Consider the following 71,790-nt stretch of genomic DNA (forward strand, 5'->3'; position numbering starts at 1 on the left):
ATTTTATTTTTATTTTTAATGAAATTGTATTTTTCCTTATTCTATTCACTCTCCTTACTTTATCAGTTCATCTTTATACAATTTTTTTTTCATTATATGAGTAATCATTCTCTCTATATATATATCAAGGTTTTTAATTCTTCATTTCATAGTTTTCTCTTTAAAACAAATTGTCTAATTATTTCTCTTCCCCTATCCATTAAACTTCTTGCTATTAAGCAACTAGTTCACCTTTGAACAATTTTAACTATTCATCATTCAATTTTGATTGCTAAATCTGTAGCATATTTGATGACGGTTAAAAAACTATCTTTAAAGCCACAGTTTTAAAAAGTTAATATTTTTCACGATAATTTTTGAACCATTTCAGAATATTAATTTTTGCGTTAGTTTTCTTTAAAATTATCTTAGAAATATTTTTTTCCATTTTAAAAATTATCTTAAAAATCTATTTTTTAAGATTATCTTTTGAAGAATCATATTAGAAAATTGACTTTTATGAAATAACCATCTTAGAAAAAGACTTTCTAAAATAATTTTATGAAAAATTATCTTAAAAATTCCACTTTTTAAGACAATTTTTTTAAAAAAATACATTAATGACCTAATCATAAATTGTCAAATAATTAAAGGGCTTGAAAATTAATTTAACCTTCAATTTATTTGGTGTCTCTTAATCCCAAAATAGAATACTCTTTATATTCATTATTATAAGGTCCAAATTAAAATTTTGATTTGATATTTTTTATAAACTTTAATCTAAAATGTCCTTTATTTTTATTATCTTTTAGAAAAAAATACCTATTAGTAAAACTAGTTCTAGAATAATTTGGCTTTGAGAGAAACATAACACATTATTGTTAGCTATATATAGTTTTTGTTTACAAGGATATATAGTTTTAAAAATATATATATATACTACATCGATTTTAAAATAAGTTAAATTTAAAAAAATTATCTCAAAATAAGTATTATATTTGACTTTTCAATATAATAATATTAATTTTTATTTTTCACCCATACCCCTAATAAATATTACTTTAATTTTTTAATTAAATATTACTCTCTTTGTTTTTATATATAAAATCAAATTATCTAATTTATCAATATTAAGAAAAGTGGTTAATTAATTGATAGCAGTAAATTTGTCTTAAATTTATAGTTTTTTTTAAAATTATCTTTTTTATTAATATTTTTATCTTTTCTAACTATTTGTCAATAGATTTTTTTAATAAGTGAAATTTCTAATATAAAAATAATCAATACAAATAACATTATATATTTAATCTTATAGGAAAAAAGTAAATATTATTTCAAATTTGACTCTTATAAATAGAAACGGAAGAAATAATATTATTCTCTTCAATTGATTTAATAAGATTAATTTTATAACTATTAGTCTTTTTTTTATCTATTTATTAGTTTTTTTATATGTAAAGCACCATGTTTATGGCATTTCTTTGGGAAGATTTCTTGTGAAAGAAAGCAGCATTTCTGTCACCCGCCTTTAGCCATAAGGCCCTAGCCCATTGCTACCAAATTTCTTCCTCCAACACAAGCAAATCATCCAGCTCCTTCTCCACTGTTGCCACCATATTTAAGACCTCTTCTGATTGAACTTTTTGCAGCAAATGATTGAGCTTCTTTCTGAGGTCTTTTATCATTTTCGAGATTTGCCCAAAGTTCTGATCCCCCCCAATCTCCCAATAGTTCATACTTATTCTGCTCAAATTCGCCAAAGGATTCCCACCTTTAATCCAAGACTGTTGGAAGATATTCTCACATCCTTCACCGTCATTGAGCCACACCTTTTTGAATCTATATATCCTCTCCTTCTCTCCACCCTTCCCATTTGTCTACAAAAATCCATAAGAATTGGGTTATGGTCTGACATGTGCCTAGCCAGTGTCGAGACCTAGACCTCTTTCCAATAGCTTCTCCTCATACCATTCGCCAAAGGATTTCGATCATGTCAGGGGGCCAAAATCAAGCATTAAAATTCTAACAAAATATTTATATAGGAGTATTTTTTAAAAGAATTAAGAATATTTAATAATTTAGATAGAAAATATTAAACATATATTTGAAGACCCAAAATTAAAAATGATAATTTCCTATTTCACATACCACCAAGAGCCTCAATGAATTTATAATAAAAATTTGTATTTATGTTAGCCATATATTTTTTACAAAAATTTATATTAATTATATTAAAAAATATACCAAATTTGAATAAATTGTACCTGTTACTCACTAAGTTATATTTTAGGACAATAGTAGCCAACAACCATTGAATAATAGTTAACTTTCAAATAATTGGAAAATAGAAGAAGAAAAATATGAATCCTGATCAAGATTATACAACTTTGAAAGCAAATCATGACAAATCTCTAGTTCAACTCGACAATCTAATTGGTTTTCTTAATATTTATATTTATATTGAACACAAGTTTGAATCCTGAGATCGAAAGCATAGTGAAATCTTACAACAAAAAGATTTAAGAACAAAGAAGAGACAAGAGAAACAAAGATAATATAAAAATGATTATAGAAAGATGAAATGTTTGTTGATATGTTTGAAAATTTAATTAAATTTTTAATCTTGTATATAATGTTTGTAAGTTTAACCCATTTGGAAGGTTAATAAAATCATTTGATTACAAATTACAGTTATTTATAATTTTTAAAATAATAATAACAATAATAACATTGTAGAATAAAAATAAATAATATTCTACTATTTTATCTGGAAAAAGAAAAGAATATAATCAACTTTATAATAAATATTATAAAAGAACATAATATTCTATTAAAGCATAAAAATGATAAATAGCATACAAATGAAATTATTTACCTATTTAATTAAATTTCCTAATTTAAATAACTATTTAATATTAATTTCTTTAGCATTACCTAATAATAAAAAAGCAGATTGAAAAAATTCAGGGGGCATGGTCCCCCGTAGACATGTTATAGGTCCGCACCAGCAAAGCCTAACCTTTTCTTTACTGTTTGGGGATCCATTTTTTTTGTTTGACCAAGTGAAATGATACCCCTCAAAACCCAAATCCTGCAACCCACACTGATGAATGAGCTGCTAGAACAGGTTCATGCTTTGAAAGTTTACAGTCCCCCCCTTTTATCTTCTGAGTTTAGCACCTCATTAATATCACCAAGTCATAGCCCTTGTGGTTTCTGACTTTCAATTAAAGGCCATGTTTTGTGCTTGTGTTAGGCCTCTAGGAAACTGGTCAGAATATTAACATGCATCCTAATGACTTTTCTCAACACCATCAACCCCCCTTGCTCTGCTAGCTCCTCCCAACCCTTGTAAAGTCAATAGCAAAACCTTGCAATAGTCCATGCACCAATACCCTTCACACAACCCATCTCAGCAGATCCTTCTTTTTTGTTTCCATCAAAATCACCAAATCAGGGCCTTCTCTAGTGATGAGCTCTTGCACACCTCCACCTCTTCATTCCACAACTGTAATCTTCCCAAACAGTTTCCTATGCTTTCTGCCATCTTTTTTCTTCCTTAACCCACCTGGAGATCGTAAAATCTGACTCAAAAGGGGTTTTTGTCAAAGATCACCTCCCTTGGGTTTTCTTCTCTTGCCAATTCATTCAGAACCACCAAGGACTCCCTTTAATAACAAACTCCATATCCCCCTATGAAAGAACCTGAACGAGTATAGGTTCCGCCCTACCTCCTTGATCTCTTCTCCCCTCTTAACCTTCCACACTTAGACTATCATGGTCATCAACGCCTTGCTATTGAAAGATCCTTATAACAGGACCTTCCCCACCAACCACGCTTCGTTTGTCTTCTCTTCTTGGTCTCCATGTGCTTCTTCTGGAATCACTATGTCAATCGTGATTCCGCTGTAAACTGAGTGTTCCCCCAAAGTTTGGATGTGCTCAACGTACCCAGATGGCATGGGGCAAAAACTCAAGGGTTGCGTCCTAAGGAGGCAAGAACCCTGTCTTGAGGTGCTAAAACCCTAATTGACGCACTTAGGTTAAAACCCTAACATAGGGCAACAAATACATCTTTGATCAAAATTTCAAGTTGATTTTTAAGGTTCATCCATTTTATTGAAGAAAATTAGTTGAATTAAATCATTTGAATAAAAAAGAAGAAACGCACAAAGATTAATTATAATTTATATTTGTGATTAAAAGTTTTTAGTCTTTATTTATTTAATGGAGACTTTAGGCACTAAAACTGAATTTTGAAATGTTCAAAAACCTTAAAGGGTTAAATTTTTGTTCAAGACTAAAAACATGAACAAAAACAGTTGAGGGACCTTAATCATGATCTTTGGTTTAGAAACTATTTTTAAAAAATATTTAAAGGACAAAAACATAATTAATCTTATATTTATGAATCTATGGATGCAAAATCAAATGTTAAATAGTTCTGTGTATTTAATATTCAAATACCATGCTCAATCAGTCATGGCACCAACTATTTTATGTTAGAAATGAGATAAGAGTAAAAGACTATTATGTAATAAAATCTTACCTTTAAGTCATGAAACAAAAGCGTGCGCAAGGACATAGCAACTTCACAAAATTGTGAATCCACAATGCAACCACTTCCACCATGATTCAGGAATCATGATGACCGGGAAGAAATATGAGATGTTAGATTTAGAGAAAAGGAACAAAAAATGTGTGAGTGAGACGATGTCAATCTCTCTTTATTCCTTTCTTGCTTTGTTTGAAATAGGGGAGATTGTCAATCAAATGAAAATATAAAGAATTCTTGTGTGGGGACAAATACCTCTACACAACGTGGATATGCTAGTATTGTCAATTTAGTTGTTTCCAAATGCTGTGGTTTGCGCAATTCCCTTTTGGCCCTGAGGGTAGTACTGATTTCTCCTTTGTCTGCTTGCACTTCATTGTTTGCTCTGCTGCTGCTGCTTCATAACAGTTTAACCGAACAATATTTATTAGACACAAAGTTTATGCATTATACCAGAGGGAAGTACTCTCTACCATTAGCATATTATACATAAAAGTATTCTTTAGAGTTTTTTTAGTTCGCATATGAAGTTTTTAAAACACAACTTTGTATATGGGCCGGGTGAACATATTTATTATCAGAAAAAAAATATAATAATATTTGTTTTGTGTGGTGTGTTGCAAAAATCATACAATTATTTCTTAAGTTTTTTATGTCTGGCGGTGGACTTTTTTTTTTTGCATATATTCTTAATTTGCCTATAATAATTTATTAGTTTCATTATTGGTTTAATTTGCAACCATACTCACTAGAATATGAAGCGTACATAAGAAAAATTAAGGAAAATAACTTGGTGAGAGATTTACAAAATAAAACTACTCATTAATCAACATTTGCTTATTAGTTTCTTATAAAAATCTTTTTTCTTGGAGATTCTTCCAACAAATTATTATTTGTTCAAATTAACACTCTTGGAAGCAAGAATCCATGACATAGATTGCAAGACCACAAACATCTAACATGTAAAGTCAATTACCAACAATATAAAATCATAATTAAGTCAACTATAAAGAATAATAATTAAATCTTGAAAATAGGTTAATGTTGTAGGAGAATAAATACCGTTATCGAGTCATTGAAATTGGTCAGATCACAACGAGAAATACAATTATGAACGACATTGATGGGCTTTTTCTTACATTTACCATGAAAACATGCAACAACACATCTTATATACACAGTGCCAGTTATAAATAACGACAAACATTCTAGTTCACATTTGTGACAACAGTCAATTTTAATGGGTGAACGAGTTGATCCATTTTGCACATACAAAGATTATAACCAGCTTGTGTGAAATTCAATATAATTATCATCATAATCATTATGACAGTAATTTTCATCTTATTCTTTATCATTACTCTTCTCTATGTCTTTGCAATTACGACATTTCATAAAAAATGTTGTGCTACTTTTTTTTTATTTAACATGAAACTGTCACTTTACATTGATTAAAATATTACTCATCACAATAAGTTAAATTATTATCTTACCAACTCATAACTAACTTGTCTTTTTCTCGTTTAATATATTAGAAAAACTATATACCGGGCGTATAATAAACTATCAATAATAGACAACAACAATTAACTAAAAAAGTATTTTACTGTAAAATTCATGACTAGAATAAATAACTAAAAATAATATTATATATTATATTTAACACAAATTTTTTAAAACAGTATATATCTAAATTTTAAAAAAATGTTCATAAAAAAAGTTTACCCGTACTAGATGGCACATATCACTATTCTCTTTACTTTTAAAACAATATATATTTTATTTAATGTAATAATTAACTTATTATTTAATAATTTAATATGTAATGTAGTTACTAAATGAAACGTTGTTGTATGTGTGGATATCTGTTAAAGTAGCTGAAACATTGAAAGTTTAAGGGATAAAATAATTAATTTATCCTCTATTTTATTTTTATTAAGTTTTACATTCAATTTTTTAAAAAAACACCATATTAGGATACCAAATTTTTTATGGAGACAAAAAAATATTACAATACAAGTAAAAAAGAAGTATGGTGTGGGGACAACTATCACACATATCAAATATATGATTTAGTGCATAGCACCGCCCCCTAACGTGGAAGGTGTTGTCATTGTGTCTTCTAATGTGACACCTCTTGATATTAGTACTTTAATATTATTTTTAGTGACATTTGACAGCAACTAAAAATGTATGGTTTCAAACTTATAAGCATAATGTCAAAAAAAAATATTCAACGGACAAAAAATAAAATAAAAAAAATACTAAATCACACGGATGGAAAACGTAATCAAGGCTTATATTATTATGAGTAACATTAGAAATTGCTTCTTGAAAATACAAGTGTTGATGAATTCAACTTTAAAGTAATATAAATTACTTCTTAATAATTTAAGAAAGGATAGTCAATTTAGCTTATAATATTATTAAATAATGGTTATTTTAATTTTTAAAATTATGAAATTGCAAAACTCAAATAATAAATAACTATCCAATACAAAAAAGATTATTACTCTACCAATACTTCTTTATATATAATTTTCCTTCTTATCTAGTCTTTTTCTAAGTTATCGTCACAACCATCTAAACAAGTGAAGCCTAAAATAATTAGAAAAGTTTAACTGAACAATATTTATTAGACATAGAGTTTATGCATTATACCAGGGGAAGTACTATTTACCATTGGAATATTATACGTAGAAGTATTAAATTGTTGATAATATATTACTTGTGTTCTGTAATTCTCTAATGAAGTTTTAATTTGAGACACTTTGTATATGGGAGAAAATATTTTTACTAGAAAAATACAATAATATTTGTTTTCTGTGGCGTGTTGGCCAACATAATCTAAATTTTACAAATATCTTAAATTCTTGTTGTGATGTTTTAAGAAAAATAAATATCAATTTATAGGCAAATCATGTTTGTAAAATAGATTGAATTCATCAATTAAATTAATTGTGCATGAAGATCTTCACAGTTGTTTTATGTCATAGATTTATACATAATTATAATTAAATGTAAAATCAACGACTTAATGACTTAGTGTAAAATTATAGTATGATTTAACTCATTAAATTGACTAAAATATAATTGAAATAGGAAAATATATGAAGCTAATATAGAAAAACTAAACAATCACTACAAGGAAAATGCCTTATACTTACAGACAAAAATTGTCACTAAAAATCCAAATTCCGTAAGTAGATATATAAAAGACTTTATCCTACGAACGTTTTAGGCGTCAACTTTGAGGAGACACACAGCTAATAGTCTGTCATCATAGACTTTACATATAGATATATTTTTACCTACAATCAAATTTGACTATCACTATAGGTAATACTTACAATTTCAAATGTGTAGGTAAAAGATATTAATTTATACCTACAATTTCTATGTAGGTAAAAATCAATTTAATTGTACATATGATCTTCTGCAGGTAAATATCATATAATAATAATAAAAATAGTTTTTAATTATACTCTTTGTTGATTATAATTTTTAATTAAATATATTTTATTTTTTTCTTTGAAAAAAATAATATAATTGAAAGAAGAATTGTTGAAACTTGAAATACAAGGAACCACCAACAATTTATATACTTGAAAGTTGGAACTTAAAACATTATTTCCTCTATCCTTTGTTTGAATTTTTTGTGTAATTGAATTTCACAGGTCAACGGGTAATGACAATTATATATACAATTTAGAATTTAATTAACAACCACAAAAGAGATTTAGAATATCAATGTTTTTTCAATCAAAGCATTTCTCACATTTTCATCACCATTTAAATCATGTTCCTGAAATAACAAAAATGTCAACATATTAATTACTAAATGTCAACTTAGTACATACATAGATAGTATAGATACACTACAAGCTATACCATATGTTAACAAAAATGGTATTGTCAACATATTAATTATTAAATTTCAAATCACCTCTAGTTGAGATTGTTTCTAGTTTAATGATTTTTATTAGTAGAACCATTTGTAGGTACCTAAACTAAAAGAATGTTTTTTTTTTCTTTATAAAGTATCATATCATAGTTAAATCGTCGAATAAGTTGAATTATAAATTCATACCTCCTGATTTATAGCTTCTAAGACTTGATCAATTTGTGGATCTTCTGAAAATTGCACTTTAAGGATAGCAACAAGGTTTTCAAGCAAATTCTCCAACTTCTGAATTCTATTGTTTGCATAATAACTTTAAGATGAACTTGCTTGATGTGGAAGCTTGCCAAGATAACACAAACATCTTTTTTTTTTTCAGGTCCTTTGATTTTTGAATATATATCATTTGTCCAATTAGTAGAATCTTGGGAACTTTGTAAATTTTGTGAACTCTCTGCTTCAATCATTTTCTTTTTTAGTTCATCCTACATAAATACACCTTATAAATTATTATCATACATCAATATCTTCAATACTTCAATGTCACTAAACAAAACTCATCTCCACATTAGTTACTCCTTCTCACATCATAACCTTCTATTAGAAAATTGAGCAAAACAAAAAAAAAGTATTGAAATAAAAATTAAAATTATTACAATTACAATAGCAGCCTAACAAGTACCTAGCAAGCCTAACGAGTCTCAAAGGCTGGTTATAAAAATGAGGAAAAATAGTTTCACAAAACAATTTTCTTAGAGGCTGGTTGTAGAAAATAATAGAGGACTGGAGTTTTCTCGAGGCAAAATGACCTGATGGGGTTTGTTTTACAGACTTATTCCCAAAAAGGGTCCCTTTTGAAACATTTTCTTTGGGGGATCTGTTTTGTTAGGGTTTCGCAACAGGCGAAACACTTATTTCACCATTCCTACTAGCGTATCATCATGCATCCATGTCAGTATAGCAGGTTCGCAACAGGTTTACGTGAGTATCATGGGTTTCGCCATCACCATTAGCAAAACACACTATGCATCCTTACACCATGCCCATGCATGACATGTCGACATTCTGCCATCCACCATGGGTTTCACCATCACCATTGGCGAAACACGTGCCTGTTGTGCAATGCAACAGGTTTCGCCATTACCACTGGCGAAACAGGGGCCATGCTAATAAAAATTGTTAGCAACAAAAAAAAATCAATTATGATAACAAATTTGGAAAGATTAAAAATCGTTTATAATTATAAGATAATTGATGCGAATAAATGTATTTATTTTAAAAATCGATGCTAATAACATAATTGACGCTAATAAATGTATTAAAAATCGTTAGCAACAAAAAAAATCAATTATGATAACAAATTTGGAAAGATTAAAAATCATTTATAATTATAAGATAATTGATGTTAATAAATGTATTTATTTTATAGCATAATTGATGCTAAAATAGTTTAATCAAATCTCTTAATTGATGCTAATAAATACATTTACTTTCTTAGCATCAATTAAGAGATTTGATATGCTAAGAAAGTAAATGTATTTATTAGCATTAATTAAGAGATTTAATCAAACGATTTTAGCATCAATTATGCTATAAAATAAATATATTTATTAGCATCAATTATCTTATAATTATAAACGATTTTTAATCTTTCTAAATTTGTTATCATAATTGATTTTTTTTGTTGCTAACGATTTTTAATACATTTATTAGCATCAATTACGTTATTAGCATCAATTTTTAAAATAAATACATTTATTAACATCAATTATCTTATAATTATAAACGATTTTTAATCTTTTCAAATTTATTATCATAATTGAATTTTTTTTGTTGCTAACGATTTTTATTAGCATGGCCCCTATTTCGTCAGTGGTAATGACGAAACCTACTGCACTGCACCTGTACCTACCTGATGTGGAGAAACCCATGTGACAGGCATGTTTCGCCAATGGTGATGGCGAAACCGAACGCGCTGGCACGTGTTTTGCTAATGATGATGGCGAAATCAATGGTGGATGACGGAATGTCGACATACCATGCATGGACATGATATAAGGATGCACAGTGTGTTTCGTCATTGTACTCACGTGAACCTGCTGAGAACCTGTTGTGTTGACATGCAAAATAAGTGTTTCGCCAATAAGAATGACGAAATCCTTGCGAAACTCTAACAAGACAGACCCTTCAAAGAAAATGTTTTAAAAGAGACTTTTTTTGAAAATAAGTTTGTAAAACAAATCCCATAAGGTCATTTTGCCTTTTCTCGACCTAGGTGACTGGAGTTAGTTAATTGAACCAGGGTTAAGTATTGGTTGATTGTAGAAAAGGAGCGTGGTCTATGGTTGGGATTCTGATCCAACGGTGTGACGCGGACTGCTGAAACAGTGGATAAGAATTTCTGTTTCGGGGCCTTGGGGGAAACAGTGGAAAAGCATTGCCTCTTATTACTTTATGTGGCTTGCAAGTTGTAATAACAAACTTACCCTTCGACATACTTCATTCAATTAACCTTACAGTTGCAAATTACTAGAAAGCATGACTAAAATAAAGATATTCACAAATTTTAATAATAGCTATATTCACAAATTTAATTTTTAATTTTCATTGTAACTATTTTTATAAGTTTCTTTAACAACTGCAAGGGTCGAACTAGGATACAACGAAAAAAATAAGATTCATATATTCCTAAAAGTATATAATTATATTAATTTATCATAATATCAATATAAAATATATTTAAATAGAAGAAAATTAATTATTTTTTTAAAACTCAATATTATAAATGTCACCCAAGAAACACATGTTTTCGTATTCTTGGAAATTAAAAGAAGAAAATTACTATGCCATTACTACAATCAGTATCTTATAAGTAAGATTTAGTAGATCTATAGAATAACTTACTCTATGACCTATGCTAAAAAGTGCATTCCACACATTTCATGAACTTACCCGATTTTTATTTTTTTTTATTGATTGATTGATACACTAGAATTAATTACCTTATATTATTATTCTTTTGTAGGTAGTAATTCTTTTGAGTTTTACCCATTCTAATCAATTATAGATACATTTTTTTGGAGTTTTATCTATAAAAATTAGTTATAAGTATAAATTATCCAGTTTTACCTATACTAATCAAGTAGAAGTATTTCTGAATTTTACTTATATTAATTCATGTTTATAGATAAAAAAACGTTCATAGACATAAATCATTTTTCTTATAATGAATGTGATGTATGTGATTTGTCAAACATATGAATTGCATTAATTTAAAATTTCAATAATATAAAGAATATTCAAACTAGCTAATGTATAGTTCAAAAGGAATTGTGGAAAATGTAATATATATATATATATATATATATATATATATATATATATATATATATATATATTATGACGCATTTCTTGAATTAAGGTTTAACTTTAAAAGTATCATTAAAAATGATATTCATAAGAAAATGTTATATTAATTTTTTATATTTAATTAGAAACTCTCACTTTAAATTGATTAAAATATTATTCATAACAGTAATTTTAATGACCATCTTACCTAACTCATAATTAAATTTTATTTTTCTCGTTTAATGTATTAGAAAAATTATCGTCTACTAGCTTGGCGTATAATGAACTATCAATAATATACAACAACAATTAAAAACTAAAAAATTATTATACTTTAAAAATCGTGCCTAGAATAAATGGATAAAAATAAATATTATAAATTATATTCGACACAACTTTTTTTAAAAAAAATCATATATCTATTTTTTTTTAAAATGTTCATAAAAAAAGGTTTACCCGTATTAGATGGCACATATCACTATAATCTCTTTACATATTTTTATTAAAAAAATATATTATATTTAATTTTATAGTTAACTAATTATTTAATAATTTAATATGTAATGTAGTTAGTTAAGGAAATGTCGTTGTATGTGTCAATGTCTATTAGAAAATTGATGGGATAAAATAATAAACTTAGTATCAATTTATCCTGTATTTTATTTTAAATATTTTTTACATTCAATTTTTTTAAATGAAAATTACCATATTAGGATAATACCTAATTTTTAATGGAGGCAAAAAAAATATTACAATTCAAGTAAAAAGAAGTTTTGTATGATGACAACTATCCTCACACAAAAAGATGGACACGCTAGTGCATGGTACTACCCGTAACGTGGAAGTTGTTGTCTTGTGTTTCCGAATGTGAAACATGTTGATGTTAGCAATTCAACATTTTTTAAGTGAAGTTTCACGGCAAGAAATAAAAATTTAAGGCTTGAAACTCATAAGCATAATGTCAAAAAAAAATTCATAGGAAAAGAAAAAACTAAATCACATGGATGGAAAACTTAATCAAACCTTGGATTATTATGAGTAACATTAATTAGAAATTATTCCTTGAAAATATAAGTGTTGATGAATTCAACTTTTAAAGTAATAGAAATTACTTCTTCATATTTTTTTAAGAATTGATAGTGAGTGTAGTTTATAATATTATTAAAGGATGGTTATTTTGATTTTCAAAATTGTGAAATTGCAAAACTCAAATAATAAATAATTATCCAATGCAAAAAAATAAAATTGTTACCCTAAAATACTTCTTTACTAAGCAGACTGGTTGACCTATTTTGAACATAGAAAGCATTGTGATCAGCTTGTGCAAAATCCATTATAATTATTAGCATAATCACCAATGCAATAGTTTTCATTTGATTATTTGCCACAATTCTTCTCTAAACCTTTACAATATTGCTCTAAATTTTATAAATATCTTAAATTCTTGTTTTGATATTTTAAGAAAAATAAACATCAATTTATAGGCGAATCATGCTTGTAAAATATATTGAATTGGTCAACTAAATTAATTGTGCATGAAGATCTTCCAAATTTGATTTGTACATAATTATAATAAAGTGTAAGATGAAGGACTATATCATGTCAAGTTGATTTGTACATAATTATAATTAAATGTAAAATCAATTACTTAAAGACAGTGTGAAATTGTAGTATGATTTAACTTCTTAAATTGACTAAAATATAATTGAAATAGGTAAATATATGAAGCTAATATAGAAAAACTAAACAATGTAATGTGATTTGTCAAAGATATGAATTGCATTAATTTAAAATTTTAATAATATAAAGAATATTCAAACTAACTTATGTATAATTTAAAAGGAATTGTGGAAAATGTATATATATATATATATATATATATATATATATATATATATATATATTATGACACATTTCTTGAATTAAGGTTTAACTTTAAAAGTATCGTTAGAAATGATATTTCTTCAGAAAATGTTATATATTTTCTTAATAAGAAAATCTCACTTTAAATTGATTAAAATATTATTCATAACAGTAATCTAAATTACCATCTTACCTAAATCATAATTAACTTTTATTTTTCTCATTTAATGTATTAGAAAAAATATTATACTTTAAAACTTGTGACTAGAATAAATGAATAAAAATTAATATTATAAATTATATTTAACAACTTTTTTATAAAAAAATGTATTATATACTTTATTATACTTTTTAAAAAAATGTTCATAAAAAAGGTTTACCCGTAATAGATGGCACATATCAATATATTCTCTTTACATTTTTTATTTATAAAAAAACATATATTATATTTAATTTTATAGTTATCCAATAATTTAATATGTAACGTAGTTAGTTAAGGAAATGTTGTTGTACGTGTAAATGTGTGTTAGAGCAGCTGAAACATTAGAAATTGATGGGATAAAATAATAAACTTAGTATCAATTTATACTGTATTTTATTTCTAATATTTTTTACATTTAATTTTCTTAAAAGAAAATTACATATTAGGATAATACCTAATTTTTTATGGAGGCAAAAAAATATTACAATTCAAGTAAAAAGAAGTCTTGTATGATTACAACGATTCTCACACAAAAAGATGCACATGCTAGTGCCTGGGACTACCCCTGACGTGGAAGGTGTTGTCGTTATGTTTCCCAATGTGACACATGTTGATGTTAGCAATGCAACATTTTTTTAATAAAATTTGACCGCAAGAAATAAAAATTTAAGGCTTGAAACTCATAAGCATAATGTCAAAAAAATATTCATAGGAAAAGAAAAAATTAAATCACATGGATGGAAAACTTAATCAAACCTTAGATTATTATGAGTAAGATTAGAAATTATTCCTTGAAAATACAAATGTTGATGAATTTAAATTTTAAAGTAATAGAAATTACTTCTTCATATTTTTTAAGAATTGATAGTGAGTTTACTTTATAATATTATTGAATGATGGTTATTTTGATTTTCAAAATTGTGATATTGCAAAAATCAAATAATAAATAATCATCCAATGCAAAAAATAAATTTATTACCCGGCCCTAAAATACTTCTTTATATATAATTTTCTTGCTGATCTAGTCTCTTTTGCAAGTTATCACCACAACCATCTAAACAAGTGAATCCTAAATTAATTAAAAAAGTTTAACTCAACAATACTGATTAGACAGAAAGTTTATGCATTATACCAAAGGGAAGTAGTCTCTACCATTTGAATATTATACCTAAAAGTATTGTTTATAATATATTACTTGTGTTCTTTAGTTCACAAATGATGAAGTTTTTGAAACACAACGTTGTACATGGGTGAACATATTTATTACTAGAAAAAATACAATAATATTTGTTTTGTGTGGTGTGTTGCAAAAATCATACAATGATTTCTCAATAGCTTTTGATGTCTTGGTCATGTACAGTTTTTTTTGCACATATTCTTAATTTGTTTTTAATAACTTATTAGTTTCATTATTAGTTTGATTTGCAACCAAATTCACTACAATATGAAAAGGTACATAAGAAAACTGAAGAAAAATAAAAAGATAATGGATTTACCAAATAAAAAGTACTCATTAATCAAATTTTGCTTATTACAATCATGAATTTATTTCTTATAACAAATTATTATTCGTTTTGACACTCCTTGGAGCAAGAATCAACTACATAGGTTGCATAGGTTGCAGGATCACGAACATCTGACATGTAAAGTCATCAAAAGTGTAAAATCACAATTAACTCAATTATAAAGAATAATAATTAAATCTTAAAAATAGGTTAATGTTGTAAGAGAATAAATACCGTTATTGATGTGAGTGGACTTGGTCAAGACACAACCAGAAATACAATTGTTGACAACATCATTATTGGACTTATCACCACATTTACCATGAAAACATGCAGTAATGCATAGTAGAAACATGGTAGGATTTAAGGTGTGCGGCAAGCATTCTTGTTCACATTTCGCATGACAGTCATCATGAGGCGGCCAACTAGTCAAACTGGTTGGCCTATTTTGAGCAGAGAAAACATTGTAATGAGCTTGTGCAAAATCCATTATAATTGTTAGGATCATCACCAATGCAATAGCTTTCATTTGATTATTTGCCATAACTCTTCTCTAAGCCTTTACAATGTAGCTCTAAATTTTATAAATATCTTAAATTCTTGTTTTGATGTTTTAAGAAAAATAAACATCAATTTATAAGAAAATCAAGTTTGTAAAATATATTGAACTGGTCAACTAAATTAATTGTGCATGATGATCTTCCACAATTGTATCATGTCAAGTTGATTTGTACATAATTATAATTAAATGTAAGATCAAGGACTGTATCATGTCAATTTGATTTGTACATAATTATAATTAAATGTAAAATCAACCACTTAAAAGATGTAGTGTGAAATAATAGTATGGTTTAACTTCTTAAATTGACTAAAATATAATTGAAATAGGTAAATATATGAAGCTAATATAGAAAACTAAACAATGTAATGTGATTTGTTAAAGATATGAATTGCATTAATTTAACAAAGTATATTTAAATTATATTATAAATTAATATTATAAATTATATTTAACACAACTTTTTTAAAAAAAGTATATATCTAATTTTTTAAAAATGTTCATAAAAAAGGTTTACCCGTACTAGATGGCACAAATCACTATATTCTCTTTACATATTTTTATAAAAAATATATTATATTTAATTTTATAGTTATCTAATTATTTAATAATTTAATATGTAATGTAGTTTGCTAAGGAAATATTGTCGTATGTGTAAATGTCTGTTAGATGAGCTAAACATTGAAAATTGATGGGATAAAATAATAAAATCAGTATCAATTTATCCATTATTTTACTTCTAATATTTTTTACATTCAATTTTTTTAAAAATAAAATTACCATATTAGGATAATACCTAATTTTTTATGGAGGAAAAAAAATATTACAATTCAAGTAAAAAGAACTATTGTATGATGACAACTATCCCAACACAAAAAGATGGACATGCTAGTGCATGACACTACCCCTGACGTGGATGGTGTTGTCCTTATGTTTTCCAATGTGACACAAGATGTTAGTAATTTAATTAACATTTTTTTAGTGAAGTTTGACAACAAGAAATAAAAAATTTGAGACTTGAAACTTGTAAGCACAGTGTCAAAAAAATATTCACAGCAAAAAAAACTAAATCACATGGATGGAAAACTTAATCAAACCTTAGATTATTATGCGTAAGATTAGAAATTATTCCTTGAAAATACAAGTGTTGATGATTTCAACTTTTAAAGTAATAGAAATTACTTCTTCTTATTTTTTAAGAATTGATAGTCAATTTAGTTTATAATATTTTTAAATGATGGTTATTTTGATTTTCAAAACCGTGAAATTGCAAAACTCAAATAATAAATAATTATCCAATGAAAAAAAATTATTACCCTAAAATACTTCTTTATGTATAATTTTCCTTCTTATCTAGTCTCTTTTGCAAGTTATCACAACAACCATCTAAACAAGTGAATCCTAAATTAGTTAGAAAAGTTTAACTCAACAATATATTTTTAAGACAGAAAGTTTATGCATTATACCAAAGAGAAGCACTCTCTACCATTTGAATATTATACGTAAAAGTATTGTTTATAATATATATTACTTGTGTTCTTTAGTTCACAAATGAAGTTTTTGAAACAACTTTGTATATGGGTGAACATATTTATTACTAGAAAAAATACAATAATATTTGTTTTGTGTGGTGTGTTGCAAAAATCATACAATGATTTCTTAAGCTTTTGATGTCTTGATCATGGACATTTTTTTTTTTGCATAGATTCTTAATTTGTCTCTAATAAATTATTAGTTTCATTATTAGTTTGATTTGCAACAATATTCACTAGATTATGAAAGGTACATAAGAAAACTGAAGAAAAATAAAAGGATAAGGGATTTACAAAATAAAAAAGTACTCACTAATCAAGATTTGCTTATTATAACCATGAATTTATTTCTTTGAATAATTTTTTCCTTTGAGATTCTTCTAACAAATTATTTTTCATTCTGGCACTCCTCGAAGCAAGAATCCACGACATTGGTTGCAGGATCATGATCATCTGACATATAAAATCAATTATCAAGAGTGTAAAATTATAATTAACTCAATTATAAAGAATAATAATTAAATCTTAAAAATAGATTAATCTTGTAGGAGAATAAATACCATTATTGATTTCAGTGGACTTGGTCAAGGCACAACGAGAAATACAATTGTAAACAACATCCATGGGCTTTTTCTTACATTTATCATGAAAACATGCAGCAACACATCCTATATACACAGCACCAGTTATGAATAACGGTAAACATTCTAATTCACATTTGTGATAGCAATCAATTTTACTAGGGAAACTGGTTGGCCCATTTTGAACATGCAAAGCATTGTAATCAGCTTGTGCAAAATCCATTATAATTATTAGCATAATCACCAATGCAGTAGTTTTGATTTGATTCTTTGCCATAATTCTTCTCTAAGTCTTTACAATATAACTCTAAATTTTATAAATATCTTAAATTCTTGTTTTGATGTTTTAAGAAAAATAAACAAGAATTTATAGACAAATCATGTTTGTAAAATATATTTAATTGGTCAACTAAATTAATTGTGCATGAAGATCTTCCACAATTGTATCGTATCAAGTTGATTTGTACATAATTATAATTAAATGTAAAATCAAAGACTTAAAGGCGTAGTGTGAAATTATAGTATGATTTAACTTATTAAATTGACTAAAATATAGTTCAAATAGGTAAATATATAAAGCTAATACAGAAAAATTAAATAAGGTAATGTGATTTGTCAAAGACATGATGAATTGTATTAGTTTAAATTTTCAATCAATAATATAAATTATATTCAAACTAATTAATGTATAGGTCAAAAGGAATTGTGGAGAATGTAATGCTTATACTAATTATTTTTATATTTTATTAGATTACATTATTCACTTTTTTTATTTGTTAGATTATATTCTTTATTTTGTTATATATATTATTTTCATTAATTAATATTTATATAAAAACTAACTAATGCATATTGATTACATTTTCAATTAATAATATAAAATATATTCAAACTAATTAATGTATAGGTCAAAAGGAATTGTGGAGAATGTAATGCTTATACTAATTATTTTTTATATTTTGTTAAATTACATTATTCACTTTTTTTATTTGTTAGATTATATTCTTTATTTTGTTATATATATTATTTTCATTAATTAATATTTATATAAAAACTAACTAATGCATATTGATTACAATAAATTAATCTTTTGTATTATGTAAGATTACATTCTTCACTATTTCTTTATTTTATTATATTAAATTCTTTATTTTGTCATATTGTATTTTTATATATTCTCGTAACATTACATTATATAGTGTATATGATTTCTTTACTGGAATACATTAAAACACTATATAATCCATGCAATCTATATAATAAAAGAGTAACAACCAATGTAATCACCACTCCAAAAGAATCTTTCAAATAGGATCATTTCACATCTTTCATGACATTTTCAATTATTTTTGAATTTATTGTGGTAAAAATTTTTTACAAAGATTTTTAAATTGCCAATCTTAATTTCCAAGTAGGTTTCTGTTCAAACTGTTTTAGATTTTTTTTAATTAAAAAAATGTTAAAAAATTTTACTTTCTAAAAAAGTTTTCAGAAAATTATCTTAAAAAATAAATATTTTAAAACCATTTTCGAGACAATCTTTTTAGAAAGTCAACTTTCTAAGATTTTTTTTTAAATTATCTTAAAATGAGTTTTTTTAAAGATGATTTTTAAAAAATTATCTTAAAATATGTTATTTTTTCGTTTAAAAATATAAACAACGTGAAAATTGAAAGACGGGTTTTCTTGGAAAAATTATATCATTTTTTTAACGTTTGTTTTGTTTACAAATGGTTCTCTTTTAAAATATAGCATGACATTAATCTATTTTTATCAAAGATCCAGTCAGATTTTTACCATCAAACTTACTGCCACATAATTTTTTTCTTAAAAAATTAAGGTGAGATTTCACATAAAATAGTTGTTCATAATTGCATTTCAAACCTTTCAAATCGGGTTGCAGAAGAAGTACATGAATTAATTTCTACTTCTTTGTTCACGTGAAAATAGTATTTCTTATTTGTTATTTTATTGCATGTGTGAGAAAAAAGTACATGAAATACAAATAAGAATTGTCATTTCTTAATTTGTTCACCTAAAAATAATAATTCTTATTTGCTACTTCAATAAATATGACATGATTAGGCCTCTCATAAAAGGTACATGGAGTAGTAAATAAAAATTACTATTTCATTACTAAAAATGATAACCGTTTAAAACTGACCCAAAATGATCAATTAACAAATTCACCCACGTAGTAATCTCAAACGATCAACACTGCAGACAATTAGAGTGACAAGAATAAGAGAAAAAACTGACCTACTCTGAAAGAGGACCTTATCGTGAGGCAATATCACCCAAGGGCGTAGTGATGAGCCAGCAGCATCAATGCAAGCAAAGTATTTGGCCACTGTGCAGATGTGGAGGAGGACCATGTTGTTGGTCAGGAACCACTGTGCAGTCAATGATGGAGTGACATACTAGGAGCCTAGAAGTTTCATGGCATAATCTTGGCCAGAAATTTCAGCATAATGCATATTTGGGTGGTTGCGGATAGAAGCAAGAAACCACCACATTTTTCACTTTTGCATTTGTATCCTTCTAGAATTGCACTTTCTTGGATATCATCATACTAAGCTGCAAAACTAACTTAATTGAATTTTTTACATCATATTTAAACTTTTTCAAATAAATAATAAAATTATCTTGGCTCAAACAAGATTGTCTAAGATTTTATACCATTAATATAGAAACCTATATCAATGTCACATCTTATCAAAATATTGTGTCTCAACGTTCTTCAGCACAAAGTTCCTTAAAGCAATTCACTTAATCATCTGCTCCCTCGAACACAAAGTTCAAGATCATCATAGGATCCAAACACAAACAACACACAGGGAGTAACACTACTACAAAAGTGATTTTTTACGACAGGCATTCTAAGGCGGTTGCCCAGAACCGTCTTAGAATGCGGTGCGGTGACATTTTTGTAATAAATGTGAGTACTTTTTTATTTAAGGTCGCACATTCTAAGGCGGTTGTAGAAAACCGCCTTAGAAAGTCCTTCGGTGGCAATATTGTAATTACTGGGAACAAAGACAACGACGGTTTTTATGAGATCACTGTCTTTGTAATGCTTTTCAATTTCGATTCGAAACCCTAGCCACAAAGACCGCGTTCTTTAATTTCTTTCTACGCCCTCTTCTACTCCATTTTCTCCATCAAAACCCTAGTCTCATCAAAACATCCCCTGAAACACATAGGAATGTTCGGGAAGCGGTGGACCTAGCGGTGCGAGGACAATTTTATGTACCGGTCCCACACCCAAACGGATCCAGACCGGTTCGTTGTTCAGGACTCGTATTTTCCAGTTCGGTACGGAGGATCGATGATGCTGTATCAGGACGCACACGTACCTGATTCGATGTTGCCGAAGGTTGAGTTAGAGGATTGGGTTATGTTTGAGCACGGGAAGTGCTGGGAAGATATATGTCACGCGATATTGGAAGCGCATGATTTGGTTTACATTGTGGATTGGTCCATCTACCACAAGGTGAAGCTGGTCAGAGAGCCTACAAAACCCTTACCTAGCGGTGGTAACTTTAATCTTGGGGAGTTGCTCAAGGTACAAGAAGGTTTGCGAGTTTTACTATTGGTTTGGGATGATAAGACTTCGCACAGCAAGTTTGGCATCAACACGGTATTTTTTCCAATAATCGTTTTAAAGTGAAAATGGATTTGTTGCATGCTTAGGTTCAATTGAGTTTCTGTAGGTTTTTACTTTTAGTGAGTTTTGTACTTACAAGTTGCTTGAACATCGACACTGATTTGGGTTCATTTCCTTTGTTTGCCATTCAGCCCAGTTGACTGTGGTGTTTGTTGAGTTTTTCTTTTAACAACCTTACCAGTTAGTAATTTTAATTGCAGAGTGGAGTAATGCAAACACATGATGAAGAAACTCGAAAGTTTTTCAAGCATTTGTCAGTTAGATGTTTGCTGTCACCAAGATATGCCAGTAGTAAGCTTAGCATTTTCAAGCAGTAGGCATGCTTTATGCTATGGTTTAGTAGCTTTCCCAGATTTTGTCATTTTTTTCTGTTAGAAAGTTGTTGATGCTTAATCATGCTTGCTTTCCATCCTTTCAGAATATCACTCTAATTTTAATACATGCTTAGGAGGGATGAGTCCTACCTTAAGATTTTAACATGATAAAATAATACGAACTTTTTTGCATCTTTGTCTCAGTAGACACAAAATAGGGGAGACCTTATCAAAATCTATAAATGTTTATGAAAAGAGAAATAGACACAAAATTTTGACATGACAAGATCATGTGAAAATGTACATGAAGTTCTTTCCTATGCACATGATAACTTCCTTCCTTGAACTTCACATTTGTGTGTTAATGAATTAGTGGACACACCCTTTCTTGTTTCTATTGCCCAAATCTACATTCCTGGCACATGTAAACTATTAATTTAAGTTGAGCCCAGAAAAAGAAAATTGAAAATTGTTCATTCCAATAGGGATTGTTTTTCTAAAACAAAGATTATTTTGTTTACCAAAAATTGAAAAACATATTGACTATATATATTACTTGGCACCAAACTTCAGGTTGTTGGCACTCTCTTTACACATCATCAGAAATGTGTGATAGTGGATACTCAAGCACACGGTAATAATCGGAAGATAACTGCATTTATAGGTGGTCTAGATCTTTGTGATGGCCGGTATGATACAGTCGAGCATAGAATTTTACGTGATATCGACACTATTTATCAGGACGATTATCATAAAGGGAGAGAAAACAGTGGCTTTGGTTGGAGGGAGTGGCTCTGGAAAATCCATTGTGATATCACTTTTGCAGAGGTTTTATGACCCAATTGAGGGAGAGATATTTCTTGATGTTGTGGCCATTCAAGAAGAGGTTGTGGAGGCAACACAAGCTTCCAATGCTCATAATTTCATTTCATAGTTGCCACAAGCCCATAATAATAATAATAATAATAATCTATTAAGTATAACTTTAATCGAAAAGTTATTGCTGATAAATTCTCAAAGTATACTCACAGAGATTAATAAATGTTCTTGTTATAATATGTTTTTGAGTGTCATTACTTTTTAGAGTCCTCTCCTAAATTGATAGAAAATGAGTCATGGTGTAACTCATTTCATATCCATCTCTAAACAGGGTCCTCTAATAAATGAAGCTTTCCAATTGGTAGAAACCTTTTTATTCCTATCCATTCTACATCGGTTTACGGATAAATGATGTAGAAAATCTCCTCATGCAACATCAGTTGAATAATAAACGATGTAAAAACCCTTCCAATTCTACATCGGTTGACTGATAACCGATGTAGAAACCTTCCCATTCCTATCCATTCTACATCAGTTGACTGATAACCGATGTAAAAATCTTCCCATTCCTACCCATTCAACATCGGTTTCACCCTTAGAATTGATGTAGAAAACTCACATTCTACATCGGTTGTAACTACACAACCGATGTAGAATAGTCGCCCTTCAAAGATGATCCTTTTACCGATGTCGTTATTCAACGACACTGGATTACCACCACGCGTCATAACCGATGTAGAAAGGTCATTAGAACCAATGTAGAAGGCCTTTTTTTAGTAGTGTAAGTTATCACATTCCTAACTAATGAAGGGAAACAAGATAACATTTAGGTATAAATATCATATAAACAAAATACAACTTACTTAAGCATTACTCACGTTATTTCACCACATTGGCGCACAACATCACATCACAACACCACACGTCTCATTCGTTTTCACAACATTCACGTACTCAATGGTCAAAACATAATATCACTAAATCAATCAATATCGAACAATACACAAGCGTTATGCAACAGATACACTAAGACTCAATCTTATATGCAATGTGGTGTGGTACCACGTTAGTGAAAAACCTCGTCGGACGCCTATGAGTACATGACAAGACAAACCACACACTAACAAGTCAGGTCACTCTCACTAGGTAAAATCATAAGGAGACCAGTCAGGGTCACGTTGTTTTGCGAAAATGCTCCAACCATATGGGATCAACATAGGCTTAAAAGAGCACTCAAACTGAGTGTATTTATTTCCCAAGGCCTACACTCCGAAGAGTCCGTCAGGGCCTCTCCCTCCTGATTCAGGTCCAACCCAAAAAACATTTTAACACATAGACTCTATCTATGAACTGTACAAAACACACGACTCCTCAATTATTCTCAAAATAATTTTAACTCGTCGCCCTTAAAGGGTTTTAGCATTAACTCGTTACCCTTAAAGGATCTTAGCATTAACTCGTCGCCCTTAAAGGAACTTCGCATTAACTCGTCGCCCTTAAAGGAACTTCGCATTTACTCGTCGCCCTTAAATAGACTTAGCATTAACTCGTTGCCCTTAAATGATCTTATAATCGTGTGATTGTATAATTCATAGTTCACAACTTAATGCACACAACATCTCAATGCATATATATATATATATATATATATATATATATATATATATATATATATATATATATATATATATCTTAATCACATACATACTCAATTTATCACATACACTCGATCTTAATCACAATGGTATAATCTCAATTTAACATATTATCACACATCCTGAATCATATACACTTTACCTATGAACTATGCAACACACACAACTACTCAATTATTTTCAAAATCATTTTAATTCATCAGATTCCTATAGTGGATCCCATAAAAAAACCTCGTCGTCCTTAAAGGGTTTTACAATTGTGTGATTGCACAGTTCATAACACACAATTGAATACACACATCTCAATACACATTTATTTCACCATTCATCATAGGTTCAATTTATTACATACTCACAATTTGAATCACCATTTCACAATCTCAATATAACAATTTATACAAAAGGTTTATCACAACTTGGGGAGTATAACCCCTCAAATAATTTTACACAATTATATCAAAATCAATTAATCCAAATTATAGGTATAAAAAAGTGAAAACACCAATAACACTCAATTTTATCAACCAATTCGCATCAGAACATCAATATTGTATTTATAATCATAAAGGACAAAATTATAATTCAATAAACATCCCAAAATAAATCCTAATTTAATCCTCTAAGAATTCCTACACATGTTCATTCAAATCCCAATTGCGATAAACTCATCCCTTACCTTTAAGCGGGCTCACGTGTGTTCCGACAGTGATAACAACATCTCCAGAAATTTCATGAGATTCCTCAAATTTTCCTCTGATTGCTCTGATAGGATTCCTAAATGTTAGAGAGAAGGAGAAGAGATTGAAGGAGAAGAGATTGAAGCCTCCATTTTGTACTGTCTTTGCGCGATTCTGTTTCCTCTCTCCATGGAAATTATTTCACAAATCCCAACAGTGAAGGTGTGCAGAATTGAATCGTGAACCATGTATCACAATTTCACGACAATCTAACGACTAACTAGTCTAGGATCGTAGTTTTACTGAGACAATTTTGGATTTCTGCAAGAAAAGAAAAAGTTGTGATAAAAATGACTTTTTTCTCAGCTCCAACATATCTTTTCAAAATTCCTAACGATGAAAATGCTCAGAATTGAGTTACGAACCTGGTGCTCAAATTTCACGACGATCCAACAACGGTGAATGAGCCCGAGATCGTCATTTTTTTGAAACAGGTTTGGTGGTATACAGGACAATGAGAGGAGGAGAAGGATATGTCTATGTGGCAAGTATTTATTCATGTAAGCAAACCCATGTGACAAGTCTTTGGACTGAATTGAAAAATTATGATAAGGTAGGATAAAAACCATTCCAGCCTCGTCAACCCTCTTCTTTCATTCCAACCTCCAACAGTTTCCTTCTCTCCTCTTATTCCCTCTCACGAATCAACTCTTCCTCTCTCTTTTTCCTTTCCATCTCTTCGTTTTCCTTATCCATGGCTTCCCACTCTGCGAAAAAAAGAGTTACTATTTTTTTTATCTTTTTTGTAATAAATGCTTCTTGTAGAGAGAATTCAAAAGACAATTATTGAAACCAAAAATAATTTATCTTGCAACTTTTGCTCTCTTGTTTTTTTAATAATAATGGAATGACAATTATTTGATAGGGAAAAAAATGTAAAAGTTGTACCTAGAGATATAAATAAAGACCTATACTTTTAAAAATATATAAAAAGCTAATGACATGAAGGGAGGTTTAGGTTTCTATAATGATACAATAAGAGTTGAAACTAATATTTCTAACTACGAGGAAGGTTACTGTCATTTGACTACATATTAGTGTTATGTAGACAAATCATTATACAAAATGAACCCATGCCACTAACAAGATTCATTACTGTTATGTAGACACTGGCACCATTCATCAAGAAAACAAAATATGGTGCAAGATGTTCTAGAAAAGAAGCATTATCAGGTAAATTAAAGAAGTTGAAAGCTTAATTAGGTAAATTAAAAAAAAAAGGTTTACAAAAAAGAAATGAAAACAATAAATATATATTGAATCTGATTCTATATATAAGTATAACCATGCAACTAAATGGGTGTACCTGGTAATATATCATGAAAATCTTAGTTATCAAATAATTATATAATAACCATGAGTTCAAAACATAACAAATTGGGATACAAAGATAATGTAGAAGGAAAGAAAAAGAGAAAATGCACTTGAGTTGAGTGAGTCGATGGTTGCGAGAAGCAAGTTGAAGTTGAACATGGATCTGAGGGATCGAGAATTAATGTAGAAGGGAGAGGAGTCACAAAGCGGAGAATGAGAAGTTGAGTATTGGCAGAGGAGATGCAAAACGACACCATTGTTCGGGAAGAAGAAGCAATAGGGGAAGTTGCTGAAGAAGCTCTTTCGCCATTCTCGCTCAAAAGAAAAAAAGGACAAATTCAGAGAGAGATTGCATTGCAATATTATTTATTAAACAATTTGGTTGAGAGAGATAGAGCAATAGGTGGGAGTGAATGATGGAACATGATGGGTGAAATTAAAGCTAGATTGATATTAGTATTATTTTATATTTTTATTTTTGCCGGTAAACAAAATGACTATGAGTTCTAGAAACTCCTTCGAGTTGCCATGATTATTGGACCCCATTGCTATTGCTAGCTCCCTCCCCACCAGCATCTTCAACTGCTCCACCTTTGAATGCATGAGAAGAAGAAGAGACTGAAAGAATGCTGCAACAGCAACACATGGCGTCATTTGGAACTTCCAAGTGTCAGAGAATGAGAGAGTGATTTCTACTACGGCTGGTTGGGTCCCCCACTGTAAAAACTACCTTTGGATAGTCTATATGACATTAAAATTGTCAATAATGTACCTCACTAACGACGTTATTTCCAAATTTAACGGCAAGAACTATTTTGCAACACTTATGCAAAGATAAAAACTATTTTTTACATTTCAAAAATATAGGGACTAATTTTCAAAATGGATACAAAGACAGGGACCAAAATGCTTATTCATTCAGAAGAGAAGGGAAAATGAAAGTGAAAGAAAGAAGAGGCTGAGAAGCTATTGTCTGAAAATTAATCTAACATTTCGTTATTTATAGTTAGAATATTCACAACCTATTATTTACTCTATTTATTTATTTTTATTATTTTATAAAAAAAATTCTATTTTATTTCCTATCAAATAAATAAGTAAATCAATTATATATATATATATATATATATATATATATATATATATATATATTTTCAAACTATTATTTTAATACAATCATTTTTCTTTATTTATTTAATTATAAAAATCTCATTATTTTTTAAAATTTTATTTATTTATTTATTTTATACTAAAAAGTCTTTTTAATTTATTTTAAAAAAATGAGTTGTTACACTCTTTTAAGAACCTTGTGTCAAGTCATGGTGCTTTCAGCCGTCTCTATATAACTTATCAGCACCTTGAAACAAAGAAGTTGGGGGTTGAACATGATCTGGAAAAGAATATAGATATCATGCAACGTCTTGCTAATAGTTTTAAATTGACACTATAATCATCTATTGTATATGAGATCTGTCGCAACCCAAAAAGTTTCTAAGCAGAAAAGAAAAAAGTTGCAACTGCCAATCAAGTCAATTAGAGAAATGCATATTGTGCTAATGGCCAGAAAATTTAGCAGAGTTACACTAGTAAACATGGAACTGCTGTCACTGCGCAAATTAAAAACTACAAAGATTTGTACAAAATAGTAGTAGATGTAGAATAAAATTAGGAGTGTGCGGTGCGTTCTATTCTAGAAACAAGAAAAAATTGTTACAATAAAAATAGTGAAAACCTGAACCCTAGCCAGATCTGTTTCATGCATAAATTTCCAATCTAGTGCTTCCAACAACTACATATAGAAGTGAAAGGAAAAAAAAAAAAGAAGAAAAATCATGGAAACATGAAAAATCTCAGTTTGATGATCAAAGTCTCTAAAGGCTCCACCAGTAGCATCTCCTAATTTACATCCCAAAGCCAAATCAATTGAAATTTTTACTCCCAATTGATAATGAAATGAGGGGCTGCTCCTCATGACTAGAGTCTATAGGTGCACCAACTGAAGACAAATAACTTGCATTGGCATCAGTCTTCATGTCTCCATTAGGGACATGTATTGAAATAGAAAAAAAAATTAAGCATGTTCATTTTGTTATTGGAATAGAAAAAAAAAGAAATAAAATATTACAAATATTAGCTTACACTTTCAGATGCCCTGTTCATACTACTAGGCAATTTCTGAGCACCATCAGTATAACTAGATTTTAAAAGGCTTCTATCTTGAACACCACAAACAAAAAGCAAGTATTCAGAAGCTTCTTTGCATGATTCAAACTGGTGGCCATCAGAACTGGATAGAATCAAAATTAGAGAAATTGCATAAGAATCCAATGTAAATAACAGATATATATATATATATATATATATAACCACAAGAAAGCAATAGTCAATATATGTATTACAATTAGAACCAATAGAATTCAGGTTACAGTTGCAACAAAGTAAATATCCTCATCCTTCACAAGTAATTCGTGAAAGAGTAAATAAGTAAATTAAACAATTTCATTTCTTAATGACTAATTTTATCAATTTAATGTCAAACTTCAAATCCCCAACATGACATCATGGAAAACATGTAGATCACAGAAAATCACTGGTAATCTACCTAGCTCTAATTTGTTGGAGAACTTGGACTGGTTGGTTGACTTGTTTCTTTTGAGTTTGACAATACCATAAGGTTGTGTTTTTGCCTCAAATGATCTACATATTTTCATATTTGTGGATAATAATGGGCAATGTACAGAAACCATATTCAAGTATTCAACATTATGAGAATGGCGCAGAACTCCTCCACCTTTTCATTCACCGCTGCCGTCGAAACCCTCTTCACGAGCCTTCTTCAAGCATTTCATTTTTGTGGTATATACCAGTGTTTTCCAAAATTATAAAATGAATTCTTATTAGCATGAATTTTCATATAGCATGAAGTGTCATAGATTATGATACTCTTAATTAGAGCATAGACCTTACAATATTTTATGCACCAATCATATGATATGTATGACAAAAATAGTTGGCTGTTGGTTGCCATAGAATCGTGATTTAATATGTTGAACACTTGAGTCTCGATTATTATAGTTTCAAAATTACTAATAAAAGGATTAATTGTTTATTTAACCTCTATAATTAATAAGTTGACTTTTTAATATCTGAAGTTTAATAAGTGAATTTATTAGTTGATAGAATTTACATTTTAATTTTCAAAAGGTATTTGATGTTAAATTTTTTTAACTTATAAGAATTTTAATTAGACCTTTTGAGAATTAAAATATAAATTTTAGGAATTAAAAAATTTATTTATTAATTAAAAATATTAAAAGAGATAAATTTAAAAATTATAAAGATCAAATAATTAATTAAATCTAACATTTATTTTTTCGTTATGCTTAGGTATATGGCTTTGTGAGCATCGGGATTATCCCACGCCGCGTACAGTTGTCGTCACTCTCAATGGAATATGAATTGCTCAGGTCTATTTGCTTTACTTCATCTTCATGTTATCAATAACACTTTTGCTCGAGAATATATGGATATATTATGGAAACTATTATATTTTTTTCTTAGGTGAATACCTTGTTGCCGATGCAACTATAAAATCTTTTGATCATTTATTCATTTAAGTATTTAAAATAATTATTATTTTATTTATTTTATTATAGAAGATGTTTCGTATAATTTTTCCAAAAGTTAAAGTTTATAAGTTAATTTTAACTTGTTGAATAAACTTAATTTGTTTTACATTATCTTGTAGCTATTCATTGATTACATGTTTTTATATGAAGAACGTACGTTTCGAAGTAGTTGGGAATGCTACTATAGCATCTTCCTTTTTGAAGATAAAATATGTTCTCGAATAATCTCCGGGAAGGGGCTTCTTGGTGCCAAACCTGCTAGTGTGCCTTTGGAGTAGAAGGACAAACTCATCTTTGCCCAAGGTCCTTTAATTTGCTTGATTTTTTTTGGGTCAATAAACTTAAATAATATGGACACTTAGTGGGTCAACTAATCTACCTCCTTGTACTAGGCCAAATACTCTCGCAATTCATGCCACAATGGAGAAAGGATCATTGGGAGTGGGACTTGGGAGGGTGCCTTTAAGAGTAGTTTGTTACTTGAAAAATAATTCCAACCAAGGCATCTTATAAGTTAATTTAAATTTATGGAAAAACTCATCTTTTTTTCTTAGAAGTATTTTTAGATCAACTTACCTAAACAGACCTTTACTATGCCGAGATAGCAACTTCGAACTCTCCGGTTGGTGTGAGTTTGTTGCCCTTTGACCAAACGTTCATTAACCGGGTGGTTTGTGTTCTTTAATTGGTAACCGTTTTATTTCTTTGAAGACCAAAATTAATGTATCAGTGTCTAAATCCTCAACTTAAGTGGATTACTGGTCCTATGGCACGCACAACTTGTTAATTGAAATGATTGAAAGGTATTTTATCCAAATCCAACCAATTAGCATCAACCATCATCAACCCATGTATAGTAGTTGAATGTGACAATTGGGCAGCCCTTACATATTGCCAAAAACCTTGTTTTTTATAAAAGAACAAAGCACATTGCCACTCAAATTAACCATTAAACTAGCCTTTGTCTCTATTTGCATACAAGCATCTTTATAAACGCACTAGGCAAGCCACAATTTGATTACATCCTAAATAAGTTAGGAATTTGAAATCCCCATATATCAACTTAAAAAGGATATTTAGCTATATTAAGTTAACTATTAATCAAGTGTTATAGCTGTCATGTAATTACCCTAATATTAGAACCTGATAGAACAGTTGAGATTGTCTGTATAATTGAACACGTGATAAAATAAGTATTCTTAGAATATTATTAGACATACATTTAGGAGTAATTGAAGGAGTACCAAAGTGTGTTCTTTTGTGTATATATGCTGTTGAAACCAATGAAAAAAATTAACAGCAGATATCTGTTTATATATTGACCTAAATGTCCCTTAAGTGAGAGGTTCTTGTATCTAAAATGAAACCTTTTCTTTTGGTGTACAATCCTCCTATAATTTTTTTTATATTTTTTATCCGTAGATGTTAAACATTAATTTGTTAACTTTTGTTAGTAGGAAAATTAAATCCATAATCTTTTTTTTCCTTATTTTAATTTCTTTCTAAATCACGCAATCAATCTAGCTTATTTCTCCTATAATGGTTAGAGTATATTAGCACATTCCTCTGTATAAAGTATAAATTGATAATGTACCCTTTTGGCTTGAGGCACCAAAAGGGCCACCATAGACACCCACACAGACTCTTATTGTTGTCCTACACTCCCACAACTTGTTGAAATACCTTATATAATTAAGAAGCGTCATTGATTGCTTACGCTGTTCATTTAATTTTCTGGGTTTCTAAAGTAATTTTAGTTCCTTTTGTTTTAAATAATGAAGGTATGGTACCCAAGTCCGAGGTGAATTGTGAAGGTCATAAGAAAAAGAGGCAGCAAAGAAAAAAAATTAGCATGCATGGTATGCAGAACGGTTTCAATATTCATGCATGGAAGACACTGTTCATGTTTTCCCAGCTAATTAAGGAACTTTAGTTGGCTTGAAAGTGGCTTTCTTTACAAATTTCCAAGACTATATGGTCTTGTCTAATTGTCTAATTAAAATGCCTCATGGATGCTCACACACGCCATAGAAAAGTCTAGCTGTATTACAAAAAGTAGTAGTAATATGTTTCAGCTCGTGACTACACATTGAATTCAAATCATATATATATGACTGATTGATAATTTGATACGCAAATCATTTTCTATAAGTTGATTGCAAATATTTTATTCTATTAATTACCATGTCTATCAAGTACAAGGATAGAAATGAAACTATGAGAATCAGAATAACAACTTAAACATTTGTGAATACTCTTGCACATTTAAAAACGGAAAATATTGAGATTGTGCTTTGAGATGCTGTCAAAGTAATTTTAATTTAACTAAGTCAAATTTGTTATTTTGTTGTTATGAGTAAGTTAGTTTTTGATTTTATATTCAAATTTTATTATTAGTATCTCCTAAAATCAAGGAATATTATCTTGTATTTATTTATCTCAATGTATTTAAATGAGTTTCATTCAATTCTATATAAGTACTAGATCCTGTAGTTCTAAAATACACTCGATCTTACGTTCCCTTTTCTACTACTTTATTTTTTCTGTTTTCTTACTCTTAAAACAAAAACCAACAATTAGTATTTAAAATTCTATTCTTATGAGACATGGAGAATGGATAAGTTAGTTTCTAATTTAAGTTGTTTTTTATTTTTATTTAATTTTTATCCGTAACATCTCCTAGAATCAAGGGGCATTTTTGTTTATTCAGTTATCTGAATATATTTAAATGAATTTCATTCAATAAAAATATAGACTCATGCAATTCTACAATATAGACTTCCGTTCTCTTTCCTACTTCTTTATTTTTTCTTTATTCTCTTTCTCCTAAAAGAAAAAGGGTAGGATTTGATTAGAAGAAAAAGTTTTGATTTCCTCACCGCTTTAGAAAATTAAGTTTCATCTTATTCAACAACTTTCTTTACCTCGAACTGATAGATACTTGGCTTCTTACTGTAAGCTTTCAAAATCTTTGTAACAAGATTGCTACTATTTTTGTCTAATTGGATGAAGCTCGAATGAACTGAACAATCTGGTTTATATATAATCGATGTGCGAATAACATGAAATATTTCAAAGAAACCTAAAGCATCAATAATAATGGGGTTTTAGATATATGAAAAAGTATTACACCACATTTGAAAGATATAACTCACCATTTCCGCTATCATTACATAAGCAAGCCAATCATTTACGTAACCACCAATTAATGTTCGAAGGAGGGGATTAATGTATATATTATATGATGATTAATGGTGTGAGAACTTCTAGCCTTTGAGCATGTTCGTGCCTTTAATTTGGTGCCTCCACTTGTCTCTATGGCATGCTTATAACTGCATCGTGACAAAAGATTTTGGTTTCGTGGTTTTATAAAAGATGTGTTTATTAATAGTTTTAATACATTGTTTAACAAAACCACCAAATCATCATGAAGCATCAAAAGTAAACATTGATTCTCCATCCGTCTATTATACATAAAGAAATTTAACTATAAAAGTAATCATTGATTCTCCATCCGTCAATTATACATGAAGAATTTAACTATAAGAAGGTCAAGTTCGAACTATTAATTTTTTTTAGTTTTATAATTATATAACAACGTATGATATCACATAAAGAGAGACATTATCCCAACAGATGAGATAAACTATTTTGTTTATCATCGCAAGACTTTTCTTAGTGCCAATGATAAACAGATAATAACATCTTTCTAAGTGCTTGCAGTGAATAAATTATATATATAGATCATATATAGAGAGTACAGCCAAATAATTTATTACATTGAACATATTTATTAGTATGAACAATATTTATGCTAAAAATTTCCATTAAATAAAAATTGAACAAATATATGAAGATTATTATAATGCATGCCTGATACTACTATTATTTTTGTCATTAATTAACATTTTTAGTGTTATGTGATAGGTATGAAGCACATGTTGCGTAGATATTAGATATTTTGCTATAAATTTGGGACCTAAAATCATGATGTTTGTCAAAAATTGGGATTTAATCATGGTGTTTTTCAAAAGTTGACAAGTATAGATTTGGCTTTTCAGGAGATTTTTGCTTTGCGAGGCTGGAAAATCGAACGCCGAGCATGAAACGGTTCCATGTGCCTCAGTCCAGATTTGGTTGGAACTTTAAACGCATATGACAAACAGAAAACCAAACTAATAATGCTGAATATAATGAATAAGCCGTACCCTATTTATTGTAGTGAAAATAAAGTATTTATACTATCATCGTGGAGTGAATTAATTAAAGATTGACACTTAAAAGGGAGTACCACTTACAAGAAACATATAAAATAGTACAGCTAGAAGAAACTAATCCATAGTGTCCTTGAACGGTGGATGAACAAAGACCTAACCCCCCCTTTTTTTTTTCTTTTTTTTTTGAAACAAGACCTAACCCCTTCTTAAAAGTAGTTAAATAAAACACACTGCTTTGAGGGGACAAAATAAAAAACCTCCACTACTGTTATAGAAAAATCGACGTTAATCTCACGTATAATTGAAAGAATTGTAAGAGTGAATGCTAACTCTCGTATATTAATTTATAATAAAAGAGAAGATTTTTCAAGTATAACCTAATAAAACACTAAAAAACCAAAGGGTCGGACCTAACCCTTCATAAAATGGGTGCTGTGGCAATATATTTTTGTTCACAAAAATATGTTTTAAGATGAAGGTAGTCATTCTTTCGTTTGAAAACAATTGAGAGATAATAGAAAACCAGCTTTTCTCACTTGAGCTGGTTTTTCATAATAAAACATAAAATAGTTCACCAAGCCACACTCTTAACTGGGGCATAGCTAATTATATATATACCTAATAATACAGATACTAGCTAGTTCGTTTTTTTATTTATTTTTATTATCAGTACGTAGCTAGATCAGAATTTGATACGTAAATGAAGTTTCCTCTAAATTAAATTTCTTTTTTCATTCTAGAAAACGTGGATATGGTATTTTGAAATTTGAAGTTAAAGGAAAACAAAAACAAAAAGATCGATGTAAAGATAAATATTAAAGGTAAGCAAATTACACCACTAATTGAAGAACAAATGAAATAAGAACCTCTCACTTTTTGGTGGGGACTCAGATTACTTACTACTGAGCAAAGCTCAATCGACATAGTTAATAACTTTATTACTATATTTGTCATAACATCGCTCCTCAATCAGAAATTTTTTACCTAATTCAAATCCTCTTAAGTTGGAGAAATTTATTTATATTCTTAAATCATTATAGTAAGCCGTGTAACCATAAATTATGAGACCAAAATTTTAGTTCGCAGTGTCAGATTAACTTTAAATGATTAAGCAATAAATGAAGTAGGCTCATAATTATTTCCTAATAGAATCTGAAGCCTGAACAAGTGCAACCGACTGCGGAGAAATTTTAACACTGTAGAAACTTAATTAAGAGGCGCAACACAGTTTCAACTTTCAACAGATGCAACACGTTTAGACCCCTTGTATATTAAAAACCGCAGATAAAGATTATTAAAATTCATGATAAAACTACATTAATATTTTTTATCTATAAAAATTGAACACGATACCCAAAAAATTTATAACATCCATACATTTTATTCAATCAAGCAAGCCTATGAAATTATATATACTCCCTTCATAAAATACATTAATATATAATAGTGTTTTCTATATTTTATTTATAGAAGAAAAACATCACTATACTTTTACTCAAACATGATCGAAGTTATTATATTTTCATATTCATGAATTTGATCACCAACTTAAAAAAATGTGAACCTAATCTTTATTTTAGGTGTTTTTTGTTTTTTGCAAATAATCAATTAGCAATTAAAACCACACATTTTTTAATGTTTCAAAACCAAATTCATGAACCATATTTCACTAAAAATATATGAACTGAAAACACATTTATCTCAATTTTTTAATTTCTGATTTTTTAAGAATACTTAATAGTAGCAATTGTTTTTGTTGGGGGATAGAAACATTTTTGTCTTGTTCTTTAATGTGTCAGATCTGTTAGCTCCTGTTTCCACATATGTCTTGAAAAAAATGGCACTGTCATTCCTTGTTTATACGAGACAGCATTGAATCGTAGCTAACAGACCCCAAAGTACACACAACACATGCAATGCAGTTATTATTCTATCTTATACAGACATTTTCATTCTCTCTCCCAATCTCACAACAAGTCACAGACAAATATCCCCTTTGATTCTCTCTTTCCCTCTTCAAACCCTGCGTGTCTCTGCGTGTACAAGACACACACACACAGTGAGAGAACATCACAACACAAAGTCACATACCACTTTCGTTGTTTTCTTTCACGTCAAAAAAAGAGAGAAGAAAAATAGAAAAAAAGTTGTGTTCTCTGTTATTACTCTGCATGAAAACAGAGTCCCCTGTTTCTTGTTCTTATTGCGATGAAGTATATTAGGAGCAACAGCTTGAAGAGGCTCTTCTCGTTTGGAAGACGCGGTTTTGGGGAGGAAAACGATGTAGGGTTGGTGGTTTCTCCTTGTGAAGAGCACCCTCCAAGACCCTCTTGGAAATGCTTCTCTTATGAAGAGTTATTTGATGCCACCAATGGCTTTAGCTCAGGTACTAAGAGAGTTAGAGTTAGTCTCATTCAAAAGTTTTATATTGCAGTCGCACTCGCAGTTTCGTCCCAATCCTTGATATTACGGGAAACTGTGAACATTTGTGGCCATGTTGTGGTCCCAGAAACTCCAAAAACCTTGACGTTGTGTGATCATGTTGTGGTCTCAGAAAACCTTGACGTTGCGGCCAATGAGGACTGTTTTCAGTCTTTCTTTTTTGATTATTTTGTTTGATATGCTAAGTTTCTCTGTTTATGACATTTTTTTTCTCTTTTTGCGTAGAGAATGTGATTGGGAGAGGAGGGTATGCAGAGGTTTATAAGGGAACATTGAATGGTGGTGATGAAGTTGCGGTGAAGAGGCTCACAAGAACTTCAACGGATGAAAGGAAGGAGAAGGAGTTTCTGTTAGAGATTGGAACCATTGGTCACGTGCGCCATTCCAACGTGTTGCCTCTTCTTGGGTGTTGCATTGACAATGGACTTTACCTGGTTTTTGAGCTATCCACTGTTGGTTCTGTTGCTTCTCTTATTCATGGTACATAAGAGAGAAGGAAAAAAAAAAGTGTTTTCTTAAATTGTATTTTGGGCTGCAAAATTTGTTATATGGTATTGGTTTGCAGAAATGAAAAAATAAAGGGTCTTAATTATTAGTGTGTGAAATGTTCCTTGTAGATGAGAACTTGCCTCCTTTGGATTGGAAAACAAGGTATAAGATAGCTCTAGGCACTGCACGTGGCCTTCACTACTTGCACAAAGGCTGCAAGAGGAGGATCATTCATAGGGACATCAAGGCCTCAAACATTTTGTTAACTGCAGATTTTGAACCGAAGGTTCTTCAAATTTGTACTCTACTTTTGTGTTTTAGTTGAATCTGTTTATTAACAATAGTGATTTTGATGGGTTTTTTTTTTTTTTTAATTTAATTGTGGCAGATATCTGATTTTGGACTTGCAAGGTGGCTTCCCTCTCAGTGGACTCACCATTCAATAGCCCCAATAGAAGGGACATTTGGGTACCCTTCTTTTCCAGTTTCCGTTAATGATTGCTAATTTGCTATGATACTAATGTATAACGTGTTTGTTTTTATGTTTCAGATGTGATTTTATATTCTTTAGATGTATTTTTCAAAAGATAATTGTTATAGCTTCTATATCTCAACCGTGATTCTTTCATTCTCAACGAATTTTCAAACACAATATTACTAGTACATTGAAGTATAAACACGGTTTTAAATGGAAACGTGTTGTCTTTTTTTGTAGGCATTTGGCACCTGAGTACTACTTGCATGGAGTAGTGGATGAGAAAACAGATGTATTTGCCTTTGGTGTGTTCTTGCTTGAAGTCATCTCTGGGAGGAAACCAGTGGATGGGTCTCACCAAAGCTTGCACAGCTGGGTAGTACTCCCCACCTTTGATGTTGAAACTTTTGTTATTTTAAGTACTTAATTCTAATTGCCGTATTTCATGGAAAACCCTATATTTGGTCTAGAATCTAGAATTAGGCTAGGCTAATTGTGACTTTAGTGTTACATTGATTAGTTTATTTAATGGTTTTTGGGGAAAATTAGTATGTGTTATTTTTTTTTGACTGGATATATACGTGTTATTAATTATTATTATGACTTCACAGGCTAAACCAATACTAAGCAAAGGGGAGATAGAAAATTTGGTAGATCCAAGGCTTGGAGGGGCTTATGACGTGACACAGTTTAATAGAGTAGCCTTTGCTGCCTCCCTTTGCATTAGGGCATCTGCAACTTGCAGACCTATCATGAGTGAGGTAGCTCAATTATATTTGTTGCACAACTTTGGTGTTACTTTCCTACAATCTGTATATTTATTTATTTAAGAGTTTAATTTTGATATATTATTGACATCAAATTTTTTGCACTCTCAACTAATTATAAATAATTTTAATTAATATTATAAAGCCAATAGTTTTTAATGGACTAAATATATTTTAGTCCCTAGACCCTAAAAATGGCAATGTGTTAGATGTGATCCAAGTCGTGTGTCCTCCACAAAAAAGTGTTGTCCCTTTGGATTCATCGTTTATGAAAATAAGGATTACATTGTCACATTCCGTAAATGAGAGATCAAAGAAAACCATTTATTTTTAAGAGACTAAAAATAAATATTGTCCTATTTGTAGGGATTGAAAATATATTTAATTAATTTTTAATTGTATGGTAATTTATGAATAAATGACATATAAAACACATTTCTAGTGTTAGTGTGTTATAATGAAATTCTTTATTTATTTGGTTAGAGTTGGACTATATATTTTGTCTTTTGCCATAGAGAAGCTAAAGTAAATGGAAAGATATAGCCCTGATTCTCAGGTTCAACATTACATTTTAATATTGATTTCTTTTATTAGCCACTCTTATGTATGAGAGAATAACTTGATTGATGTCTGAAAAACTGTAAGTGGTAATCGTTGTTTTTATTTTTGTTCAGTTGAAACTAATCACTAACTTTGTTTTGGTCATCAGACTAGGATAATAGCTGGTGTAACCACCACGGCATTTTATAAGTAACACTATTTAATATTTATAAAATTATATCACTATATACTATTTGTTCATAAGTAGAATAGTCTGCGCCTGCTATACTGGTCCCCCCATTCTTTTTATAATCCTGTTTGTACAGCTAAATTTATCTATGCTAGACACCTATAGCCCCATTCTGCAAATTTTTTATTCTTTGAAGTTTTAATAAAGAAGTTAGAAGCATAAGACAACAGATAAATGCTATAGAGCAGCTTACTTTTGTATTAATTTGGGGGAAAGAATTTTGTGACTAGACATGGTAATATTATTGTTGGATCCAAAGATCGTTCTTTGCAAATTTCTAGGTGAGATTTTCTTTTTATCAGTAATGTATCTTTCAAAAACATGCGATCATACTCTAAGTCAGATATGTGATGTAAGAATAACTTGGATTCGTTCCAATTTTTCCATTGCTATTAGCAGCCTATTATTATTTCTGCTTTTCTTGACCCATGCAAATTGATTACTTAGTTGATGTTCTGTCCTACCTAACATTAACCATTGTTCTAATCAGACAGTAGAGATAATATGACAATCTGAAATTTGACCATGCTATTAAATAAAAACTAAATTATACAATGTGGTTACAGTTACGGAAATCCTAAGAAACCAATTAAGAGGTCATTGCTTATTTATGTGATCTTGACTTGAAAGTTGGAAAGGGCCAACATGTGGTTTCTTGTTATGTAAAGTGTGTTAGGCACCTCTTTAGTGACTATCCTTAAGATTGTAAAAAATTACAAATAAACATAGCTAATGCGGTCGCAATTGTGGTTATAATGCGGGTGCTACATTGTATGAACAGTTTATATAGCTACATACAGTTTCTCGTAGTTGATGCTCATATTTTAATAACTTCGTACCCCATTGCCCAGAGGCTCTTCGCTATGCGAAGGTAAGAGGGAGGGATATTGTACGCAGCCTTACCCTTGCATATGCAAAGAGGCTGTTTCCGGATTCGAACCCATGACCAACAAGTCACCAAGGCACAACTTTACCGTTGCACCAGGGCTCGCCCTCTGATGCTCATATTTTAATGATCTAATTAATTTCTTCTTTTTTGTGACAGGTACTGGAGGTAATGGAGGAGTGGGAGATGGATAAAGGGAAGTGGGAAATGCCAGAGGAAGAAGAGCAAGAGGAGGAATTATGGGGTTTTGAGGATCTGGAATATGAATATGACAGTTCCTTTTCAATGTCACTACCATACTCTGTTGGAAGTACTTAGGGTTAAAGGAGTTAGGTACAACTTTCAACTACTTGTACATATATTGTTACATAAATATAGAAGGTGCAGATAAGCTTCTTGTGGCTGTTCTGTTTAACCAAAACTATATAACTTAAGTGTTTCTTTTTTGTATTTATGTGGATGTAAAATATTTATTAAAATTGAACTCAGTTGCTTCGGCAAATTGCATGGCTTAATTTTGACCCTACACGTTTTGCCTTGTTAGTACTTTACTACTTTATATAATGATAATACAATTATACAAAGAAATGAAAGTTCAGATACAGACGAACCATGACATAACAAGGTCGTTTTCATGCAGTGATAATTCACTGAAAAATCAACCTAGTAAGGTGAAAAAAAAACAGAGATAAATTAGGTTGATTGATATTTTTTAGTTTCCATGGATAAGGCCGCTGAATACTTGAACAAATATGGAGTGCCATATAAAATTAAAGTATGATTACTAGTGCAAGATATATCATAGAGAAATAACAATGAAGCAATTTAACCAAAAGATAACAATAATTATTGTTATAGAAAATGTTGAGTTTATCATCCTATACAAGTAATTACATTGAATACGTATTCAAGTATTCAAAAGTTATATACGACTTCTGCAATATATCTTTAAAATTATTTCTTCTAATATTTTTTTTTTGACAAATGTTAGTTGTTAATGATTAAAATTTTGTTTGTGGAAAGAATCAAATTTATTATCTTTTTCTTCCTTCCCGTTTTACCATTAAATTAATCTTGTAATTCAATTTTTTTTATTGTAATTTCTTTTTGTCACATCTATTTTATTGTATAAATTTTACAAACCTGATAAAAATACAATTTATCTACATCCAACATTTATCCTCTGGTGAGTTCCATTCAATAAATTAAGGTGGAGAAGAAGAGGCCAATTAATATATACAGCTCAACCTGCAAGTTTAGATATAATATTATACTGTAAGGGGAGTAATCCATATGCTGACTGGTCCAGCCACCTGCAATTCCAAACGTATTTATTGTTTTACTTTTTTAATTTAAAAAACAAGTTTGTTTTGGGAGTGAGAGGAAGAGGTTGACCTTTTCCACAGTCAAGGTATATATCGTGAATTCTAATGATGCTTAAGATGTTCAGTAACAAAAGTCAAACCTATTTTGTTTTAATTCATTTTATTTTATTTTTACATATTGTTTTCAATGTTGTTCGATCTTAACAATGGTAATTTGATTGGTCCGTAGAAATGAAAAAAATACGATTTATAATAATTCATACTTCACACTCAACCGACTGAAGTTAAATTTATTTTGACATTAAAATTTTGTAAATAATATTTACAACTAAGCTGTTGATGATTTAAAAAATTGTTGACGGTCGATCATAAGATCCATTTGTCATAGTAGGAATTCTTGTAATGCTTTAAAAAAATAGAGAAATAAAAACAAGCAGAGCTGGTCCAACGATAGAATGGATACAAAGGTACTTAGGGTTAGGTAAACAGCACACATCCTATGAAACCCACAAAAGATAATAAATATTATGCAATAAATTAAATTGGTCCAACGATAGAATGGATACAAAGGTATATAAATTATATAACACTTAGGAACAAAGATTCTGTTCTAAAATTATATTGGTTAGGTATATTTATCTATGCAACTAATCATTACAAAAGGTAGTATTAATAGCTTCAATATTTTTCAAGAGCTTATAAATATAACTATTTTATATTATTTTTTTAAAAAAATATAAGTACAACCTCTTCTACTTTGCAGTCAGATTAGATATAATGAATTGGTTTGTTTCAGTTTTTTCATGAAAAGAAATAATTTTAAAATTAGTTTTTTCATAAAATTATTAGATTTATTTAGATTTTTTTGAAAAAAGTAGAATTAAAAAGTATTTCTTCTTAATGTTTTGAGTAACACTAAAGAATAATTATAATTAACTCTTAAATGTAAGTTATATATTACATTTTATATATTTTTAAATATTTTTCATAAAAAAACTTAAACAAATAGCAATAAAGAAGCTAAGAACTGGAACTTTTCTCACAATTCACTACCTATATTAATTTATATTCAAATAATAATTAATACCAATAAAGGCGTGTCAATGGATGAACCATAGACATTTTGGACAGCAAAGATAGCTTCAAAATGGATTTGATTAATAAATGCTGCATACAAATGTGGTTGTTGAACTTGCCCCAAACAGGCCTCTAAGTTGTTGGGAATGTTAATCTTAAACAAAAATGGCAACGCAAACCTTTCTAGCTAAGTTTGGTTTAAAACAATAGTCTTGAACTGAAGGTTGCTTAACTTAAAAAAAGACTATATGATGTAATAATGATGCAAACGAATGATAAATATTGTTTAGAGTGAGCAATTTAGATACTGAATGTTAATTTTATGCAGATACTGGATAAACGATACGTTTTCTTTAAGAAGGAAAACAAAAATCATTGTCTGCTAAATCATTTTGTTTTATCATCACTATCTCAAGCTCTTAAAATAAGTGAAAGGAGTTTATAATAACATGTTTTGAAAGTTGAACCCCGCGTCTGCCAAAATAGTGGTTACGTGTTTGGTTATAGATTTTCTTAAGTGCGATGTATTTGGTCACGGTTCTGGGAATATTCTAAAATGAATTTGTGATTTGAGAAACCAACAACTCATATGGACCATGCCCATGTCTTATCCTAATATTGGCAATTGCTATATACACTCTCACTCCTTTCCTTTTCTTTCCCTAACTATCCCACAAAACACACTCCCCTTGTGTCTTTTTCCTCCAATTTAATATACTATATGTCTATATAGTAAGAAAATAGTCTAGGAAAGTTACAAAGTTATCCTATGTTAAAATTTTTACACCAATCAATAAATAGGATTATTTTAGACATTTATCTATGGTCTATTTTGTTTCTTTCTCACTTCTTTACAAATAAATTTTTCTCTCTCTGTCTCTTTTCTTCAATTACCCCTCAGATTCCTTCACCTTTTTTCATCTCTCTCACTTTTTTCTCTCTTTCATCATCCCTTCCTTCTTTCTTCTCTCTCATTTTCTTTTTTCTTTTTTTCATTTTTTTAATAAAAAATCTTTCATTTTTGTCTCCTTTTTTTATTTTATAAAAACGTTATAAAATTAACAATTTTATATATACAACATATTAATAAAATAATCAAATTATCTATCATTTCATTTTTAAGATAAAAATAATCTCAACAAAAGTTAAATTATTTTTAAGTTTTTATACTTAATTAAATTTTTTGTATCATTAAGGTTTAGGTGATTTAAATGTAAAGTGAAATATTGCATTTTATTAAATGAACTTTAGTTGAATGGATTTATTGAAAGTTATTTTTGTTTCAACTTCCATGAAAACTTATTTATTATAATTAGTAGCAATTTTTACTATAAATAGAGAAGAGATTTAGTGGAGAAATAATATATGAAGAGAGAGTGTATGAGAAGAGAGATTGTGAAACAAAATCATTTTGTTAAAAGAAAAGAATTTTTGTGTGAGAGTGTTATTATTTCTTGTAACCATTGAGTGAGGTACCCTGGTTTGTAATCATTTATGTGACAGTGAAATACTTTTGAGATGGTTCCATGCACATAGACAAGAGGTGTCAAACCACGTTAAATCCTTATGTTTCCTACAATGTAATCTTTGTTGTGGGGGGTGAGTAATTTTATTTGTAGAAGTGTTGATTACCCAATAATGGGTGACTCAATTTTAGGAGAGGGAGTTTGTTTTGCGTGATAGGTTGAGTTGATTGTGTTGTTGCTCAAGCATCCGAGGATATTTTTTGTTTCCAATAAGAATTAAATTTACACTGTGTTTCCTAGAGAGGTAGGTTGGGAATCCTTTGAGGAGTTGATGCTATAGGGGGTTCATGAGTATACAATCAGAGATGGTGCCTCCTCAACGCGGAAAAGAGGAGGAAGAAAGGGGTTCCCTTGATTAGGATAGATGGTACAAAGGGTATATAGGTGGAGTGTTATTATTTTGGTTTTCCAGGAGAGTTACATGAGAGGAAGAAAGAGAGGAGGAGAGAGTTTAATAGGGTAGTTTGGTAATAAAAAAATGAGAAGGGGAGTGCATTAGTATAAGGGAATGGAAATAGCAGTCACCCTTATACTTAAGACATGGCCCAAGCCCAGCGAGAGTCTTAAGTAATCTCTGTGGGCAGGAAATCAATGACCACCAGAGTAATGGGGAGAAGAGAGTTAAAAAATATTTTACTGATCATTACAACAATTTCATCCACTCTTTATGTGTTGTTTCTGCAAATGGGATGCCATAGTATTTCTAGCTATCTTGGCAAGCACTAATGTTCATTAATTTCTGTTTTATAAAAATAAATGGACAATCAATTTTTATGTTTAGAGTTACTATACCCTATGAGACTAATGTCAAATGGTTATCAATAATGGCTTATAATATTATATATAGTAGCCGGAATGAAAAGGCCACCTATACATCATTGAAAGTCACAATTTGCTTGTTCACATGACAGTATCAACCAAAACATAATCTCTTTTTCCATAAAAAAAAAAAAAAATCAACCTAAACATAATCAATGTATATCAGTTACGTCACAATTTGCTTGTTCAGCTGAAAGATTGAAATTACGTATTTCATATTTGTAAGAGTAATCGTAAGGAAACTGCAAGCTAGCCTCCAAGTGTGATCCAAAGCAAGACTTTGTGTGGGTGAGTAAGGGTATGCCCCACATATCTACTTAGAAAAATTCCACGAATTAATTAATCGCCTTAAGCTAGCTACATAAGCAACGGCATTAGGTGTCTTTACATTGTATAAAAATGATGATATCAACTAGCAAAAGTATAAAAAATTAAAAAGAAGCAACTACTAGGGAAGGCACTAATTAACTTCTATTATCTTTTATTTCAGTTTTTGGAAGTCTTATTATGTCTTGTTTGTTCTATGTTCTTCCTTTTGAAACGCATAGTGAAAGAAAATGGTTGAAAATATGAAGAGAAGTAGCTTTGAAGTGTTGGGAATGTGCTGTGCTACAGAAGAAGCACTGGTTGAAAGAATTTTGAAGCCTCTTCGTGGAGTCAAAGACGTCTCAGTGATAGTCCCTACAAGAACAGTCACTGTGGTCCATGATGTTCTCTTGATTTCTGAGTCACAAATAGGTGACTTTTATACCATTTTCTCTGCACTTTCCTTTGGTTCTAACAAAAATTGGTGATCAGTGATCCACTGAAATTTCTAAAACGATTATGAGAGAAGTTGACTAATTCTTTAGACTTTATGTGATAGCTCATAGTTTCCCTTATTACTAGGATTTATCGGATGCGTTACTCTATGCTTTTTCATAATTCATGGTCTAATGTTAACTTTTAAAATTGTTATTGTTGTTATTGCTATCTGATTACACGCTAGCTTTACCGGGCTCTTGAAATGAGTTGACTGATTCTGTCATGTATTAATTATTCATTATAGTGATTAAATCAATCTGTTGTTCAGGCTCTAGAATGGCAGTGTAAGGTTCGAGAGTAATTCAGCATGTTCTTCACAGTTAAATTTTTGCTTAATTAACAATATGTCAATGAATAAGTACTTAGGTATAATTACGTTTGTTATGGAAAAGAAATTTCTTCATTTCTAAGGCAGAGACTGCTTCATGCTAATGCTGCCATGATCCAGACCAAAGAAAATTACTACTATTGATATCTGACCAAGGCTATACAGTTTGTTGTTGTTTGGAATTATATTACAAGCATTTATTTATGGTCAATTTGACACACAATTGGGTATGCAATTTAATATTGAATGAGTCCTAGTATCTATGGTCAGAACCTCGCATAACTCTCATACTCTGTATTGGCTGAGCCATATGCACAGAGCCATGCTTTTCACATGAACAAGGACTTAAAATGTAGAAATTATCTATATGTCTCTAGGCTTTATAATGATTGCAAAAAAATTGTAATTCTGCACATCAAATAAAACTTTCATTGATTATTATCCAAATGCATGTCACTTATAATTTAGAATTTACATTCAAAGGATTAATTATTGTTTATTTAATTACTTTTTAGCTAAGGTTATTATGTATCACTTCCATTGGCATTCACTGAAATATGTAATTTGCTCTAGACTATTTTCTGTCCCTAAATAACAGAAATGTGGTGAAAAATCCTGTTGAAAGTCATTATTTTCTTTTCTTCAAATAGACACAACAATAATTTCTTGATCTTAATTACTTGGTTGTGTCAGCCGATGCACTGAATGCTGCAAGGCTTGAAGCTAGTTTGAGACTACAGGGAGAGACTGATAATGAAAAGAAATGGCCAGATTTAACTACGATGGTGTGTGGCTTGTTACTAGCACTTTCTTTCTTGAAGTATGCATATCAACCTTTGGGATGGTTGGCACTTGGTTCTGTTGTCATTGGCTTCCCTAAGGTTCTACTCAGGGCCATAGCTTCCATAAAGGCTCTTACTCTTAATATCAACATTCTGGTTCTATTGGCTGGTAAATTTTCTATATAATCTAATACTTTGGTTTGAATTGTATATTTATATTGATTGATTACTCAATGGGAAATGAGTAGGATGTACTACTGTAGTTTATTAATTAGTAATTACCAAAAAATATAACAATACTTGTTAGATTATATGGAAAATATTTACCCATGTCACATATCATGGAAGGTTCTGTTTGTGATGTTGCATTGTTTATATCTTGCAGTGTGTGGTACTGCTGCTTTACAAGATTTTTGGGAGGCTGGAATCATCATATTCCTATTCTCCATTGCTCAATGGCTTGAGACAAGAGCAACTCACAAGGTTGGTGACATCACTTTCCCCTTTCTCATTGATAGTTTGCTGCATTTTCTTACTTCAGTATCTCTTCCTACTTGATTAATGCCAAATTGTGTTCCTTTAATGGGGTTATCTTTGTACTCTGGCTTCCTTCCGAGGTATAAATGTTAATTCACTTATTTAATGTTTTGACAACTTTGCCAATGACAATAGGTGGTTGAGTATTCCCCAACAAATGTTCTATGTACCAGGTTACATGTAAACTAGAACTGATTCTTAAAACATTGTAAGGATTTGTTAGAGGCATAACCAAGCTCCAATTTAGTCTTCTTGCTTAGGTCTTAACTGAAGGTGACTTTATCAGATCTTGAAGAATTGCTATTTTCTTCTTTCTCACACACAAATCCCTGCTATTTAATACCAATGTATGTTATGATGGGTTTCACAAGTTTAAGTTTATAATTTACAAGTACAAAGTGATAAAGAAGGTACACGAACTTCACTATGGTCTTCGGTATCATTTCTCTGATTCTTATTATATTTGCTTCTTAGTTGATCTTTTGAGCTGACTGTAGAATCATAACGTTTTTTCCTTGTTTCTCTTGGCATTTTCAGCCATACTGTAGATATATTTGGTACCTAGATTCATTATAGGAATTGCTAATATTAGAAGATTTTAGAACTATTTAGTGTTGGACATTTTAGTGTAATTGATCTCTTTATTATGTTAAAATAAGAGTGCACGCTTGTTTTAATGTAATAACGAGATGTTCGGTTTAGGCAAATTTTGGAAGTTACATGGAAGTTACTAAAACTTTCATCAACGGTTGGAAGTTATATGGAAGTTACTAAAACTTTCATCAACGGTTGAAAGTTACATGGAAGTTACTAAAACTTCCATCAACGGCAATTTTTAAAAAGAAATAACTTCCATCAACCGCCAAAAACCACCTTTTCTTTGATCATAAATAATCATTCTAGTTCAGAAAGCATAACGGGTGACAAAACATACAAGACCAAAACAAAACTCTTGAATTATAATCTTTTGATTTTATCCGATTGAACAATTTTGGTTGAACCCCGAAATTTGATTCAATCTGAAAGTGTTATACACGACTTCAGATTTATCCAGTATCATCTCGATTTTTCAAATTAACCAACATTTAGGCATTGCAAATTTTGGTCATATAACAGACACTGCAAACCCACAAAGAAGAACAACTGCCCCTGGTTGTGTACGAGTGTCTAGTGAAGATTAAGTGCAAGTGTCTGAGAAAGAAGAGAAAAAAGTGATTAAAAGAGTAGAGGGCACATTATGTGTGTGTGATTGAGAAAAGATGAAGAGAAGGCAAGAATCTTTGAACTAAGTTGAGGGGAGAAAGTGTTATAGTGTATGAGAATTGCACACCTGTTAGGAAGTCCCACATCACCTGCCTTAGTTCTCGGAATGTAATTTATATATCTGTTGAACAACTTCACTAAGTATTAACTGATTTGAAGCTGAAATCTAACATGACATCAAAGTCATAACCCCATCTTGGTTCCCACTTATTCCAGTAGGCTTTCAGGCTTTCCTGTTCTGATGTGGGTGTTAGAAAGTCCCACATCTAACAACACCTGATCAAAGCTGTTTTTGTGTTATATTGGGCAGGTTTGCTCAACAAATATATGTATCCACCAATGAAAACCGAGTCTCTTTGTCTAAAATCTTATTTTATTTAGAAATAATTGTGATTTCTTCACACTCATAAACACAGACCATTGCTTAGAGCTAGTAAAATGCAAGCATTAAACAAAGAACAGAGAATATATTTTTCGTTAATGTTTTGACATTTTAAGTCTATACTTTAGGCAATGGTTGCTATGTCCTCTTTAACAAGCATGGCTCCTCAAAAGGCCGTTATTGCTGAAACTGGGGAACTTGTTGACGTCAATGATGTTAAGATCAACACTATACTTGCAGTCAAGGCTGGTGATGCTATTCCTCTTGATGGAATCGTGGTGGAAGGAAAGTGTGAAGTTGATGAAAAAATGTTAACAGGAGAATCATTACCTGTGACCAAGGAGTTAGATTCAGTAGTATGGGCTGGAACTATTAATGTGAATGGTTAGATATTCTTTATCTCTCAATTTTTTCCTACCAAAATAATGATTCTAAAGTAATTCTGGTTGTATATCATCCCAGGATATATAAGTGTAAAAACTACTGTTTTGGCAAAAGACACAGTGGTGGCTAGAATGTCAAAACTTGTTGAAGAAGCTTCTAGCAGAAAATCTCGAACACAAAGATTCATAGATCATTTTGCGAAGTACTATATTCCTGGTAAGTATTAAGTTTATACCACACCAACTTTTTTTGTTTTTGTGGAAGGAAAAAAAACAAAACCCTGCACTAATGCTACTTTCACTTTCAAAGTTTAACATTTTGATTGATAAATATGCTGGAAACCTACATTATCACAGTAAATACTGATTTATATTATATTGCAGCTGTCGTCTTGATTTCTGCTAGCATTGCTGTGGTTCCAGCTGCATTAAAAGTTCCTAATATTAAGCCTTGGTTTCATCTGGCAATTGTGGTTTTATTGAGTGCATGCCCTTGTGCTCTCATCCTCTCCACACCTGTTGCAATCTTTTGTGCTCTCACAAAAGCAGCAATAAGTGGATTACTATTGAAAGGTGGAGATTATATTGAAACACTTTCTGGAATTAAGACAGTTGCTTTTGATAAAACGGGCACAATAACAAGAGGAGAGTTCACTGTGACAGATTTTTCTGTTTCTGTAGATGACATTAGCATTGAAACTTTACTGTACTGGTAAATTTTATTAATTAAATATAAGAATGTAAATACACTCTATTTGGACTTTGGAGAGTTTATAATTGTTTTAATGAAAACTTTGTAGGGTTTCAAGTGTTGAGAGTAAATCAAGTCATCCTATGGCAGCTGCACTAGTGGAATATGGAATGTTGAATTCTGTCAAGCCAATCCCTGAAAATGTGGAGAATTTTCAAAATTTTCCAGGGGAAGGAGTTTATGGTATAATTAATGGGAAGGATATCTATATAGGCAATAGGAGAATCGGTGCTAGAGCTGGCTCTGAAAGAGGTGATTATAAAACTGCATCCTTCGTAGACTTTCTAATCTTGAATATCTGAATGTATGTGTGTGTGGCTTTCCTATTTTACCAATGTTGTTTCTTTGTTTTTTTGGATCGTAAATGTTAATTGTTAGCAGGGGGAATCGGACCCACCAACTTTTCCTCTCTTCCTTCTCTTTTTACCACCAAACCAACCTTATAACTCCCAATGTTGTTTCTTTGTTATATTGTCATCCTTCACTTGAATATTTTTTTTCATATATTTCCAAGATTTTCTTATAGTTCTTCATAATCTGGCACTTAGACAGTAGCCATTAGCCTTTAGTTCATAGCCTGTATTCAGTAGTTTATCACTTCATTAGTAACTCAAAACTACATTGTCCTCTTTGGGTAACTATTTAGTTTATTGCAATACTACTTGTGGTTCATTTCTCATATTTATATTATTATCTCTTCACTTTGTGATAGTTTATACTCTGACCTATTCTAACACATTTTTAGTTGATTGTCGCACGCAATGTCAAAGCCATGAAATTTCTACCCCGAAGCAATACTGTGGACCAACTCTGGTTGGAGTCTTCAGGTTAGCTGATACATGCAGATCAGGGGCATTGGAGGCAATAGAAGAGCTAAAGTTGTTAGGTGTGAGATCAGTCATGCTAACTGGAGATAGCTCTCAGGCTGCTATGTATGCTCAGAGTCAGGTATGCTCATTGTAACCTATACTATATAACCAACAATCTTATGATAAAATGATAAATATGTTGATTTGATAGACTTTGTTATTAACGATGTCAATTGTCTTTTTATTGACTGAAAAAGATCACCCCTCTTCACTTTTGGTCGATAAAGCTGCTTACTATGACCCATACTAAAATTTAGAATAATTATTATTATTAACATATCTCTCTGCAGTTGAACCATGCTCTAGACATTGTTCATGCAGAGCTTCTACCTGCAGAAAAGGCAGTGATCATCGAGAATTTCAAGAAAGATGGGCTAATAGCCATGATTGGAGATGGCATGAATGATGCTCCTGCATTAGCCACAGCTGACATCGGTATCTCAATGGGAATATCAGGTTCAGCTCTTGCAAATGAAACAGGCAATGCAATTCTCATGTCGAATGACATACGAAAAATACCTGAAGCCATTCGACTAGCAAGAAAAACTACTAGAAAGCTAATTGAGAATGTCATTATTTCAATTGGCTTCAAGAGTGTCATACTTGCATTGGCAATTGCAGGATACCCTATAGTCTGGCTTGCTGTGTTGACTGATGTTGGGACCTGTCTACTTGTTATTCTCAATAGCATGTTAATTTTACAGGAGAAAACTAAATATGAAAGAAAATCTACAAGTTCCAAATACGGAACTTTCTCGGAAGATATGACCACAGCTCTACTTGACAAGAAAAGTAATAGCAATGAGAACAAAGCAGTTCTCTCCGCTGAAAAGTGTGGTAAAGATTGTTGTAAAAACGACACTTATTGTGAAGCAACTACAAACAAGAATGAATCTTCTGGACTTTCAAAGTTGAGCTCACTGAAGGGAAACCACAATGGGAACTTGGTATCTATCGAAGTGCACATTGTGAAACCTTGCAATGGTTGTGGTCTAGGCAAAGTCAAAATGTGTGAGGACTTCTCATGCAGAACAAATAATAGTAGCTCTGATTGTTGCCAAGAGCAATCTAAGACTGAGAAAAGTGACACTGGTTCTATTGTTACACAAGAAGCTAGCATTGCCACATTAGAGTCTGATGGCTATAAGGGCAAGTCTATGGATATTTCAAAGTTGTCTGGGACAAGTGTGACTCCCAAGTGTTGCAAGAACTTGTGCTGTAATGATAGTGTTAACAATATTAGTAACCTTAGCCTTAGCCAGCCCGAAATTGTTATCGAGTGATTCTGATTTCTGCATGGGGGAGTGAGTAAAATGTTTTATTTATTGATTTATTTTAAATCCAAAAGATGTGAGACTTAAAACCCAAGGATACAGGAACAGCTCCAAGAATATTACTGATCTGGTTTGAAAACTTGTATAAGTTTCAAGAATTGTGTTGCAGAATAAATTCAAACTATACATTATGTTTTTAGTAATTTAGTAGTGGCTAAGAGAGTGAAAAGAAAAAAGGAATACGTAACCCAATACACAAAATTCAATCAATAGAGTGCCATTTTTATGTATCACCGTAGTTGAAACAGTCTTCTGACTGATTTCTCGTAATCTTTGAATCTTTTTGGTGAAATTTCCATGAAGTTGAGCAAAGACGTGTCTTATGGTGAATAATCTCAGTCAACAAGCAACTGAGTGGAATTATAGGACACAGAGGTCTATTGTTGTCTATCCACACACAATGAAACGACAAAAAAGGGAGACTTGACTACTACCACAACTTGGACGATCATTTCTTATAGTCCGCACACAGTTTGATAATTTTCAAACCTTTTTGTAAGGGAAATTTATGCTCAAAATAACTATGAAATTCACCATAAATAAAAATGCATTTGAGGCACATTGTGGTGAAGTGAGTAACATAATAAATAAACTGCAAACTACATGACTGGAGTTTGTTCCTTTCTATCAACTGCAGTGTTTTGAATTCTAATATATACTCCAATGTCCACGGGCACCTCCAGCTTGCCGACCACCTTCTCGAGTGACAATTCTAGTTCCAATGGAGGTGTAGTTCTATTTATGATGGGTAGGATTCAGACTGTCATATTTGTTTGACCAATGTCTTATACAGTGTCCAACGGAATTGTAATGTTTTAAATTATTAAATATACACTGTCCAATATCTGATGTCAGAGCAATTGTAAATTGTAATTGTCATCGACTCATGTAATATTTTAACTTGTGTCATATTTGTTTGTTTTCATCTTCAGTTCTGTGTTGGTTTACTCACAAGATTTATGTTCTAACTGAATGCTCTAATAATCTTAATGCAGTTATGGTTCTTGGATTGATATTGATAGGTATTCTCATTTGGTGCTCAGTGCCCAAATGCATAAATTGGTTTGACGGTATTCAGAAATCATCATCTAGACAGACACCAGACACAAAATTTATGACACTCGCTGTGGATAAGTTTCTGAATGACATGGAAAGAGAGAAGCTAATCAGGTTCACTGATCAACAGCTAAGGATTGCAACTGATAATTACTCTTCTCTGTTGGGATCTGGAGGATTCGGAAAAGTTTATAGAGGAAGTTTGAGTAATGGAACCATGATTGCTGTGAAGGTTCTACGTGAGAGTTCTGACAAGAGAATTGATGAACAGTTTATGGCAGAAGTGGGTACCCTTGGTAAAGTTCATCACTTCAATCTAGTTCATCTGCATGGATTTTGCTTTGAAGCAAACTTGAGAGCTCTGGTTTACGAGTACATGGTGAATGGCGCGCTTGAAAAATACCTGTTTCATGAAAGCATGACCTTATCATTTGAAAAGCTTCATGAGATCGCAGTTGGCACAGCGAGAGGCATCGCTTACTTGCATGAAGAATGCCAACAGAGAATAATCCACTATGACATTAAACCAGGAAATATTCTCTTGGACAGGAATTTCAATCCTAAAGTTGCTGATTTTGGTTTAGCCAAGCTTTGTAACCGGGAAATTACACATCTAACCTTGACCAAGAGTAGGGGGACTCCTGGTTATGCTGCACCTGAACTTTGGATGCCTAATTTTCCTGTGACTCACAAGTGTGATGTTTACAGCTTTGGAATGCTGTTATTTGAAATCATAGGCAGGAGAAGAAACCTTGACGTTGAACTTGTTGAAAGCCAGGAGTGGTTTCCAGTGTGGGTTTGGAAAAGATTTGAGGCTGGAGAATTTGAGGAGTTGATAATAGCATGTGGGATAGAAGAGAAAAATGGGGAGATAGCAGAGAGAATGGTTAATGTAGCTCTATTGTGTGTTCAGTACAGGCCAGATTTAAGGCCTATAATGAGGGATGTGGTGAAAATGTTGGAAGGTTCTGTTGAAGTTCCAAAACCTGTGATTCCGTTTCCACACTTGATTGATTTGACTTCCACCACTGGTCCGGTCCAAGCATCACAAACCAATACTGATGCAAGTATTGGTTATTACTCTTCAGCAATGACAACCAAATCTGTCAATGTACTTGGCACTCCTACTACGACCAAGTATGAGATTAAATTAGCCTCTGTGTAGAATTTATTCAATGATTCCTAAAAGATCCACCAATACAAATTGGTGACAAAATGGTAACGTTGTTTTTCTTTTCTTTTTCATTTGGCTTCTTACATGATGATTGTAAATACTTATAAAGTGCGTGTGTCACAGAAAGAAGAGAAAAAGTGCATGTGTCACAGAAAAAAGTGCATGTGTCACAAAAAAAGTGGTAACGTTGCAAAAAGGAACAATTGCTCCAGGTTGTGCAATAGTGTGGCTAGAGAATATTAAGTGCATGTGTCACAGAAAGAAGAGAAAAAGTGTGTAATAGAGGGGACATTAGTGGGTATGTGAATGAGGAAAGATGAAAGAGAAGGCAAGAATCTTTGAACTAAGTTTAGTCGAGAGATATTGTTGTAGTGTGTGAGAACTGTACATCTAATCAAAGCAGTTATTGTGTTGTTACATTGAGCAAGTTATTATCTTTATGTATATGGTAATATTTTCTGCTTTACGACATTAGTCTTTGTCCAAGTTGAACATAAATCCACCTGAGGCTTGTAAAATGCAATCATTATTCAAAGAACAGATATTTTAGTTAGCCTTGTTCAACTTGCTTATACACCCCTAGAGCCATGTCGGTGGATTGGTGTAACATTATATTTTTCGTAAATAAATTAAAAAGGCTTTTTAGTAATAAATAAAGTTTTAGAAAACGGTGATGTTTTATCAATAAATAAATAAAGAAAAATAGTTGTAATAAAATAATGCTTTGAAAAAAAAATATTTGATTCACTCATTTGATAGAAAATAAAATAAAATTTGTTTCTACAAAATAATAAATAAATAAATAGAGTAGATAATAAGTTGTAAGTATTTTAGGTCAGTTTTCAGACTGACTCCTCAATTTCGGTTTTTCTCTTTTTCTTCCCAAAATCATCTCTTTTCTCGTAGACTACCAAACATGTCTTAGAAAAATGATGATCACGGACTCATTCATCGTTGGATCGTAGTGAAATTTAAGCACCAGATTTGTAACCCAATTTCGAGCATACTCACCGTTGAGAATTTTGAAATCATCACAGAGCTGAGAGAAATACACTTCGCATCATAGCCTTTTCTTTTCCCGCAGAAATCCAAAAATGTCTCGGTAAAACTAAGATTCCAGGTTTGTTAACCGTTGGATTGTCGTCAAATTTTGATATGTGGTTCAAAATTCATTTCCGCACGCTTTCACCGTTGGGATTCGTAAAATAATATGTTTGGATGGAGAAAGATGGATCGCAGGAAGACAGTACAAAATGGAGACTTCAATCCCTTCTCTTTCTCTCTAACATTTAGGAACTCTATCACAACAATCAGGGGAAAAAATTGAGGAATCTCAAGAAATTTCTAGAGATGCCGCTATTGCTTTCGAAAGACACATGAGTCCGCTTAGAGGTAAGGGAGGAATTATTCACAATTGGATATTAGTGAAAACATGTGTAGGGATCCTTAGAGTATCAATTGGAATGAGTTTTGGGATGTTTTTGCAATTTTTATTTTATCCTTATAATTATAAATGTGAATTATATATGTTTGATGAACCAGTTGATGTCCCAATGAAAAATTGTTGTGAAATTAATGTGTTCTTGTGTTGAGTGTGAACTCTTAAAAAATTGAGCTCTTTTTATTAACGTGAATTATATTTTAAATAGTATTATTTTTAATGACTTATTTTATATGAATTATTATCTTATTCTATATTTTTCCACGACGATAATCAACATGTTGTGTACATATATTTATTGTGATACTAAAATAATAAATTAAATAAAGTTGTAAGGTTAATATTTAGTGGTAATTTCTTTTGATGTAACATTAAATTAATTGTTATAAAAATTATTTTGATTAAAAATAATGTAGCTTGATTTAATATATATATATATATATATATATATATATATATATATATATATGTTGTGTCATGCAGATATGATTATTGTGTGATGTGTATATGAGTTATAAGATGTTAAATTGTGGGAATGATATTTGGTTGTAAATAAGTGTGTGTGTGTTTAACACTTATGTGACAATGTCGCAACCTACCCTTCGGCGGGAGGGCGACGCGTGACTCGCGGGATGCGTGTTCCACGAAAGGAATACGCGCGGAGTCGCCACCAACGTTTATTTGAGGAAAACGTCGGAAAAACCGAAAAAGACGCGATCTATGAACTTTTAAGTGAAAGGTTCGGGAGTTGTATTTACGCACGGGGAAGGTATTAGCACCCCACACGTCCGCCCCAAGGGACGACAGCCTTTAATCGAATGTGCAAACATGACTTTGATTTTTTATGTTCCCTTTTTATGTCTCTATATCCTTCATACCCTTTTTATATTTTCTCTTTTTGTGGTCGACAAGGGTGTTTCCCTTTGCTCCTACGTATTCCTCAATTTGGGATGAGAAAATCAGACCTACGTAGTTCTTTTTTATCAAGTGATTCTTTTTTACTTTAAGAGGTGATCATTTTAAGGCGTTGGACCTTAAAAATGATCCATTTTACTTAGTGAGAAAATGAAATGACAAACTTCAAAAGCCTATTTTTATGGACGAGCTTGACTAGGCGAATTGATTTTAGCCTTTAGTTTCACTTTGGTTATTAATCAATTCATTCAAGGAAATTTCCAAAGAAAAACGTCCGATTGATTTTTTTAATTTATTTTATTCAAAGATATTTTGATTATTTTATTATTATTTTTCAAGATATTTTGATTATTTTATTATTATTTTACTTTTTTTGGTTTAACCGAGGTTATAGCGTGAACGATCGGTTAGATTTCGTTTTAACAGTGATTAAACGAGATTACAACACAAATGACCGGTTGAAATTCATTTTATCATTTATTAGACGAGAAAACGGCTTAAATAAATGGTTAAAGCACGTTAAAAACGGAAGAAAAGAAAACTGAAAGTAAACGAAATTAAAGTGAAAGTAGACAAAACAAGAAATGAATTGAAAGTCTCGAATTCGAAAACTTACCCGTTGAAGAACGAAGAACGAACGAAGAACGGATGAAGAACGGTGAAGAACGATGAAGAATTTCCACAGAATCGCTTACGGAAGCGTTTCGGAAGCGCCTCGGCTTAGATTTTCTTCACGGAAACGATTTTTCCAAGCAAATTCGAAAGAGAGAGAAGTGCCAAAGGGGCTGAACATTTTGAAACAGCTTCCCCCTCCCCTATTTATAGAAAAAAAGGAGGTGCTTGCCGCCCAAAGACTTAATGAAGAAGATTTCTAAGCGCACCCGAATTACTAAGTTCACCCCCCTTTTCGTATTTTACGGAAAAGTTACGGAAGCCTTACGGAACTGTTTTCGAATTTGATTTTCATCTTTTTTCTTTTCCCTTTTACCAATGTTAAGTGGAATATGCTTACCCAAGGTTTTCGGAAATTTTACGAAAGTATTACGGAAGCCGCGGAAGCCCCGAAAACCATTTTTCAAAAACGTGGAGGAGCTTGCCGCCCAGTTGCTTCCTCCTTAAGCAACCCAACTTCCAAAATGTTCTAGAAGGGCCTAGATTTGAATTGCTATTTACACCCCTATCTTGATAAGTTCACCCCCTTACCTTTTTTGGTGATTCTTTTTTCGTAAAGTTACGGAAACTTACGAATCTCGTAACGATACTTGTTTTCTTTCCGTAATGTTACGGAACCTTGCGGATTACATAATCATCCCCTTTTTGACTTACGGAATGTTATGGAATCTCACTTAATTATGCAACGATGCTTCCATTTTATTTCCGGTGTGTCACGGAAACTTACGGATTGTGCATCAATATTTTTTTGGTTTTCCGGCATGTCCTGGAATTTCACAAATTGCCTAATGATGGGTACCAAGCACCTCACAAGGACCAAAGAAAGGTCGCATGTCATCAAGCAAAGGTCCCCGGACGAAATTAGGGTATGACAGTTGCCCCTCTTTACTTGTCTTTTATTGGAGATAAAAGGAAAGTAAAGATAAGACACTAATTTCGTTCCTCTCGATTTGACGAGAGTCGCGGGCGACCATAAAATCTCCACATGCAAATGACTTGTTGTTCCCAGAATTTCACAAATTGCCTAATGATGGGTGCCAAGCACCTCACAAGGACCAAAGAAAGGTCGCATGTCATCAAGCAAAGGTACCCGGACGAAAATTAGTGTATGACACTAATTTCGCTCCTCTCGGTTGACGAGAGTCGCGGGTGACCATGACTTGTCGTTCCCGGATTTTCACAAATTGCCTAACGATGGGTGCCAAGCACCTCACAAGGACCAAAGAAAGGTCGCATGTCATCAAGCAAAGGTACCCGGACGAAAATTAGTGTATGACACTAATTTCGCTCCTCTCGGTTGACGAGAGTCGCGGGTGACCATGACTTGTCGTTCCCGGATTTTCACAAATTGCCTAACGATGGGTGCCAAGCACCTCACAAGGACCAAAGAAAGGTCGCATGTCATCAAGCAAAGGTACTCGGACGAAAATTAGTGTATGACACTAATTTCGCTCCTCTTGGTTGACGAGAGTCGCGGGTGACCATGAAATTTCCGAATGTAAATGACTTGTTTTTCTCGGAGGAACAAAAGGTGCAGAAGACTATGTCAGCCTTTGCATGCTATCAAGCGTTCTGTCTTACAGATAGCAAAAGAATGTTTATACGGATAACCACTCGGGTATTTCCGCGTATCATCGGGCCCGCCGCCTCTGGATGATACAAGGGTGCAGAATGACCAAATTTGGTCTCTGCTTGTCATCGGGCCCGCCGCCTCTGGATGACAAAAGGGTGCGGATAACCGTAAGGTATCTCCGCGTATCATCGGGCCTGCCGCCTCTGGATGATACAAGGGTGCAGAATGACCAAACTTGGTCTCTGCTTGTCATCGGGCCCGCCGCCTCTGGATGACAAAAGGGTGCGGATAACCGTAAGGTATCTCCGCGTATCATCGGGCCCGCCGCCTCTGGATGATACAAGGGTGCAGAATGACCAAACTTGGTCTCTGCTTGTCATCGGGCCCGCCGCCTCTGGATGACAAAAGGGTGCGAATAACCGTAAGGTATCTCCGCGTATCATCGGGCCCACCGCCTCTGGATGATACAAGGGTGCAGAATGACCAAACTTGGTCTCTGCTTGTCATCGGGCCCGCCGCCTCTGGATGACAAAAGGGTGCGAATAACCGTAAGGTATCTCCGCGCATCATCGGGCCCGCCGCCTCTGGATGATACAAGGGTGCAGAATGACCAAACTTGGTCTCTGCTTGTCATCGGGCCCGCCGCCTCTGGATGACAAAAGGGTGCGAATAACCGTAAGGTATCTCCGCACATCATCGGGCCCGCCGCCTCTGGATGATACAAGGGTGCAGAATGACCAAACTTGGTCTCTGCTTGTCATCGGGCCCACCGCCTCTAGATGACAAAAGGGTGCGGATAACCGTAAGGTATCTCCGCGTATCATCGGACCCGCCGCCTCTGGATGATACAAGGATGCAGAATGAACAAACTTGGTCTCTGCTTGTCATCGGGCCCGCCGCCTCTGGATGACAAAAGGGTGCGGATAACCGTAAGGTATCTCCGCGTATCATCGGGCCCGCCGCCTCTGAATGATACAAGGGTGCAGAATGACCAAACTTGGTCTCTGCTTGTAATCGGGTCCGCCGCCTTTGGATGACAAAAGGGTGCGGATAACCGTAAGGTATCTCCGCGTATCATCGGGCCCGCCGCCTCTGGATGATACAAGGGTGCAGAATGACCAAACTTGGTCTCTGCTTGTCATCGGGCCCGCCGCCTTTGGATGACAAAAGGGTGCGGATAACCGTAAGGTATCTCCGCGTATCATCGGGCCCGCCGCCTCTGGATGATACAAGGGTGCACGTCACATGACCTCAGGGTCAGTATGACAAAGATTATGGGGCGGCCGACAAAAGCAAGGCTCTTGCTCCTACGTATCCTCCAATGAGGAACTCAGACCTACGTAGTTCTAGATAACTTGTGAGACTTGAAAAAGTCTCCACCAGAAGATGCCTACATCTCCGAAAAGGGCGCAGATGACCATATTGGCCTCTGCTCATCAATCACACTTGGGGTCACTGAATGACGAGGTGCGGATAACCGTAAGGTGTCTCCGTGGGCTACCAGCTCTTGAGTCATGGCAACAAAAGGCGGTGTGGTCGACAAAAGCGAGGCTCTTGCTCCTACGTATCCTCCAATGAGGAACTCAGACCTACGTAGTTCTGGATAACTTGTGAGATTTGAAAAAGTCTCGGTGTTTTCTCCACTAAAATGCAAACATGCTTTAGCAAGAAGACAAATATTCCAACTGATTTAGAGCAGCATATGCTTTTTTGAGTGAAAAACAATGCGTCTACCGGGGAAGGAGAGTCTGCTGATGAAATCTCCCATAACCATAAATGAGATTTTGGATGTTAGCATTTCGTTTCTAAATGATCATTTAGAGGAAACACTGGGTTCGACAAAAATAGAAGAAATCCACTCAAAGTGTATCAATCTCGCACAGGTAAGTGTTTCATCCTAATTCCGAACCATAGATATGTCATGACTTGACTTTGCAAATTATTTCCTATCAAATCAAAAATTACACGCGTGATCATGGATCAATAGGGCTTCCCTTGGGAATGGGTTCTTTTGGTGGTTTCTTCTTTCGGCTTTTGTGTGTTTTTGGCTTTTGATTTTTCTGGCTTTTTTCTTTTTCTGTTTTTGTTTAGTGCGGGGCGAGAAAAAAAAAAGTCGCTAGCGCACGGGATTTTGGTTGGTAATCAAAGGGAGAAGACTATTTTAGGTCGTGGTTCCCTTTCCTTCTTTTTTCGTTCATTTGGTGACAATTCTGTATTGTTCAGATATTGTCCGGTCCAAAGACCTCTCTGCATATTCCTTCTGTTTTTCCTTAGATCCCCGATCAGGGGCTTTCTTTCCTCCTTCTTCTTTTTCTTTTTTTTTTTTTTTTTACTTTCTCCCATTCTTTGATTGGGAATTTTCTTTCTTTTCTTTTTGCTTTCTCCCACTCTTTGATTGGGAATTTCCTTTCTTTTCTTTTTTTGCTTTCTCTTTGATTGGAAATTTTCCTTCTTTTCTTTTTTGCTTTCGAGGGTAAGGATTGACATTCTCACCCTAGGTCAAGGTTTATGGTGAGTCAGGATTTTGGCTCAAGGTTTGTAGAATGGCTAGACATGATACATGTCGGGGTTTGGTTTGGTTCAAGGATAAAAGGGATGTCCCACACTATTTCCATGACACAAATGCAAAAATGATGATTTGGAAACTTTATGCAAAACTGGTCATGCATGCACCTATGCGGACACTCAAGTGTCAAATTTTTATGGTCATGTGATGCTAGGGCTCAGGATTCATTTCCTCTATTTTAGTCAACCCAATGTTTCCAAAATATGTTCTTTTATCCATTTGTGCATTCATCCAAGTCCATTTCGGGCGTCCGGGAAAATTTCACAGCATTCACCCTTCAGGTGTACACACATTTTTTTTCCATAAACTAGCTATGATCAGCGAATTTTTCTTCAAAGAAAAGTTGGAAGTCATCTCTTTTCAAAAGCATGTTGGTTTTTCAGCTAGACAACTTATTTTTCTTTTTTCTCTCTTTTTTTTCTTTTTTTTTATTTGTTTATTTCTTTTTCTTGTTTGTTTTTTTTTTCTTCTCTTTTTTTTTTCATGAGGTATTTTGCTATATACATGCATATCCAAGGTATCTTGCTACCTAAACATACATATATATGTTTTGTAAGGTATTTTTGCTATATACATGCATATCCAAGGTATCTTTCTACCTAAACATACATATATATTTTGTGAAGTATTTTTTGTTTACATACATGCATATCTAAGGTATCTTTCTACCTAAACATACATATATATATATTTTGTGAAGTGTTTTTTGTTTACATACATGCATATCTAAGGTATTTTTCTACCTAAACATACATATATATTTTGTGAAGTGTTTTTTTGTTTACATACATGCATATCTAAGGTATTTTCACTACCTAAACATACATATATATGTTTTGTAAGGTATGACTACCTTCCGAGCTTGCGCTTGTTTTATTTAAATTCCCAGGATCATGAGCAACTAGGTGCGTCCTACTATAAAAAGTGATCAAATAGCAGGCAGAAATTTAAAAGGTACTAGGTTGCCTCCTAGTAGCGCTTCTTTAACGTCTTGAGCTGGACGCGTTATGACTTGTCAGTCACTGACCTAGTACTTTGCTTACCTTTGGCTTTGGACTTGGTAGCCTGCTGGTCGGCCATGTGTCGTAGGCAACGCTCTAACCTTTTTGCGGATGAGCTGAGGTGAACTCTAGAGGTGGTGGCGGTGTGTCTATTACCCGCTACCGACCATCCCAATGCTGCTGTGGTGTTTCGCCCTGCGCCTGCCTAGGGACGCAGTACTTCTTGATGAAAGCTCGATCAGTAGGGGGCCTGATGCCCTTGCTGGAGGTTACAGGTACTCTGTAGAACTGACAGAGACCCGTAATTAGAGCTTGACAACTCCAAGACCCTGTTGGACTTCTTCGGGTCCACTGGGTGTCTTGCAGGTGCGATCCCTGCAAACAATTGATGAAATCAGAAATCAGTTGAGCGATGTGCATACTTACCTATGATGACATAACCTTGCCGGGGGGGTACGGGCACCCTGTAGGATTGATAGAGGCCCGTAACCAGAGCTGGAAACCCCAGGGCCCTGTTGGACTTTTCCGGGTCCACTGGGTGTCTTGTGGGTGCGATCCCTGCAAACAATAGATGGTATCAGAAATCAGTTGAACTATATGCATACTTACCCATGTCGGGACGACACAGACCAACTGATACTTTTGCAGGGGGAGATTGGCAATGCGGTCGCTGGGCAGAATGTTGCTAAGTAGCAATGTCATCTATATCTGTGTAAGAGTGGTCATGTTGGTGCGCATGATCCGCACTCGTCTCTTTGCAGCGGCACGGGTGAAATCTTGCCCCGGTATGCATAGTAGCTGTGTGATAGCCTCCCTTTCTGGTTGTGCTTGCACAGTTGGCCCTCCTTCAATATCAGGGGGTAGCCCAGGAACCGTTAAAAGGAAACTACTGGCCCCTTAACCGGGAGTGAAAGTCTCGGTTAAGCATTTAAGGGCATAGGACCTTAAATCCTCTTAAGGTGTGGATATGGAGCACACTGAAAATGAGGGCACGTAGCCCTCTAAAGGTGAGGGCGTGCAGCCCTCTCAAGGCGAGGATGTGTAATCCTTTGGAGGTGAGGGCGTGCAACCCTTTGTTGGCGAAGACGTGTAGTCCTCTCAAGGTGAGGGCGTGCAGCCCTCTGTTGGCGAAGACGTGTAGTCCTCTTCAAGGTGAGGGCGTGTAGCCCTACGAAGGTGAGGACATGCAGTCCTCTGATGGCGAGGGCGTGTAGCCCTCTTAAGGTGAGGGTACTAGTACCCAAGGTGAGGACGTGTAGCCCACTCAAGGCGAGGACATGTAGTCCTCTGGAGGTGAGGGCGTGCAGCCCTCCGATGGTGAGGACGTGTAGTCCTCTCAAGGCGAGGACGTGTAGTCCTCTCAACGGTGAGGGTAACTAGTACCCAAGGGTCCACCCTTAAGAGAAAGCAAGAGATCGACTCATCGAGAGAGCCGGTCATCCCAAATTCAAAAGATTTGGACATTTAGATGTAGGGAATCTATGCAGTTAACATGATTTTGAGGGATGCAAATGCATGCAACCTTTGTTGTGAAATTTGGGTAAATGCGGACTTTATATGAAACAATGCAATGTAATGGAAAGTTGTACAATGTTCATGGCATTCTTTCCCTATTTTGTGATTTTGATTTTGATTTGATGATTTTTTTTTTTTTTTGGAAAACACATATTGACTGCCCTTTTGAAAAAGGTGATAATTCATGCAACCTCATCCTATCTTTTTGCAAATCTCTCCGGGAACTCCCTCAGAGTGTATGTTCTTTTTGATTTAGTCACTTGACCATTTTGGAGTGACGGCAATGGAGTCGTTTGATGTTTAATCAATCCATTGAAATCCTAGGGTTTGTCCCCTTTTTTTTTGTTAAAAACATCGATGGGTGAGAACTTTTGATCGGCCCCTATGTTCACTTGAGGCTCATGCACGGTGCCCCTCATTGCCCCAGTGTAAGGCTTTGAGGTACCAAGTGTTGTCTTGTTTTCACGACCTCGTAGTGAAGAAGAATGAAAGAAGCAGTTGATTCTTGCAAAAAGAATTTTCCAAGGACGAGAAATAGTTGAAGGATTTTTTTTTAGTTGATGGATTAAGTCAAATGACTCCTATGTAGAAGCAAGATGTTTTGATGTCTTGATGATGCTAAAGGATCAAGTGCTTCTAAGTTTTATTCAAGACAAGAATCCAAGAAAATCAAGATATATGATCAAGTTGATCTCTAGAATCTTAGGAAGAAGTTTCCAAATTGAAACAAACAAAGGTTTGACCAAAGAATTCTATCATTTCAATTTGAGATTTGCTCTCTGGTAATCGATTACCAGTAGTTAAAAATATTTTAATTCAAATTTTTAAAACCTGTAATCGATTACATAAGTCTTGTAATTGATTACCAGAGGGGATTTTCAGAAAATAATTTCCAAGAGACATATCTATTCAAATGTTTTATGAACGGCCATTCAAATGTTTTAAAGAGAGTTTTTATTGCCCAAACAGTTTTATCCTCTCGAAAGATCAAGAGTATTTATGAACTGAAATGTCTTATCCTCTCAAAAAGGTTCCTTGGTCAACCACTTGCATATTCAATAAGGAATTTTGATTGGTCTTCATTGTACAATCTATCCCTTTTAAGAGAGATTTCTTCTTCTCTTCTTCTTACTTCTGAAAAGGGATTAAGAGACTGAGAGTCTCTTGTTGTAGAGGATTCTTGAACACAAGGAAAGCGTTGTCCCTATGTGCATTGTTAATCCGAAAAGAGAGAGTGAAAGTTTAATTGGGGAATAATATTCGTATCTTAATTCAATCCCCTCTTCTTCTCTAGGTAACTGAGGCCATTTGTCCAACATCCTATTCTTGATAACTCACTTCTCTCTAAAAAGACAAAATGAGGTCACATGAACGTCTATATTTTTACTTGAAAACAGAGTCAATCAAATGCCTTTTTATTTTTTATTTTGAAACTTATTTTTTATTTTGAAACTTATTTGTTTTGAACTTTGCTCGTTGTTTTACGGCACCCCCACCAACGTGCAAGATGAGTAATCTCTGATTGAACGGTCTTGGAAGTCAACACTCAGGAGCGCAGGTTGCTTGAGCAAACAGACCAATGGCTTACACTCACATTCCGGTGGAAGTTGAATAAGCAAAGATGTGTTCGTGAGAGGATGTCCATTTTATCTATATCATTTAACATTGTAATTGTGGTTTATGGCATAAACTTGGAAATCCTGATGAGTCATAACAACAGCTTCCAGAATTGCCCCATGTAGGGTGTTGCTTGTTAATGTTAGGATTCAACAAGCGATTCTCCTCAAATTTCAGCCAGCCCGTATCAATTAGACCTTGCACCTTACGCTTCAGAGCCCTACAATGCTCAATGGAACGCCCCGGGGCTTCTCCGTGACAAGCACACGTTGCGTTCGAGTCGTATTCTCGGAGAAATGGAGGTTGATGAACCTTGGCTAGGGTTATGGCTACCATTGAATTATCAAGTAGATATGGGATCAAGTTTAGCATATGACAACGGAATTTGGGGTGAACCCTACAGGCTTTTTGCTGCAAAATTCCTTTTTGTTGGTGTTTTTTTTTTTGGTTTGTGCTAAAGGTGGTCTTCGTCATTGGAAGTGCGGTAGACAGACTTTGTTGTTGATTTAGGGATGGCCTTTGTGGATAACTGGGTGGTGGGTAAGGAGGAAGTTTGTTATTGGCTGAGTAAAGATATTGTTGGGTTGGTGGGAAACTTGGCCGTATAGGAATGGCAGTCACAGCATAGGCTTCTCCCTCTTTCTCACCCTCTTCATTTGCCCCAGTTTTCTCATTCGTCTAAGCAGGATGATTAAATTTGCCTCTTTTCAGATCCACTTCGATCCTTTCACTGGCGAAGACCAAATCCGCAAAGCTTTGAGGGTGCGTAGCCCACCATCTTTTCATAGTAGAGTATCGATAATGTGTCTACCATCACGATTATCGTCTCCCTTTCCATCATTGGGGGTACCACTTGGGCCGCCAGATCCCTCCACCTTTTGGGCGTGTTCTTTGAAAGATCCGTCCCCCTTTTTGCAAATGTTCTGTAGTTGCATCCTATCTGGAACCATATCAAAATTGTACTGATACTGCCTAACAAAGGCAACCATTAGGTCCTTCGAAGAATGGACTCGGGAAGATTCCAAGTTAGTGTACCAGGTAACAGCTACCCCTGTAAGACTTTCTTGGAAGGAATGTATTAGCAATTCCTCATCTTTTGCGTATTCCCCCATCTTCTGACAATACATCTTTAGATGGTTCTTGGGACAAGTAGTCCCCTTGTACTTGTCAAGGTCCAGCACCTTGAACTTGGGAGGGGTGATGATATTGGGTTCTAGGAACAACTCTTTTAGGTTAGCAAAGGCATAATCTTCACCTCCTTCAATGGCCCTGAGCCTTTCCTCTAGATGATCCAACTTTCCCATTTCTGCCATAGCATGAGGGTTTTTACTTGTCGTGGAATGCAAGAGGTGTAGTTGTGGGTGATACTGAGGGCCTTCCAAAGGGTTTTGTAGGGGTATACCACCAACTGCTTGCCCTTCAGCAGCATATCCGAGGCAAGGCTCGAAGTTGGCTAGATCGTGGTGGGGAATTTCATGTGTCTCCTCCATGGGTCGAGAGACATGTGCATGATCAGATTGAGGTTGTTGGCTCTTAATGAGTATGGGAGTGGAGTTATTGACATCCTCATTGGGAATGTACACCACATTGGGTGGTGTATAGTTTGGGAGGCAAACCATATGGCGGGAAGGCGTGCTTGTTTTGAATTTGCACATCATGGGGTCATCCGTACTTCCCAAATCTTTGCCTACCATATTTGAGGTTGGATGATTCATTTGCTTGAGGCCAGATGGGAGCATCGGGTTCACCTTAGCGACAGCGCTAGTAGCGGCAACTATAACCGCATTGGCTTCCATTATCTTCTTCATGCTCATCATGGCCTCCATCATTGTGGCCATTTGCTCTTTCATGGCCTCCATGTCGGCCTTCATCTTCTCTTGCACCTCCTCTGCTTCACCCATTACTCTAGCTCTAGCACGAGATTCGGTAAGGGTGCCGTAAAGCATGTTTTTTTCTTTTTGATAACAATGATTAAGTTCATTTTATTTTATTTTATTTTATTTTTCAACGAAAGAATGCAATGAGCAATGCAACCAATGAAAAGCATGGATGTATGCGAATGATGTACAGTTGAAGTATTGCGAATTTTTACGCAGGATATGGGGTTGAATCAATTTAGATTTTCAACATGGTCCATGACATCTTTGTCAATGTGAAACTGGAAGTAACAAGGACATAAACAATCCTAAATATGTTTGGCAGTAGACGAAGCAGTGATGTGACTCGATTCATCTTTTGCCCCAATTTTGCAAGACGGTTACTTCCATATTTCAACTTGACTTGATGAACCTTTTTGTAAAAGCATGAGCTTGGTTCAACCCCGTAATCCAAGGAATGGCAATTCTGATCGCCAATACTTCAACAACATCTCATAGGGATGAATGACTCGGGCATACTTTAAGCCGTGCATGGAAAATGTAATTATGAAATTGAGATGCCCGAAGAAACACAATTTCCTAGTTAACCATGCATTAGGTACCATGTTCAATTATTTTGTTTTGTTGTTGTGTGTGTTTTTTTTTTTTTTTAGAAATGGGTTTATGATCCCAACATGGTTGGCTCATGGTGCCTAACACATGCAACTAAGAATGTAGTGTGAAGTTTCACGCTTCCCCTTTTTTTGTTTTTGTAGAGGAAAACACAAGGATGAGCAAACATGAAAACAAATGGTATGCAATTTTGCAGATCAAAAAGTTTGTTGAACGCATATGCATGATGATGCCATGACTCATGCAAAATGTGAGGCTGGAATATGATAATGGACAAATGCAGGAACGATATGCTCATTATGATGTTATGAAGAGATGCTTATGCGATGCATGATATGAATGCATTTTACGGACACGAGAGCCCGGAAAATTATCTCTTCTTACTTGCGCATTTGGGGGCGCAGTGCCCCATGTGTACAATTAAGAAGGTGATATGGACCTTCCGGCTTCCCGTGACAAAGGACGAGACCAACATACAATGCATGCTAGAGATAAAATGTGGGAGTGACTTGATTCGCACTGATTTTTGGAGTAAAAACGTGGGATAAACTCATTTTTTTCAAAAAGTTATAACTAGTCAAGATCTGAGCGACAATACAAACTTCCTAGCGGTTTCTAATCATATGGTCCATTAAGTCTATCATATGTTGACAATAGCTGAGAAGTCCGTGGATCTCCTCGGGGGCGGAGTAGGTGTCCGCCACTGCTTTGGCCTTGGCTAGCAATCGGGGAAGTTCTTGACTCCTGTTCAAAGTAAGAGCAAATCAGTCCATCCACATTGTTGCCTCTTGGTGCAATGAATCAATTACCCTTTCCCTTTTCGACGCACGAGCGGTGACCTTGTAGCGGATAGACGGGCCTACCTTCTTGGAGAAAAAAGGTGTGAAACCAGCCACACATAGAGAGCCAGTGCACAACAAACAATTCTTGCGCTGCTCTTTTCACATCCCCAGTCGAACGTATCATACATGGCCAAAATGGCGACGACCGGGCTTTCCTTGCCATGATGAAAGGCGAGGAAAGCGTCAATCGCTGCTAGGTCCACTAACCCTTCCATATTCGGAAAGAGGACAGCTCCAAAGATAAAAAATGCCAAGATGTCAATAAAAGAAAGCCCATTCGCCTTGATTTTCCAAGGCCTTTGCCCTTTCCTCCAAACACTTCCTTGGTACTCCGACTACTCCATTTCTGTTTTGCTTTAGACGTTCCAACTCTTGTGCTGAGATTTTCACTACCTTGGCAACTCTTGTCGTGGAGGGATAGAACCCAAAGAAAAGATATGGCTTCCTTCCTCCCAGTTGGCATCCCAGGATTTCTTCCAACTCTTTCACAGTCGGCACTAGCTGGAAGTCCTCAAATGTGAAGCACCTTAGGGGCTGGTCATAATACTGGGAAAGGGATGCAATCGGTTCCATGGAGACTTCTACCCTAGCTAGGTCCCAAATCTCACCATAGGCTTTGCGGAAGGCTTACCGTTGAAGTTGACCCATTAATTGCCCCAACTCTCCTAAACTAGTGACCTCTAAGCTCTTGATTTTGACTTGATAGAACCTCTTTTTAAGCGAAGGCTTTTGACTTGATCCCATGTTTTACTAAAGTGAAATAAAATCTAGTGCGAATCAAAACTCTGACATCTATCATGGGTGGAATGGATGAATGCATGAAGAAATGCATATGACACAGATGCAATTTACGAATACGGGAGCCCGAGAAACTGTCTCCTTCTTAGATACAACGTCTAGGGGTAGCAAAGTGCCCCAACGTATGTATTTAAAACGGTGACACGGACCCTTCGTTGGTTTGTTTACAGAGGGGATCAAGACAGAACCCATGTGCGATGCATATGCGAAAGGCGCAACACGGGAATGTACATAGTATGACAATACTCACTGAATATAAGTAAAAGGGTATATGACACTTATGCATGGCAGTGTGAAAAATGGCACGCAGCGTGTTTGCTCCGTGCCCCTATTTAAGGGACCTATAAGGGAAAGAGCTAACTAGGCTTTTAGTAATAACCCCCAAGGTAGTCATATCTCTTTTGATAGTTTCTAGAGGTATCATTCTCTTCGAAAAACATATTGCAGCAGTAGGGACTACTAGCAACAATAAGTTTTCAAAGAAAAAAGCTCTAGATGAGGGTTCACTGTAATCAAGCAAGTCGGAGACCTAGCATGACCACAGATTCACCTCCGCTCCTTATGTTCCCATGAACCCGGGTATAGGGCCCTTTTTCACTCACAGTGTGTGCAAATAGTGTTGGTGTTTGTGTGCATCAAATGAATAAATATTTACTCCATGCATACATTTTAAAACGCACTAAAAGCAACAAAGAGTTTATATACATAAGAACATAATGAAGGAAAACCAACAAAGGGATAAGTCACGGTAAAACATTGCACAAGATTAAATGGCCTAACTCTCTAAAAACAGTCCCCAGTGGAGTCGCCAACTGTCGCAACCTACCCTTCGGCGGGAGGGCGACGCGTGACTCGCGGGATGCGTGTTCCACGAAAGGAATACGCGCGGAGTCGCCACCAACGTTTATTTGAGGAAAACGTCGGAAAAACCGGAAAAGACGCGATCTACGAACTTTTAAGTGAAAGGTTCGGGAGTTGTATTTACGCACGGGGAAGGTATTAGCACCCCACACGTCCGCCCCAAGGGACGGCAGCCTTTAATCGAATGTGCAAACATGACTTTGATTTTTTATGTTCCCTTTTTATGTCTCTATATCCTTCATACCCTTTTTATATTTTCTCTTTTTGTGGTCGACAAGGGTGTTTCCCTTTGCTCCTACGTATTCCTCAATTTGGGATGAGAAAATCAGACCTACGTAGTTCTTTTTTATCAAGTGATTCTTTTTTACTTTAAGAGGTGATCATTTTAAGGCGTTGGACCTTAAAAATGATCCATTTTACTTAGTGAGAAAATGAAATGACAAACTTCAAAAGCCTATTTTTATGGACGAGCTTGACTAGGCGAATTGATTTTAGCCTTTAGTTTCACTTTGGTTATTAATCAATTCATTCAAGGAAACTTCCAAAGAAAAACGTCCGATTGATTTTTTTAATTTATTTTATTCAAAGATATTTTGATTATTTTATTATTATTTTTCAAGATATTTTGATTATTTTATTATTATTTTACTTTTTTTGGTTTAACCGAGGTTATAGCGTGAACGATCGGTTAGATTTCGTTTTAACAGTGATTAAACGAGATTACAACACAAATGATCGGTTGAAATTCATTTTATCATTTATTAGACGAGAAAACGGCTTAAATAAATGGTTAAAGCACGTTAAAAACGGAAGAAAAGAAAACTGAAAGTAAACGAAATTAAAGTGAAAGTAGACAAAACAAGA

General features: G+C 33.0%; 3 protein-coding genes across 7 annotated transcripts; all 3 read left to right on the forward strand.

Annotated features, from left to right (window-relative positions):
• Window positions 1-36,194: 36,194 nt before the first annotated feature.
• On the forward strand, window positions 36,195-40,752 carry LOC114367077 (probable receptor-like serine/threonine-protein kinase At5g57670). Its single transcript, XM_028324169.1, has 7 exons — window positions 36,195-36,763; window positions 37,045-37,299; window positions 37,437-37,594; window positions 37,697-37,776; window positions 38,024-38,159; window positions 38,395-38,544; window positions 40,386-40,752. The coding sequence occupies exons 1-7, from the start codon at window positions 36,586-36,588 to the stop codon at window positions 40,542-40,544; spliced, it is 1,116 nt and encodes a 371-aa protein (XP_028179970.1). The 5' UTR covers window positions 36,195-36,585; the 3' UTR covers window positions 40,545-40,752.
• Window positions 40,753-45,396: 4,644 nt separating this feature from the next.
• LOC114367880 (cadmium/zinc-transporting ATPase HMA2-like) lies at window positions 45,397-52,553 on the forward strand. 2 transcript variants are annotated; one of them, XM_028325117.1, is made up of 9 exons: window positions 45,397-45,711; window positions 46,799-47,056; window positions 47,273-47,370; window positions 49,198-49,453; window positions 49,532-49,669; window positions 49,837-50,164; window positions 50,253-50,455; window positions 50,949-51,151; window positions 51,394-51,565. In XM_028325117.1, the coding sequence occupies exons 1-9, from the start codon at window positions 45,531-45,533 to the stop codon at window positions 51,418-51,420; spliced, it is 1,692 nt and encodes a 563-aa protein (XP_028180918.1). In that variant the 5' UTR covers window positions 45,397-45,530; the 3' UTR covers window positions 51,421-51,565. The 2 variants fall into 2 exon arrangements, with proteins under 2 accessions (XP_028180918.1, XP_028180917.1); XM_028325116.1 differs by having other exon boundaries at window positions 45,400-45,711; window positions 51,363-52,553.
• A 136-nt stretch (window positions 52,554-52,689) lies between these two features.
• LOC114367881 (rust resistance kinase Lr10-like) lies at window positions 52,690-55,063 on the forward strand. 4 transcript variants are annotated; one of them, XR_003657281.1, is made up of 3 exons: window positions 52,690-53,154; window positions 53,402-54,680; window positions 54,760-55,063. XR_003657281.1 is itself a non-coding variant. In XM_028325118.1 (2 exons), the coding sequence occupies exons 1-2, from the start codon at window positions 53,070-53,072 to the stop codon at window positions 54,625-54,627; spliced, it is 1,311 nt and encodes a 436-aa protein (XP_028180919.1). In that variant the 5' UTR covers window positions 52,690-53,069; the 3' UTR covers window positions 54,628-55,063. The 4 variants fall into 4 exon arrangements, 3 of the variants coding, with proteins under 3 accessions (XP_028180919.1, XP_028180921.1, XP_028180920.1); XM_028325118.1 differs by having other exon boundaries at window positions 53,402-55,063; XM_028325120.1 differs by having other exon boundaries at window positions 53,429-55,063.
• The last annotated feature ends 16,727 nt before the right edge of the window (window positions 55,064-71,790 follow it).

This window comes from Glycine soja, chromosome 9 (genome assembly GCF_004193775.1).
Source record: "Glycine soja cultivar W05 chromosome 9, ASM419377v2, whole genome shotgun sequence".
Lineage (NCBI taxonomy): Eukaryota > Viridiplantae > Streptophyta > Magnoliopsida > Fabales > Fabaceae > Glycine > Glycine soja.

Coding starts and splice junctions, on each gene's coding strand:
- LOC114367077 (XM_028324169.1), top strand. CDS start 36,586: ATGAAGTATATTAGGAGCAACAGCTTGAAGAGGCTCTTCTCGTTTGGA. Junction 36,764..37,044: donor CACCAATGGCTTTAGCTCAG/GTACTAAGAGAG, acceptor CTTTTTGCGTAG/AGAATGTGATTGGGAGAGGA. Junction 38,545..40,385: donor GCAGACCTATCATGAGTGAG/GTAGCTCAATTA, acceptor TTTTTGTGACAG/GTACTGGAGGTAATGGAGGA.
- LOC114367881 (XM_028325118.1), top strand. CDS start 53,070: ATGTCCACGGGCACCTCCAGCTTGCCGACCACCTTCTCGAGTGACAAT. Junction 53,155..53,401: donor TGTAGTTCTATTTATGATGG/GTAGGATTCAGA, acceptor ATCTTAATGCAG/TTATGGTTCTTGGATTGATA.
- LOC114367880 (XM_028325116.1), top strand. CDS start 45,531: ATGGTTGAAAATATGAAGAGAAGTAGCTTTGAAGTGTTGGGAATGTGC. Junction 47,371..49,197: donor AGACAAGAGCAACTCACAAG/GTTGGTGACATC, acceptor TCTATACTTTAG/GCAATGGTTGCTATGTCCTC. Junction 51,152..51,362: donor CTATGTATGCTCAGAGTCAG/GTATGCTCATTG, acceptor ATCTCTCTGCAG/TTGAACCATGCTCTAGACAT.